Source organism: Boleophthalmus pectinirostris, unplaced genomic scaffold (genome assembly GCF_026225935.1).
Source record: "Boleophthalmus pectinirostris isolate CB_2022bp ecotype Guang Dong unplaced genomic scaffold, ASM2622593v1 HiC_scaffold_15, whole genome shotgun sequence".
Classification (NCBI taxonomy): Eukaryota; Metazoa; Chordata; class Actinopteri; order Gobiiformes; family Gobiidae; genus Boleophthalmus; species Boleophthalmus pectinirostris.
In genome coordinates, this window is record NW_026571070.1 from 34,485,259 (window position 1) to 34,557,347 (window position 72,089).

The window sequence follows — 72,089 nt, forward strand, 5'->3', positions numbered from 1 at the left end:
CCTGAAGGATCCCTCAAAGGGTGCAGTCCCATCCAACTATCAGCCAATAACCTGTCTCTCCACAATATGGAAGCTCATGTCAGGCATCATCACGGCTAAGACAAGTGGGCATATGGATCAGTACATGAGTGCAGCACAGAAGGGTATCGGCAAAAACACCAGGGGAGCCAAACACCAACTCCTGGTTGACCGAACAGTCGCTGTGACTGCAGAACCTGTAAGACCAACCTGTGCACTGCCTGGATTGATTACAAGAAAGCCTACGACTCAATGCCCCACACATGGATCACTGAGAGCTTGGAGCTGTACAATATCAACAGGACTCTAAGGGCCTTCTTTGCAAACTCAATGTGGCTGTGGAAAACCACCCTTGAAGCCAATGGGAAGCCACTTGAACAAATGTCCATCAAATGTGGCATATACCAAGGAGACTCACTGTCCCCACTACTGTTCTGCATAGGTCTGAACCCCCTCAACCAAATCATTGACCACACTGGCTATGGATACTGACTCAGAAACGGGGCCACCATCAGTCACCTCCTCTACATGGATGACATCAAGCTGTACACTAAGAGCGAGTGAGACATCGACTCACTGATCCACACCACAAGGATCTACAGTACAGACATTGGGATGTCATTCGGGCTTGAGAAATGTAGCAGGATGGTGACAAAGAGAGGGAAGGTAGTCCACACAGAGGCCGTCTCACTCCCAGAGGGAACAATAGCAGACGTTGAGGACAGTTACAAGTACCTTGGTATCCCACAAACAAATGGCAACCTCGAAGAGGCAACAAGGAAAGCGGCTACAGCCAAATACCTGCAAAGAGTGAGACAAGTCCTAAGAAGCAGCTCTATGGCAAGAACAAGGCACAGGCCAATGATCAGATACCCTGCAGGAATCATGCACTGCCCAAAGGAGGAGATACAGACCACAAATGTTAAGACCCAAAAAGCTCCTGATCATGCATGGAGGGTTCCATCCCAAATCCAGCACCCTGAGACTGTACGCAAGCCAGAAGGAAGGAGGCCGAGGACTAGTGAGTGTGGGAACCACTGTCCAGGATGAAACATCCAAGCTCCTTGAATACATCAAGGACAAGGCCCCGACAGACGAAGTGCTCAAAGAATGTTTCAGACAGTGGGGTCTGGAGGTGCTGGAGGGATCATCATGGCAGGACAAACCCCTACATGGGGCAAACCACCGGAAGATAACTGAAGTGGCTGATATCAAGAAATCCTACCAATGTCTTGAGAGGGCTGGTCTGAAGGACACACAGAGGCTCTGATCCTGGCTGCACAGGAGCAGGCCCTGGGCACTCGGGCAATAGAGGCCCAGATCTACCACACCAAACAAGACCCACAGTGTAGACTGTGCAAAGAGGCTCCTGAGACAATCCAGCACAGAACTGCAGGGTGTAAGATGCTGGCAGGGAAAGCAAACATGGAGCGACATAACCAAGTGGCGGGCACAGTGTACAGAAACATCTGTGCAGAGTTCGGGCTGGAGACCCCAGGATCAAGGTGGAAACACCTCCAAAGGTTGTGGAGAATGACCGAGCCAAGATCCTGTGGGACTTCCAGATACAGACTGACAGGATGGTGATGAACCAACCAGACATAGTGGTGGTGGATAAGAAACAGAACAAAACCATGGTGGTGGAACATCACAATACCAAGTGATTGTAATATCAGGAAAAAGGAACACGAGAAATTAGAGAAATACCAGGGGCTCAAGGAGGAGCTGGAGAAAGTCTGGAAAGTAAAGGCATCAGTGGTGCTTGTCTTGATCGGACACTCGGGGCTGTAACCCCCAAACTGGAAGAGACTACAACAGATACCATTAAAAACAATGGACATCTCAGTCCTGAAAAGTGCAGTACTGGGAACAGCAAAGATACTGCACAGAACTCTCAGGCTCCCAGGCCTCTGGTAGAGGAGCCGAGCTGAATGAATGAGAGTGAGAGACCAACCACCGTGGAAGGTGAGACACACACACACACACATATATATGTGTGTATATATATATAATATATATATATATATATATATATATATATATATATATATATATATATATATATATATATATATATATATATATATATATAAAACATTGTTATTAAGGACATCACAGTAAAACAATTGTCCATAGAAAAACTATGAGATACAGAGATACATGCATAAAAACAAACAAGACACATTTACATACAAATGATATATATATATATATATATATACTTACTGCATTATTACATTTTCAGTGAGAGCATTTTTGGTTGGAAACATACAATAATTTTTATTTACTTTGAAATGTGTTACTATTAAATGTGTTACTATTGGTTTTCCTGTTTTTATCATCTGGTAAGCCTCTTTGGCAGAGAACGAGGACTGACCAAGAGTTGTTCTCTACACTGGAACAACACAGTTATCACTAATAGCACCTCTTAGCTCTGTGTGTACAGTTTATGGCAAATTCTGAATTCAGTGGTATATCAGAGTTAAGACACTTAAAAATAATTTTAGATTATTAAATGTGGTAAAATTTCAAAGTTAAATAGGTTATATTTCTTTAACATTTCAGTTGTGCCAATATCTAGGCATTTTGTCAAGGACCTGAAGGGTCATTTGTATAATGAACAAAGAGGTTTCAATGTGGTTGAGAAGCCCTGGGACCATGAGGTGATACAATAAGATAGATGAAGATCATTGCATTCATGAATAGTTTTGAAGTCTGGAGCGTTATATCTTTAAGTATAAAATGAAAGCAGCTGAAACTAGTTTTAATCTTTTTCACTAAGTATTTTGTGACTGATAAATTTAACATGTTCATCCAGAATGGGGCCAAGGCATTTAACTTCATTGACTGAATTTTCTCATTTTGAATAGTCACCTCAAAGTCACAGTTTTTTCTCTGGGTATGCACAGAAAAACAAAGAGAAACTTTTAACCGAACACACTGAGTTCTCCTTTTAATATAAGATGAAAACCATTTAACAGTGTCCCTTGCAAAATTTAACTGATGTAACTTTCCCAGTAAAATACAATGAAAATGAGACTTTTTAACATTTTTTATTAGGTAACAGCTAGACAGTTCAGGAGAATATTTAGGTCTAAAACCAAATAGTTGTGAGTACAGAAGTAAATTACTTTCAAGATGCACAGTTAGTTGATAAGCAATATTAGTAACTCACCACTACTGAGTGTGGAATGACTGATGCACTGTAAACTTCTTTAGGTGTCTTGAACGATGCTGTATAAATACAATGATTAAATAATTACATTAATTTTAACCCTACCATTAACTATTATTCTACAAAAGGTCCCCAAACTGAAAACTTTTAACAAGATCTTGACGTATAACAAAGTGTTTACAAAAACATAAACTGTATTAAAAATATCCTTATAATGTGGTAAATTATGTGTGTGAGGACATAGAACCCTTTTCCCTAAACATGTCTAACAAATGTGGGAATATCACGCTGTGGGAACAATGGGCTTAACTAGAACTTTCAAGCTCTCAGTTTGTCCTGCAGGGCCTTCTACTGCCCCGTTTCCCCCCATCAGCCTAAAGCATTTACCATAGTCTGATCAAGCACAGACAAACAGCTCAATGTGCATTTCCGTTTCTTGATAAAGAGCATATTCCATGGTTTAGAATGTGTCAGTGTCAGATCAAAACAAAGTCATTTGCACAAGTTTGAATGTCCATTCACTGTGGTCATAAAAGCATGCATTAGATCATTGTGTTTGCTCAAATGCCAGCTGCTCCTATCTCATTGTGCCTGACACCAGAGAGAGTGTTGTTTATGGAGGCTCTAACCTTTGTCCTGGCACTGTTCATCATTTTTCACCCAGACTTTTAGGAGCTTCTGACGCATGGTCCACTGCTTCCCAACGCTTTTACATTTAAGAGAAGGGTAACCCTAAAACTTCACAGTAATGGATCAATAACTGACGTGTTCAAATAAACCCAGGCTGGCAGCTGAGCTCTAAGCTTGAATCGAAGGGTATAAAAGCACATGGCTACAAAAACAAAACAAAAAAAGTGAACCGTCTTCACTGTCCAAATATCCTTCAAACACAAACGTTCATGGATGTACATAATAATAGATCATTCACACAAAATTATTTCATTAATTGTAGTACTACTCATATTATATATTATCTGTCTCACCCTTGTCCAGAAGGTTTTTTTCTATAAAGGCATATGAGAGATCGCTTAGCTGAGCACAAATATGAGATTAGGGTTAAAAACCAGGACTACCTAATGGCTTGCCATTTTTGTGAAAATCATTATAGCTGACACTCTGCTTCACATTGAAGGTATTGAACATGTGAAACTACTGGCAAGAGGTGGAGATAGAACTCAGAAATTAAAAGAGAAGCTTTCTAGATTCATAAATTGATCTGTCTTGTTTTTTTTTTTATTAAAATAAATGTTATACGTATCCACGTATTTTTCACATATATTTATATATTAATTTTTTCATTATTTCATAATTACTTTTTACACACGCACACACACACACACACACACAACTCGTGTGGCTACAGCAGATCGTGGGACCTAATGTAGCCCCTTCCAGTTCCAGTCCAAGTGCTCTAATCACCACGGGCACCACTGATGCCGCTGGTATTTCTTTAGTTTCCCATATTCCTTTCTCCTTATATTGTCATCACTTGGTATTGTGATGTCCACCACCATGGTTTTGTTCTGTTGTTTATCCACCACCACTATGTCTGGTTGGTTCATCACCATCCTCTCAGTCTGCATCTGGAAGTCCCACAGGATCTTGGGTTGGTCATTCTCCACAACCTTTGGAGGTGTTTCCCACCTTGTCTCCAGTCCATACTCTGCACAGATGTTTCTGTACACTATGCCCGCCACTTGGTTATGTTGCTCCCTGCAGTTTTGTGCTGGACTGTCTCAGGAGCCTCTTTGCACAGCCTACACTGTGGGTCTTGTCTGGTGTGGTAGATCTGGGCCTCGAGTGCCCAGGTCCTGCTCCTGTGCAGCCAGGATGAGAGCCTCTGTGCTGTCCTTCAGACCAGCCCTCTCAAGACATTGGTAGGATTCTTAACATTTGTGGTCTGTATCTCCTCCTTTGGCCAGCTTATGATTCCTGCTGGGTATCTGATCATTGGCAGGGTGTAGCTGTTGATTGCCTGCACCTTGTTCTTGCCATTGAGCTGCTTCTCAGGGCTTGTCTCACTCTTTGCAGGTATTTGGAAATAGCCGCTTTCCTTGTTGCCTCTTCAGGGTTGCCTTTTGCTTGTGGGATACCAAGGTACTTGTAACTGTCTTCAGTGTCAGGATCAGGATCGTCCGTCTTGGGTTAGCCATTCAGGGTGAGTCCCATCCCTTATCAGTTGGTTCATTTATGCTGCCAGGCGTTCGTGGAGAGTGGTAAGCTTTAGTCAGCATATGTGGATCTTGTCAGGGCCTGGTGTGGTCTAGTTTTTCATACCTGAGACTCTTTCCTGGACGTCTGCCTCTGTGATGGTGACTGGATTCTGTTCAGGGAGGTTGCTGTGGTCTTCTCTCAGATCCACCAGCCACTGTGCATCGGTGTTATGTGATGCCTCCCTCTCCCATATGCCTTTCCAGTACCTTTCAGTTTCCAGCCTTGGTGGGTCTGCTCTGGTGTTATTACCCTGTCATTGAGCGTACACCTTCACCGGTTGTGTTGCAAACAGCCGGTTTATTCAACTGGCTTTGTTATCTCATGTTTACCTCTTTAGGCGGCTGGCCAAGGCTTAGAGCCTTTGTTTGGCAGTTTCGAGTGCCTCAGGTATGGACATCTAGCTGTACCTCGTGGGTGCTTACTTTTCATTGCACCTTTCTGGGTCTCTGACAGTTGGCTCACTTCTCTCCACGCCTCCTCGATTTTCACCTCTAACTGTCTTTTCCATGGTGAGTATCGTATCTCAGGGCTTCCATGGTTGCTCTTATAGCCCAACACCTCTAGGATCACTGCTGCTGAAGTGTATATCAGCTCATTGGTTTCAGTGATGGTTGTAGTTGGGATCACTCTCAGTGCTGCATTCATATCTTCAGGAGACTTTCAGATACTTCAGGATGCGTCACTTCACGCCTCTGTAACTGGCATTGGGGTTGCCTTGTGTTAATTCGGGCCATGATCTTATCTTTCAGGTCAGTTGCTGCCTCGCTCAGCATGATACTTATTGGTGCTTCGTACCCAGTCTCTGATTGGGAAGTTAGTGCTAACTCCCCTCTGACCTGGCACCCTGGTCCCCCTTGCTGTAGCATTTTTGTTGTACGTATCCAGTCATGGTTGAAACATGTTGGCTTTGGCCATCTAAATAAAGGCCTTTTAACTACACTTTTCCTCATGTGATTTTTACTTGTTTGGAGTGCCTGGATTTCGTTGTGTCTAAAGTTTTGACCTTTTTTCCAAGAGCACTCTCTACCTGCTCTTACTGTTTGGAACACCTGCAGCAAACAGCCACATTTTTGTTTGTTCTGTTTGTACTTGAATCTAAGGGTCTTTTCTCATGACAGTTTGTCCTTTTAAATGACTGTCAAATTTTAAATGTGTAAAAAATACAACTATTATTTCAATGAAAAAAAAAAACAGACAAGCTTAAGGAACATCTACATAGAAACAAGCAAGAGGGGGCCCGCTTCCAGGCCAAATAAGGTCAGATTTGTGGAGATGCAAGCACACTCAGAAGAACGATGCATGTTTTCCTTAGTTTTTCAGTGCAATTAAAAATAATAATAATGATAATAAAATTAATTGATATAACACCATGAGGTAGTGGAGTGGTTTGATTTGAAAGCTAGACAAAATAGAAAATCAAATGTATTTTAGAGGTGAGTTGTAGTCTGATCATTTGATTCAAACATGTATCTGAACATGGTGATGGAATCATTTGAAACATTTCTCATCAGTTCAGACAGTTCTCAGGCTTTTTGTCAGAACACCCAGAGCAGATGCCCAAGCCACCTTAACTGGCTCCTCCTGATGTGAAGGAGCAGCGGCTCTACTCCGAGCTCCTCCCGTGTGACTGAGCTCCTCCTGTGTCTCTAAGGGAGCGCCCAGCCACCCTGCGAAGGAAACTAATTTCGAGCACTTGTATCCACGATCTCGTCCTTTCGGTCATTATCCAAAGCTCATGACCATAGGTGAGGGGAGGAATGCAGATCGACCGATAAATCGAGAGCTTTGTTTTTTGGCTCAACTCCCTCTTCACCACAACAGATTGATACAGTGACCGCCTCACTGCTTAATCACTGCTTAAACATTGATATAATAAAATTATATCAATGTTGAGAGCTAAAATTATCCAAATTATTCTAGTGAAGGTATATGGAGTTTAAAAACACAGTAGAGCACTTCCTGTATGAGTGTTTTACGTTTGAGAGAAGAACTCAACCTAAATATGCAAGATTATAGTGTGTTAAAAATGTTTGAATGAAACTGAAAACAACTCCAGGTATGTTTATGATGAGCAAACAACTTAACAGATCAGAAAATGGCATAAAGTACAGATACCTTACATTTTTACTTAAGTACACTTTTAAGTGGATACTTTTTACTTCACTACATTTGAGGGCAGGTATCTGTACTTTCTACTCCATTACATTTTTGAAGTTTTAACACAGTTGTTGAGACGTCCTGAATTGAGGGTTTAAAAAAAATAAAGTCAGATGTTCCTGAACTAAATTCAGCACATATCTGTTGTACGTTTTAAATGTTATTATTCTCAAAATATGAGGAAAATACTTTTACTTTTTACTCTTTAAAGGTGCACTGTGTAACTTTTTGGTTGTGTGTCTATCACCTGCTTGTTTGTTTGAAGATGTCATTGCTCTGCCTGGAATGTTCCACTGTGTGACATTAAACATTAGACAACAGTTTATACAGTAGGTTAATAAAAATGTAATTCACAAATGTGTATGGGTATTTATGTTTATGTATTAATAATAATGCATGTACATTTACAAAATAATCAAGTCAGTACTGAGAAAAAAACAAAACAAAACATGTAGTAAACAGTTTGTATTGAAGGCACCAAAACATTTTAAGTTTTGTGTATTAGTTATGTTTTGTTGAAAAAGATGAAAAATATGAATTACAAACGACTTTTAGGATATGCACTAGTTAAAGATAGACAATTTCAAATACACAAATAAACAAAACTCAAAAACAGCAGTTTTTGTAAAAAACAAACAAACAAAAAAAAACTTTCTTTATGTAATCCATGTAGTACATTTTTGGAGTAGTCCTAACGTGTTAGGTTTTACAGTGTATATGTAAAAGTTCCGGGTCGTGCTACTTTACAAGGCCTTAATTTCGACAGAATCCACTGAATGACTTTTAATGCTTTTTAATGCCCCGTGGAAACTCGATCAGTTCACACAGTTCTCAGAACACATGCCACAGCTCTCATTCACAAACATATGATCTTTGAACGCACCTTGTTTTTTCAACACTAGAGGCCTGTTCTCATGTGCCACAGATATCAGGCCCAAACTCTCTGTCACTTTCAATATAAAAACTCAAACAGAATGGCAAATCAAAATTTGTGAGCACCAAAAATCTAACAGGAAAGACTTTTACACATGAGTCAAATAGGGAAAAGGCTCATAGCGGTTAGTATAGACACAGTACTTTCAGATACATTCAGTTCTGTTTGATTTTTAAGAACACAAATTACTATAACGGGACAATATATTGCTGATGTGTTTCCTATTCCAACATCTTTCAGTTTTCTTTTGCATGAATATTTTTGATCAAATGCTGCAAAATCTACTTTGCAGCTGGCAGTGTACTTTTATATTTTACATAATACAATAAAGACAGGTTTTAGACAAAACAGCCCAGCTTTTCCAGTCTGAAATTCAAAGTGTGTAAAATGTGGCCCCAGCAGCAGACTGCACTGAACCAGTGATTCTCTGTAGTCACTGAGAGCAGGACCAAAGGTTTTGAGCTGCTCTGTCAAATGAATGAAAGAGCACAGAAAAATATATGATCAAAGTCTGAAAGTTGGGATGATCGATCAGTTCTGAATGAAAAACTGCATTTTGCTGAGATTAAATTTTGTTTAGAAAAACTATAACCCTGTTCAGGATTTTTTGTGAGCTGTTTTGCAATTCCATTTCCAGTGGATAAATGTGCCAATACGATTGAAAAAAATTGTGAACACAGATTAAGGTTGTAACACTGAGAAAATGATGTGCTCCTGAACAGTGTCTGGAGAGCATTATCCTACAGCGAGGTGCTCCTGACCAGTGTGTGCAGCAGGTCAGCAGACAGCAGGTCAGGACGCTGGGCCTACGAGTATCACTGTCAATATAGAAACTCAAACACAGTAACAAAAAACTACACAGGGTCGTAGACTATTTGTGAGGACCCAAAGTCTACAAACAATAAAGGATGAATCAAACAGGGAAAAGAACTTCAGCAGAAATTAACAGAATGACTAGATCTTATGTACAGTATGTCACTGGATATCAGTGAGATTTGTGAATGTCTTGTCTAATTTTCAAGAACAAACCTGTTGCAAAGAGTGTTGCTGACAGTGATGCATTTACAATTCCAACAACTTCCAGTTTTCTGCTTGCGAATTCTAGTAATGAGTAATGAGCATATTTATTTTTTAATTATTTACATTGTACAATACAGACGGGTTTTAGCCAAAAATGAAAAAAATCATCTGTGTAAAGCATGAATCCCAATGGCACTCTGCACTAAACCAGTGATTTGTGGTCACTTTTTTAAATGGTAAAACTTTGGTATAGTAAAACTTTTGAGATACAATTGATAACTTATAAATGTAAAACCTTTGCTGAGATAAAATTAAAAGGGAAAATGTGTTCTTTTTTCTCTTTTTTTGTCCACCTTTTGTCCATATTGTACTGCAGATCTGTCCAATGAATATAACACACACATTTTGTTAGCTGTGTAGAAAGCTCTTATCAAAATGTGTGTGGCATAGTTTATCAGTACAACAGGTTGAGTCTTGTTTTGTGTTTCTCATCGTCTCTGCTCTTAGAGCAAACAACACTTTCACATGTTTTACTAGGATGGACACACTGCTTTTTATTCAGTCGTCTTGTGGAGCACATGGGCTGTTGGTGAAGGGAGCTGAGCCCATGTTTCTTGTCCATCTGCATTTCCTGTCTTTGTTTGCTTAGAAAGTTTGTGATTTGGCAGAGATGTGTGTTTGAACACTCCAAGCTCAAAGATAATTTTGTCTTTTTTTTTTTTTTTAAACAATTTTTAATGATTAAACTGTACAGGATTATGACAGCATAATAACTAAAATCATTAGAAAAAAAACTCATTACAAATGTAGCTAAATGTGCTTTTTCAGGTTTCGGACAAAACGAGCACTGTAAAAGCTGCGGGCAGCCTAATATTTCCTTTCAGGGGCAATGTGACATCCTGTGAGACGGCAGTTTCTATTACGATTGCTGAAAAAGTGGACGAGGTGGCCGAGTGGTTAAGGCGATGGACTGCTAATCCATTGTGCTTTGCACGCGTGGGTTCGAATCCCATCCTTGTCGTTGTTATTATTAACGAAAAAAGCACTCAGAGAGCGCAGACCTCCGCCAAGGACTACAGTCCCCCTCATATTAATTGTGTTTTAGCTCAGTGGTAGAGCATTTGACTGCAGATCAAGAGGTCTCCGGTTCAAATCTGGATGCCCCCTGTGGGTTTCCCAAAACAATACTTATATTTCTTGAAAAAGAATACAACATTCACATTTGTCAGGCCTCAGACTGCCTGGTCAACTCACCTGAATTTGCCTTTTTGCTTGAGTGAGACCTGGTAACAGTGCACGGTCTTCTCACCTTCGACATAGAAAAAGCAGTTCAAATGGCAGAGCATTTGCGATGGATCCAAGAGGAATGCCCATGAGAAGGAGCAGAAAATTGGGCAAAGAAAGCAAAACACTCAATGCAAAGGTCCACCTGTAAAGGTCCATTTTTAGTAAACAGCTAAAAGTTTTGGATGAGGATCGCGTTAGTCCCAAACAGTTGTCCTAAACATGATAAGAACATGGGCGTCCAAATGAAGTCTCGGGAAGTTAGCATCGACTGCAAATGGCTAACAGCAGTTCCTGGTCCGTGTTGTTTCCGTGCCCACAGCCTCTCAACTCCACAGCAGCGATTCTTTTTTGAAGAAAGCACAAGGGGTACCCAGCAAAACCCAACATTACTACAACATCAGCCGCATAGAGGTGAAACAGGTACTCAAAATTAATAGTTTTGGAGCACATGCAGTCGCTGTAGTCAACTCAAGAGAGCTAAGAAGACACCTTCAGACTCACTGAAACCTTCAACAAGAGGGGGATTAGCTCAAATGGTAGAGCGCTCGCTTAGCATGTGAGCGCGGTAGCGGGATCGATGCTGGCATCCTCCAGCTGGCTTTTAGACAGCAAGTCTCCCTACAGGGACCTCCCGGCTTTCGCACACTGCTGTGTGAGGCTTGGAGGATATGCGGGTCCGGCCCTCGTCAGACAGAGCAGTGATCGAATCCGACTCGAGACCGACAGGCATTAAGATATTTGAGTCCGAACACAAGTACTAAATATTTGTTCTATTTCATTTCAGTGAACCTGTAACCACGTGACTACAACCCTCGGGTCAGGAGCATTATGCCAAATTAAACACACCTGTGGGTGCGCGCTACACCTATATGAATGGCGCGCGTGCACACACTCACCCTCTTTCTATCCTCCTGGTCGTTGAGAGCTTATGCCGCGCGGCTTGAGATTTTCGCCGTTTTGTTCACGGATCATCGCTGATTTGGGCTGCTCCTTGTTGTAGTACCCCCCTGGCGTTCCGTGTCAAATTTTGTTGCAGTTTGGTGAGTGTATCGCTCCCGTTTTGCCGGTTGCAAACTTTGCTATCTAGCCGGCTTGTGCATTTGTTATGCTAACTTAGCTCTGTTTTGTAGTGCCGTGAGAGCGCGCTTCGCCGCCTCCTGGCTTGGAGAGGTATTGCAGCTTTCTGCTGGGGTCTGCTCTCCTTAGTGCTTGTATTTTCTATATTATAGTATTATGATATATATACGTGCACATAAACTTTTTTTTCATTGTTTGTGCAACAGGGGACTTCATTCTCCTCTAGTGTGAATCTCCTGTGTCGAAATGGCTTCGGAGGTGGATAGTGACACATGGATTGTGTTACTCTTATGGAGAACTGCTGCCACCTGGTCAGGAGGTGGATTCTCCTCCCCCCCGTAAAGCGACGCGGAAGTCTGGTGGTAAACGGGCACATGACCAACGTTTTATGACCCCAGGGTAGATCATCTCCAGAAACAACTGGAGGCTATGCGTAAGACCATGGACACCATGGCTGCTGCCACAACAGCGGCTGCTGGAGAATCAAGCCCTCTGCGTGGGTTTTCTCATCCTGATGCCGTTTCACTGGCCGCTTCGGGTAACTTGGGTAAGACCGGCAGCTCAGGCTGCGGCTCTCTGCTTTGTTGGACGGTTACGAGGAGGAGCAGGTTATGTTGGATGATGTTGCTGGAGAAGGACCGTCATCTGAGATGGGTGACTTCTCTATTAAGCCCTGCTCACACGAGCGGCCGCTGCTGCAGGTCTTCCTGCTCCTCCATCTCCACCCAAGGCTTCTGCATTAGATCGGGGTTCGAGGCGCCAGGGCTATGCCCTTTTGCCCGTCTATTTGGATTTGTTTCCCGTCTCCACGAGTCGTGGGCTCGGCCAAGAGAAGCTTTGCTTCCCGCTCGTCACTAAGTGTGCTTCACAATGCTGCTGAGCATGGGTTGGATGGGACTCCTACAGGTGGACCTTCATTTGCACTCCTGGCTGGGGCATCCCCTTCAGGCCGGGTCGCCTGTCATCCCAATAAGAAGTGCAGGGTTACTGATGGCTTTGTGGCGAAAGCCTATCAGTCTACTGCCATGGCTGCTAGACTGGCAAACACCAGTGCTTCTACTTCTGGTGTATCTGGAGGGCCTGATCCGAGATCTGGATTCTAAGAGCCATCTGAGCTCATGCCTGAAATGACTAATATCATGGATATGGTGATTCAGGGAGCGAGTGCTCAGGCCAAGGTCCTGGGTAACTCCTTGGCCCATCTTACCATGGCCAGGCGCCACATTTGGTTGAGCCAGACAGCCTTGACAGAGGCGGAACATGCTGCTGTTTTGGGAGCCAAGCATTTCGCCTGGTCATGTGTTTGGTGCGGCTGCAGAGGCAGCTTGGATGAAGCCCAAAAAGTGCGAATGCGCAGGTCGAACCATGCGCAATCAGGGGCTCTTGAGGTCGCGTCCTCGGATGGCCCCAGAGAGACGTATTGGCCACAAAGACCTCAGTCAGTGGGTCAAGGTTCCTCACAGGATTCTGGAGGTGGTAGACAGGCCTTTTGTTCCCCGAATGGGCCGACAGAAGGTCCGTGTCCGTTCTCGGGAGCGCGGTGCACGGGGTCCGCCCAAGTCTGCCCAGCGTTCCTGACTATGCGCTCCGGCTGACGTCAAGTTTTTCAAGCACCCATCTCAGTGCTTGGCGCCAGTGTACTTCATGCCCATGGGTGCTAAAGACCCTGGAGTGCGGCTACCGTCTGCAATTCCGCCTCCACGCTCCCACGCTTTCGGGGCATTTTATGGACAAAGGTGGGAGACAAGTCTCTTTCAGGAGTGCTTGCCAGCGAGATCTCAGCCTTACTCTCCAAAAAGGCTATACGTCCACTGGATCCACAGGAAGGAAAATCAGGGGTTCTACTCCCCGTATTTCCTTGTCCCAAAGCGCACAGGTGGTTTCCGCCCCATTCTCGACCTGAGGAGGTTAAACAAGTACTCAAGGTTCTCCCGTTCAGGATGCTCAAAACTGACAGCATTATTTCAGGCCATTCGAGCAGGCGACTGGTTCACGACTGTGGACCTACGCGATGCCTATTTTCATGTGCCCATTCATCCGGGTCATCGTTGCTACCTGCGGTTTGCATTCCGAGGTGTAGCTTACGAGTACAATGTGCTCCCGTTTGGCCTGTCACTGTCTCCTCGAACTTTCACAAAGTGCATCGATGCCGCACTCTCCCCACTCCGGAGGAGGGTATCAGAGTGCTGAACTATTTGGACGATTGGCTGGTGTGCACTCCGTCCCAAGCATGGCTCGCGAGCACACTACAGTCGTTCTCGACCATCTAACTTCTTTAGGTCTTCACCTGAATGCAGAGAAGAGCCGCCTTGTCCCGAGCACTTCGGTGGAATATTTGGGGCTGGTCCTGAACTCAGTCACAATGACTGCCTGCCTGATGCCAAAGCGGGTGACGGCCATCAGGGAGTGCATAGCAAGTTGCCTTGCTCGGTGCACTGTGACTGCTCTGCAATGCCAAAGGCTGCTAGGTCTTTTGACGGCAGGTTCCCAGGCAGTGGCCTCTGGGTCTTCTGCACACACGACCACTTCAGAGGTGGTTTGTGTCCCAAAGGCTCTCCATGCCCAGGGACAGGTTGAGGGAAGGTAAACCCGCACGTGCCTCCAGACCCTCACGTGGTGGATGGGTTCCAGAGCTGTCGCAGACGGGGTTCCCCTAGGCTTTGGGCAGCCCGAGTCACTGTAACTGCCGATGCATCCCAGATGGGTTGGGGAGCTGTGTGCGAAGGCAGGACTGCCCGAGGGACTTGGGACTCTGTACGACGGAGTTGGCACATCAATCTCCTCGAGATGGAGGCTGTTCGTTTGGCACTGCAGCACTTCCTCCCAGTGGTGAGGGCAAGCAGGTGATGGTACGAACGGACAACACTGCAGTGGTGTCTTACATCAATCATCAGGGCGGTCTGAAGTCTCAGTCTTTGCACGCCAGAGCATGCCAGCTCCTTCTGTGGGCCCAGTCAGAGGACATGTCTCTGAGAGCCTTCTACCTTCCCGGCTCCTCAATGTTGCAGCGGATCTGCTGTCCAGAGGCGCTCCTCATCCCGGCGAGTGGCGCTTACACCCCCAGGTGGTGGATCAGATATGGTGCCGCTTCGGTCAGGCCTCAGTGGATCTATTTGCGACAGAGGACAACACTCATTGTCCCCTGTGGTTTTCGATGACCGGCCTACCAGGACCACTGGGGGTAGATGCCTGAGCCAGAACTGGCCTCCAGGGGTGCTTTATGCTTTTCCACCACTGCCTCTCCTTCCAGCTCTGCTTGCAGGGTGAGGTTGTTCAGGCACGAGTTCTCTTAGTGGCACCGAACTGGCCGCAGAGACCCTGGATGTCCGAGGTGTACGAGATGCTGGATGGGGGAACCGTGGCGCTCCCAACCAGAAAGGACTTGCTGTCCCAGGGACGGGGCAAGATCTGGCACCCTCGGCCCGAAGTCCTGAATCTTCATGTATGGCTTGAAACGGCAGCGCTGGCATGCTCTTGGGCTGAGCAGGGCTGTTGTTGACACCTTACAGGCCGCACGGGCACAGTCCACCCAACTCTACGGGTGTAGGTGGAGCGTGTTGCTGGGTGGTGCCACAGACTGGTGTAGACCCTGTGTCCTGTGACATGACTGTGGTGTTGTCCTTCCTTCAGCACCTTTTGGATCAGGGCGCTCGGAATCCACTTTACGTGGATATCTTGCTGCCATTTCTACGGCTCATGAGCGGCGTGATGGCTCACCCCTGGGTCGCATCCCCTTGCAACACAGTTTTTGAAGGGTGTTAGGAGGCGTTGCCCTTCCAGACGTCGTTTGCTCCCATCTTGGGATCTGCAGGTAGTCCTCGGGCACTTTGCCTGCCTCCTTTTGAGCCTTTGTCTGACCTGGACCTGCAGGTCCTGAGTTTGAAAACGCTCTTTCTACTTGCCATATCATCGGCTAAGAGAGTGGGGGAGCTTGCTGCTCTTTTCCGTTGGGACAGGGTGCCTGCGTTTTGGGGACAAGAATGGGGTGGTACATCTCCTGCCGAACCCCGCCTTCCTATAATCACGCAGGGAAGCCTCCCCCGCATGGAGTGGTTGCTCACTCTACACGGGGAATGGCTGCATCTTGGGCACTGTTCAGGGGTGCACCTTTGGAGGAGGTGTGTAGTGCTGCTGGTTGGGCATCCTCCTCTACCTTTGCCAAGTTTTACAGGCTGAATTTGCCTGCTTCCACATCCCCTCTGCTGTTTTAGGGGCTGTGATGGATGGGTGACACGGACACAGTGCAAAAGAGAGCGAACACAAGTACTAAATTTGTTTGAACCTGACCCGTCGAACTTCGGCTTCAAACCCACTCGCTCTTCAGCTTCATTTCCTGTCCTGTACCAGTGTGGCGTAAAAGCCTCTTCCCAATCAATCGCCAACAGAGCACGTGATTCACTGTTTCAGTCCAATGCCAAACTGACAGACTCTGTCACTGGGGTAGAGCATTTGACTGCAGATCAAGAAGTCTCCGGTTCAAATCCGGATGCCCCCTGTGGGTTTCCCAAAACAAAACTTATATTTCTTGAAAAAAAATACAACATTTACATTTGTCAGAGATGTGTGTTTGAACACTCCAAGCTCAAAGATCATTTTGTCTTTTTTTTTTTTTTAAACAATTGTTACTGATTAAACTATACAGGATTATGACAGCATAATAACTAAAATCATTAGAAAAAAACTCATTACAAATGTAGCCACAAGCGGGAATGTTCAGCCCTCATGTACGCCTCCACAGCTCCCTGCACCTAACCCTACTAACCCCCAACCCTAACCCCTAACCCTAACACCTAAATGATCCCTAATCCCGAATTCTTAACCCCTAACCTAACCCCAGGCCTGACCTAGGTTGTGAGGTACTATGTCTTGAGGAACGGGAATGTCCATGGATTCAAAATGCTTCTGTAAACAGCTGGTCAGAGTACCTCCAGCTTCAAACCAGTGCCATCAAATAGAAAATAGCTTCTAGATGGAATCTTAAATGCCTTGAAACACATCTAATCCCAGTTTTTTGGTCCAAATGAGCTCAGATTCGCCATGCCACATCTAAAGGCATAGCTTCACTTTTATTTTTTATTTTTTATTTTTTTTTTACAGTTTGCCTGGAGCATGACAGCAAATAATTTCTGTTTCTTTGATGACTTCTCACTGCCACAGCCGGGAGAACTCACATTCAAATCACAAAATACCTTTTTCACAATGGCTGGTCCTGCTCTGTAGGGTTGTGGAACTTCCAGTTAATGGTTTTCTAGGGCAAAATATCTGTAGAAATGTCTCACTTATTCTCCTCCAGCTTAATAAATCTGCCTGCCCCATCACCAAATCTTCAACCAACAACATTGACTAAGGACTTAAATTCTTCCATGAAGAACTGATCCACAAGTATCAAGGTAAGAAAGACAAAAGCTTAAATGTGAACAACGACTAACATTAGCGAACTAGTTCAGAGAAAAACTAATGTTATGGTCATGCATAATGTAAGGCATTTAAAAGCATTATGTCTTCCATCTAAAATAATGTGACATCCTGTGAGACGGCAGATTCTATTACGATTGCTGAAAAAGTGGACGAGGTGGCCGAGTGGTTAAGGCGATGGACTGCTAATCCATTGTGCTTTGCACGCGTGGGTTCGAATCCCATCCTCGTCGTTGTTATTATTAACGAGAAAAGCACTCAGAGAGCGCAGACCTCCGCCAAGGACTACAGTCCCCCTCATATTAATTTTGTTTTCCATAAATATTTGTCTCGTATCTTTCAATTTGGAATATGAAAGAGGATCCGATTGTCCATCCCTGAGTCAAATTTCATGGGGTTTGGTCAATAATTAATTGAGATATTGAGAAACCAAATTTTTGGCCCCATTTACCACAATGTTAACTAAAATTTCAAAGTGATCCAGAATCCAGGATTTCTTCTGGATCACCCCCAAAATGAAATCAGTTCTTCCTTTTCACATTTCCAACAAATCCTGAAAATTTCATCAAAATCGGTCCATAACTTTTTGAGTTATGTTGCTAAAAGACAAACAAACAAACAAACAAACAGACAAACGCCGGCAAAAACATAACCTCCTTGGCGGAGGTAAATAACAAACTAGAAAAGCACTCAGAGAGCGCAGACCTCTGCCAAGGACTACCCCCATTTTTTATATAAATTGCGATAAAATCAGTCTTCTGGATCAGATCCGGATCAGCCTTTGGAATATGAAACAAGATCCCACTGTCCATCCCTGAGTCAAATTTCATGGGGTTTGGTCAATAATTAACTGAGATATTGAGAAACCAAATTTTTGGCCCCATTTACCACAATGTTAACTAAAATTTCAAAGTGATCCAGAATCCAGGATTTCTTCCAGATCACCCCCAAAATGAAATCAGTTCTTCCTTTTCACATTTCCAACAAATCCTGAAAATTTCATCAAAATCGGTCCATAACTTTTTGAGTTATGTTGCTAACAGACAAAACAAACAAACACCGGCAAAAACATAACCTCCTTGGCGGAGGTAATAACTGTGTGTGTAAACACAGCATATAACTCATAACCAGTTGTCTGCTACCTCTTCCTGTGCACCACCAAAGACCTTAAGAATGGACACAAGGGCACAGAGCCACAGTTTTGGAGCACATGCAGAGCCCCTCTAGTCAACTCAGGAGATCTAAGGAGACGCCTTCAGACTCACTGAAACCTTCAAGAAGAGGGGGATTAGCTCAAATGGTAGAGCGCTCGCTTAGCATGCGAGAGGTAGCGGGATCGATGCCCGCATCCTCCAGCTGGCTTTTACACGACAAGTCTCCCTACAGGGACCTCCCAGCTTTCGCACACTGCTGTGTGAGGACTGGAAGATATGCGGGTCCGGCCCTCGTCAGACAGAGCAGTGATCGAATCTGACTCGAGACCGACAGGCATTAAGATATTTGAGTCCGAACACAAGTACTAAATATTTGTTTGAACCTGACCCGTCGAACTTCGGCTTCGAACCCACTCGCTCTTCAGCTTCATTTCCTGTCCTGTACCAGTGTGGTGTAAAACCCTCTTCCCAATCAATCGCCCACAGAGCACGTGATTCACCGTTTCAGTCCGATGCCAAACTGACAGAACTTGTCACTGGGGGTATAGCTCAGTGGTAGAGCATTTGACTGCAGATCAAGAGGTCTCCGGTTCAAATCCGGATGCCCCCTGTGGGTTTCCCAAAACAATACTTATATTTCTTGAAAAAGAATACAACATTCACATTTGTCAGGCCTCAGACTGCCTGGTCAACTCACCTGAATTTGCCTTTTTGCTTGAGTGAGACCTGGTAACAGTGCACGGTCTTCTCACCTTCGATAGCTCAGTTGGTAGAGCGGAGGACTGTAGAGTACGACACTGAAATCCTTAGGTCGCTGGTTCAAATCCGGCTCGAAGGACATGCTTTTTCATATAAAGCATGAACAGCCAAACATTTTTGTAGGCTACAGCTTGAATAAATTGTACAGGAGGACAGACGACAGTTTTCTCATTACTTCTGAGCTTTTCTTCCGACAGTTTTAGCACACAAGCTGGTGTACGCTGCTCTTTATCCGAGTGCACTTTATCCCTTACCTGAGGTCTGGCAAACATAGAAAAAGCAGTTCAAATGGCAGAGCATTTGCGATGGATCCAAGAGGAATGCCCATGAGAAGGAGCAGAAAATTGGGCAAAGAAAGCAAAACACTCAATGCAAAGGTCCACCTGTAAAGGTCCATTTTTAGTAAACAGCTAAAAGTTTTGGATGAGGATCGCGTTAGTCCCAAACAGTTGTCCTAAACATGATAAGAACATGGGCGTCCAAATGAAGTCTCGGGAAGTTAGCATCGACTGCAAATGGCTAACAGCAGTTCCTGGTCCGTGTTGTTTCCGTGCCCACAGCCTCTCAACTCCACAGCAGCGATTCTTTTTTGAAGAAAGCACAAGGGGTACCCAGCAAAACCCAACATTACTACAACATCAGCCGCATAGAGGTGAAACAGGTACTCAAAATTAATAGTTTTGGAGCACATGCAGTCGCTGTAGTCAACTCAAGAGAGCTAAGAAGACACCTTCAGACTCACTGAAACCTTCAACAAGAGGGGGATTAGCTCAAATGGTAGAGCGCTCGCTTAGCATGTGAGCGGTAGCGGGATCGATGCTGGCATCCTCCAGCTGGCTTTTAGACAGCAAGTCTCCCTACAGGGACCTCCCGGCTTTCGCACACTGCTGTGTGAGGCTTGGAGGATATGCGGGTCCGGCCCTCGTCAGACAGAGCAGTGATCGAATCCGACTCGAGACCGACAGGCATTAAGATATTTGAGTCCGAACACAAGTACTAAATATTTGTTTGAACCTGACCCGTCGAACTTCGGCTTCAAACCCACTCGCTCTTCAGCTTCATTTCCTGTCCTGTACCAGTGTGGCGTAAAAGCCTCTTCCCAATCAATCGCCAACAGAGCACGTGATTCACTGTTTCAGTCCAATGCCAAACTGACAGACTCTGTCACTGGGGTAGAGCATTTGACTGCAGATCAAGAAGTCTCCGGTTCAAATCCGGATGCCCCCTGTGGGTTTCCCAAAACAAAACTTATATTTCTTGAAAAAAAATACAACATTTACATTTGTCAGAGATGTGTGTTTGAACACTCCAAGCTCAAAGATCATTTTGTCTTTTTTTTTTTTTTTAAACAATTGTTACTGATTAAACTATACAGGATTATGACAGCATAATAACTAAAATCATTAGAAAAAAACTCATTACAAATGTAGCCACAAGCGGGAATGTTCAGCCCTCATGTACGCCTCCACAGCTCCCTGCACCTAACCCTACTAACCCCCAACCCTAACCCCTAACCCTAACACCTAAATGATCCCTAATCCCGAATTCTTAACCCCTAACCTAACCCCAGGCCTGACCTAGGTTGTGAGGTACTATGTCTTGAGGAACGGGAATGTCCATGGATTCAAAATGCTTCTGTAAACAGCTGGTCAGAGTACCTCCAGCTTCAAACCAGTGCCATCAAATAGAAAATAGCTTCTAGATGGAATCTTAAATGCCTTGAAACACATCTAATCCCAGTTTTTTGGTCCAAATGAGCTCAGATTCGCCATGCCACATCTAAAGGCATAGCTTCACTTTTATTTTTTATTTTTTATTTTTTTTTTACAGTTTGCCTGGAGCATGACAGCAAATAATTTCTGTTTCTTTGATGACTTCTCACTGCCACAGCCGGGAGAACTCACATTCAAATCACAAAATACCTTTTTCACAATGGCTGGTCCTGCTCTGTAGGGTTGTGGAACTTCCAGTTAATGGTTTTCTAGGGCAAAATATCTGTAGAAATGTCTCACTTATTCTCCTCCAGCTTAATAAATCTGCCTGCCCCATCACCAAATCTTCAACCAACAACATTGACTAAGGACTTAAATTCTTCCATGAAGAACTGATCCACAAGTATCAAGGTAAGAAAGACAAAAGCTTAAATGTGAACAACGACTAACATTAGCGAACTAGTTCAGAGAAAAACTAATGTTATGGTCATGCATAATGTAAGGCATTTAAAAGCATTATGTCTTCCATCTAAAATAATGTGACATCCTGTGAGACGGCAGATTCTATTACGATTGCTGAAAAAGTGGACGAGGTGGCCGAGTGGTTAAGGCGATGGACTGCTAATCCATTGTGCTTTGCACGCGTGGGTTCGAATCCCATCCTCGTCGTTGTTATTATTAACGAGAAAAGCACTCAGAGAGCGCAGACCTCCGCCAAGGACTACAGTCCCCCTCATATTAATTTTGTTTTCCATAAATATTTGTCTCGTATCTTTCAATTTGGAATATGAAAGAGGATCCGATTGTCCATCCCTGAGTCAAATTTCATGGGGTTTGGTCAATAATTAATTGAGATATTGAGAAACCAAATTTTTGGCCCCATTTACCACAATGTTAACTAAAATTTCAAAGTGATCCAGAATCCAGGATTTCTTCTGGATCACCCCCAAAATGAAATCAGTTCTTCCTTTTCACATTTCCAACAAATCCTGAAAATTTCATCAAAATCGGTCCATAACTTTTTGAGTTATGTTGCTAACAAACAAAACAAACAAACAAACAAACGCCGGCAAAAACATAACCTCCTTGGCGGAGGTAATAACTGTGTGTGTAAACACAGCATATAACTCATAACCAGTTGTCTGCTACCTCTTCCTGTGCACCACCAAAGACCTTAAGAATGGACACAAGGGCACAGAGCCACAGTTTTGGAGCACATGCAGAGCCCCTCTAGTCAACTCAGGAGATCTAAGGAGACGCCTTCAGACTCACTGAAACCTTCAAGAAGAGGGGGATTAGCTCAAATGGTAGAGCGCTCGCTTAGCATGCGAGAGGTAGCGGGATCGATGCCCGCATCCTCCAGCTGGCTTTTACACGACAAGTCTCCCTACAGGGACCTCCCAGCTTTCGCACACTGCTGTGTGAGGACTGGAAGATATGCGGGTCCGGCCCTCGTCAGACAGAGCAGTGATCGAATCTGACTCGAGACCGACAGGCATTAAGATATTTGAGTCCGAACACAAGTACTAAATATTTGTTTGAACCTGACCCGTCGAACTTCGGCTTCGAACCCACTCGCTCTTCAGCTTCATTTCCTGTCCTGTACCAGTGTGGCGTAAAACCCTCTTCCCAATCAATCGCCCACAGAGAATACATTATCTGCTTTTAACAATCCGTGCATGTTTGTAAAGTGAAGAGTAAATAATCCTGTCTGGACAGGTCAGATTTATGATGGACATGAGGCTCGTTTAACAGATTTGTGCAGACACTGGTGTAGATACGACCTGACTGTGTCTGTTCACTCTGTCACATCTAATGTTATAACAATGAGAAATCTGTTTTACATGAATTTTCTTTTCTCATCTGCAGCCTCCTGTATGAGGACTCAGTACACTGCAGGGGCCACAGAACTGTTGGCTGACAAGATGCTTGTGATTCATAAAATGGGTCAAATGCAGATGACAAAGTAAAGCCAACACTGAGCTGGAGGTGCTGACCCAGACTCCTGCCAACGATTAGGTATGGGGCATGTTACATTGAAAATTGTACTAATAAGAGCTGCAAATGAATCATGCTCATGTTGAAATTATGATTTAAATTGTGAAAATATGTATTTTTCAAATGTATGGGATTCCTCTATTCATTTAGCTGTTTCAGATATAAACTGCCTTTGAATCTGAATGTACATCAAAGTTTAAGTTCAACGTTAAAATAGTTTGTCAATTCTTCATACGAAAAACATATAAAGAATCAAAATTGTTTTTCTCACTCCCTTGTGTATAAATAAATAATAATAAATGTAAATAGTGCGGAGGGAGTCCAGGTGTTCTTTGGGGCTGCATGCTCTGTGAAACTTATTTTCCTCTAATAGTTTTGTCGTGTTCTTAATGTGTTTTGTCATTACAGGTTTTCACTCTGCAGGACAGAACTTTGAATCAATCAGACGCAACAACCATTCTGCTCTTCCTCCTCCAGAAGACGAGAGACACATCAGACTGAGTGGTCCAAGTCCACTGTCCATGTCTCCAATGTCCATGTCTCCACTGTCCATGTCTCCAATGTCCATGTCTCCACTGTCCATGTCTCCAATGTCCATGTCTCCAATGTCCATGTCTCCAATGTCCATGTCTCCAATGTCCATGTCCATGTCCAGAGTCTCTGAGGAGGAGGTCCAGAGTCTCATATGATCTGAACAAGTGTGTGAGACAGAAATGAAAACATCTGCTCATAAGTGTTTCTGAATGTTTTTCAGCCTGTACTGACATTTGATTTATGGTGAAATGTGCCATTTATTTGGTGTCTCTTTTGATAGTAACTAATTACATGTACTATAGGAATGTACTATTGTACTGCAGATAAACTGTGGTGTTCCACATGATCATATCTGGCAAAGATAATTTGTTCATTTTTGATTGTCACTTGCTTCAGCAAAAAGGGAACACAATGAGATTTACTGACATACAGCTGTTTGTACTAACTTGTTAATGCAGAGTGTGTGTAATGGGTTTAATATTTTAATTCATATTATGATAAAGTATTTCCAGAAGTTCCTTGGATTGTTTAATAAATCATCTTTTCTCAGGAGAGATGTCTTTCTTTCTTTACAAACTGACTGTATAAATGTAATCCCTGGTCAATATAAAAATCCTTAATAATGATAATATTTAGTAATGCATATCTCATTACAGTTTTTTTAAATTTTAAGATAATTTAGTCTATTTAAAATGTATCCCTTAAATATAGCCGTTTTGTTTTGCAAAAGTTAAAACATACATTTTCGGTTTTGGCCATAAGATTTGGATGCGAATCATTAAAATAATTTGGTCACAAAATCCGACAGTTTGATGACCTGTGCGTATTCTTTTTACTGATCCGTGTGCGTAATCTGCGCGGATTAGCATTAGCGCTAGCAGCGTCCCTCGGTTGCTAGGCGACAGGGGAGCGGCTCCGAGGTCTAGACCTGTCCCATTTCCGCAACGGCCTGGCGTCCGCGGAGGCCAGTTCAAGGGCTGCAGCCTTCGCGGCCAACGAAGGACCCAGCCTTCACAGACCTTGTTACTGGGGGTAAAGCTCAGTGGTAGAGCATTTGACTGCAGATCAAGAGGTCTCCGGCTCCGACTGCAAATGGCTAACAACAGTTCCTGGTCCGTGTTGTTTCCGTGCCCACAGCCTCTCAACTCCACAGCAGCGATTCTTTTTTGAAGAAAGCACAAGGGGTACCCAGCAAAACCCAACATTACTACAACATCAGCCGCATAGAGGTGAAACAGGTACTCAAAATTAATAGTTTTGGAACACATGCAGAGTCGCTGTAGTCAACTCAAGAGAGCTAAGAAGACACCTTCAGACTCACCTTCAGACTCACTGAAACCTTCAACAAGAGGGGATTAGCTCAAATGGTAGAGCGCTAGCTTAGCATGCGAGAGGTAGTGGGATCGATGCCCGCATCCTCCAGCTGGCTTTTAGACGGCCAGTCTCCCTACAGGGACCTCCCAGCTTCAGCGTACTGCCGTGTGATAGACCGGCCCTCGTCCGACAGAGCAGTGATTGAATCCGACCCGGGTCCGAAAGGTGTTTGTGTCTGAACCCCACCCAGTCAGGCCCATTGGTGTGAAAGCTCCGTTATGGCCCTGTACAATTATGCTAAGAAGACCCCACACACAATTCAATAGACCTAACTAACAGAAACAGTAAACAAGTAGGTGTGTCAGTTTCAGAGTAGTTTCAGTGTAGTTAGCTCATCCCTTCAGGCGGATATGAGGAAGAGTCTGCTAACATTTTGACCAGAACTGAAAAAGCAGCTTGGATGAGCTGCGAAACGTATGCGACCAAGTCAACTTCTGTCCAGTTGAGAAATTGAATTTCTTCTTTTGCCACGGAGTCTACGTGGATGACTGAGGAATTTTACACACATTGCAATTAACTTGCTAGAGTCACGGTGAGTGAAAAGTCCTACTGTCAAAAAATAGAGTGCCCTCTAAAGGTTATTTCATGCATAGCATATTTCAACCAAGTGGTTGAGATGATCCAATCAGGTTGAGTTCAGTTCAGCACATTTCCCAATAAGATATAGTGACTCAAAATGTGATCTACCAAATGGTTGAGCAGAACATTAAAGGGTTAAGAACATCACAAAAATTACTTTGTATCACCTAAAAACTGAGTCTATACCATTCTCTCTGTGGCCCACACATGGACAGCATACTTTTATCACCAGTAGAATAGACTCCTGTAATGTCCTGCCTTCTGGCCTATGACAAATCTGACATGTCACTGTGTTTGCTTTAGCTTTTTTCTCTATCTTTCTTTTTGTTTCCACTTGATTTTCTGCAAGCTATATCTGTTGCCAGACACTTACTTCACTGTGTTACTTCTGCAGAATATGCAATAACTCCCGATCAGAACTGAAGAATCCACATGCTCATGTTTCTGTTTCATGGAGACATTTTCAGCTTGACACTTGCTTAAAGCACGGTTAGCATTTTGGAAAAACATGCATAGGCAGCTTTTATGGTAGTCACAATCTGAAGGCAATTCATCAGGAACTGCTTCTAGAACATCTTGCATACCAACACAATCAAATGTTTGTGTTTGAAGTTTCTTTTTCATATCATGAATAGCTGTAAATGCAGTCAGTGGATCAGCCTTAGAAGACAAAGTATAAACTTCTCATTCATTGTCCCCTTGTAACACTGCAGGCTGCAGTTTTGCAGAGATGACTGAGGTGAAGGTTTCTGCTTTGAAGAACTCTGACCAGCTGTCCAGTCCTCATCACTTTGTCGTTTCTTTGGCATCTGAAAATCTGTGTATTCATTACAACAGTGAAATAATGTACAGTATTCAGTGTGTAAATATACATGAACTGAGACTCAGTGTTTCCAATTTCACTGAAGTTTAGCCAGGCACAGGCACACACACGCACGCACGCACACACACACACACACACACACACACACATACATGCACACACTCACTCTGCAAACAAGTGATTTCTGTAATTGTCAATGACACCTCTGCACTGGTCAACTGGTATTTTGACTCATTTCTCATGAGCAAACTGCTGCTGACTGTTGTCTCAGGTTTGAAGGGTGCTTTCTCCAGACAGCATCTTTCAGCTCCTTTCACAGATGTTCAATAGAACTGAGATCTGGGCCCACAGATCTCTGCAGAACAGTCCAATGTTTTGTTCTTAGCCATTCTTGGGTGTTCTTAGCTGTGTGTTTTGGTTCATTATCCTGTTAGAAGACCCATGACCTACGACTTCATAGTTTTGAGATTCTGTTGTATTTTGCACAGATTCAAGACACCCCCCATTTTTTTATGATTTGCTCTCAGCAGTGGTGTCTTCACATGAAGTCCACTTTGACTCAAACACTGATGGATGGTGTGATCTGACACTGATGTACTTTGCCCTTCAAGTTCACATTTAATTTATTTGTTGGTTGTTCTGGGCTCTTTGGTTCCATTCGTATGATCCATCTTTTCAATTTGTCATCAGTTTTCCTCTTGCAGTTGCGTCCAGGGAGGTTGACTTCAGTCCTGTGGACCTTAAACTTGTGAAGAACATGTGTAACTGTAATCACAGGAACATCAAGCTGCTTGGAGATGGTCTTATTGTCTTTATCTTTAACCTGCTTGTCTATCATTTTCTTTCTAGTCTCCTGACACAGTTCTCTTCTTCTCTTTCTCTGGTTCATGTTCAGTGTTGTGTCCATCATGTCTCCAAACAGCACAATGACACATGTCCCCCTTTAAACAGACAGACTGACTGAGGACAAGTTTGAAGAACCTGTGATGCAGATTAGAGACACACCACAGTTTAACATGTCCCTATTGTCCAGTTACTTACAATCTTTTGTAGAGGTAACATCATTTTTGTCCAGACCAGTTTCATTATTATTATTTTTTTAATAATTCTGTTGAACAACAATTCAAAAACAGTGTCTGATTTTCATTGGTTATTTTTCAGTAAATTTGTATTTATTATTGCTTTTGTTTAGTTTCAAGTTATTTCAGTGACCATTGCTGATTTTTCTTTCCTTACCAGAGGGGTACCAACAGTTTTGTCCACGTCTGTACGTACCATCTCACTCCAGCCTCCACCAGCCGAGTACAGCGCGACTTGAACTCGCCCCCTTTTTAATACTAGCACTAAAATCAGGGGCAAGATAGGGCCCATAATCTAAGTAAGATTTGAACATAAAGTTGATATGTCTCCTGTAGTGATGGGTACAGTCAGACCACATAGTTAGCTCCTTAGACCGCACAGTTTAAATAAATGTAATGGTGTGATAACCTCTGCTAATGTCTGCTGTTATTAAACCAGCTCTGAATGAATATGACAAATAAATGATTATGATTTCCACTCTGCATAATGTTAACTCTTATATTCCTCGGAATGCCACACAGAGAACGCCTCTGAATTTCATTTTCCCTAAAAAGGATAAATCATTGTTTGCACACATAAGCACTCCGTGTACATTGCAGAAATCATCTGACAATCAGATTGTGTCATTTAACAGATGCCTCATGAAAGAAGTGTTGCACTTATCAGTGATATTACCTTAATTATATTTGATAGTCACAATTATCATTATGTTTATTGCTCCAGTCTCTTTTATGGGCAAGACTTGAAGTGCACTGCCATCAGCGTCCTTTTTAAACCAAATAGTCAAAGGATTCTTTTGTAGTAATTGTTTTGTTAAAACTTTATTTATATCAGTAAATAAGAAGACACACCTTTACTATTCTAACTCATTATACATTTTAAATTGTAAATGGGTCAGTGATGTGACTTGGGCGTTTTGTGTCCAGAAGCCACAGCTTTTCTAGTTATTAATTTATAAAGGTTTAAATTGTTTAAATGTATTTGTCTTATATCACTTTAGTTGTATCCATACACATGAGGAAGAAGAAACTAATTTGAAAGAATATTAAAGGTTTCAAAAGATAGGGCATTTTTTTGTATTTTAGTTGGACCATAATTCGGTAAAACTGCATCATGTGAAACACTGATATTACTGTGAAATATGTCAGAAAAAGTTTGTTTTGCATTAAAAAAAAAAAAAAAAAAAAAAAAATAATATATATATATATATATATATATATATATATATATATATATATATATATATATATATATATATATATAAGAACTTACATGTTAAGAGGGAAAGTGCTAGCATTCTTAAGTTTTATCAAATTTTGAAGTGAAAAAAAGTTAGTTAATGCCGTGTTTGGGCAAATAGTGAAATTCTTGAAAATTTTAAGAAAAACAAAAAAAATAAATAAAAATTAAATTAAAGCCCTGCTGTGTATTTGTAGATCTCAGTTTGTTTTTCATCATTTTCAAGAAAATGTTATTTTAAATGTAATTAAATGTTAACACTATGTCCATTTCACCAAATGACATTTTTAAGTGCAGAAAAAGATTTTTTTCAAGGAGCATAAACTAAATGATAAATCTGTATCCATTATCAATCACTGAGAAAAATGTACTGTGTAGAAATGAGATCAACCAGTGGTTCTGCCAGTATTTTTGAAACAATATGTAAGGCAGATTTGAATCATTTCCCCTAAATGTTATGACATGCACATGCATCAGTGTTATCAGTGTTATCTACAACTGTTTCAGTGCACTCTCAGAAGAGAAGTGTGTGGTCATGTTTTGTACATTGCTCTGTTTACACTGAAGAATTCACATAAGGCTGAACATTCCATTATTCAAGTGGTCAGCCAAACCAACAGATTTGTAAATTTAAGGTGATAGCTGTTACTCTAAAAAGCAAATATATGCCAAATAAATGAGCCACTTAACAAACTTTCCCTGTGCTCAGATTCATCTATTGACTGTGGACAGGGCTAAACCCATGTTTGGTTGATTTCTGCCTGTCAATCAACTGCAGAGGAAGCTGATCAGTTCCATCGCAGGGTCCTCGGCTTGCTGTCTGGAGGCCAAGCGGATGAGCAGCCAGTTCTGAAAGTGTAATCCCCAAATATATTTATGTCCTGCACTGGGTTGGGTACCCGACGGGTACGGGCAAATAGTTGCTGAAACGGACGTTCTGGAATTTTAAGGGCGGGTATGCGGACGGGTAGTAATCAGACATGGGCGGGTCATACCTAAACCAGGACTAAACCAGGACTACACTAGGACTAATCTTGGACTTAAGAGAGCGAGAGTGTCCGCAAAGTGCAGCACTTACCTCCGTGTGGCGTGTAGCTCTGCTCCGGTCCTTTTGCCTTCGGTCCCTCGACGGACTACGCAGGTGGACCTCCAGACCTGTCCCAACAGTGAGTCCTGGTTCAGTTCTGGTTTAGTCCTGTCTTAGTCCTGGCTTAGTCCTGTTTTAGTCCTAGTTCAGTCCCGGTTTAGTCCTGACACAGTCCTGGAATCAGTTCTGGTTTAGTCCTGGTTTAGTTCTGGTTCAGTTCGTGGTGTGTGTGGTGCAAAAGTCCGGCATCTCGATCAGCGTTTCTTCTGCTCAGTAAATAAAACCTGTGAAGTAATGACAGTCGAGTTGCGTCTGTGAATTCCTGTTCATAATGAAGAAAGTGTAACTGTTTCATTTAATTTCGTGGTTGTAATTCTTGAAGTTGTAACTTTTAATTTCATATTCTGATGGATACTTCAGTTAGAATGTTCTTAATGTGTGTGTGATTGATCACGGGCACGGGTGGGTTACGGGTGGAATGTTAACAGATCCAGGCAGGTGTGGGTTTAACTTTGATATAATCACGGGTTAACAGGCGGGTGCGGTGCTGGACTGTGCGGGTCTCCAAAAACGGACCCGTGCAGGATTCTCGTTTATGTTATATTATACATTATTTATGCAATTTTTTCATAGAATTATAGCAATATAAATACAAAATAATGATTATTGTATTATAAATATACAATTTAAATGCTGAAATGTTTAGGTCTTCTATGACGCCTTGGAAGTCCTAAAATTCTGAGAGTCCCAGTGTGTTATAATGTGTGTGTTATATGTTTAATGTCTCACAACTCACTCATTGACTACATTTACATGAAGTCTTTAAATTCAGAATTAATTATTCCAAATTAAATACTTTGGAATGAAATTATTCTCCTTCAAGTTTACATGGAAATAATAATTCTGAATTAAGGTTTACATGGAAAACACGTTAAATCGACTTTATTTAATTCCGCTCAATGTCTGGGGGTAGGGAAGGTTCAGATTGGACAGAGACACAAATGTATTTACGTCGATCAGAGAAAACACACACTTCAGCTGCTATGGGCTTTTTATCATCTTGGTTTGTTGTTTTGCACGGGGTGCATACCGCTGTTCCTCAGTACTGCTGTTCCCACGCTCAGACAAACTGGGGAAAAGTGTCCAAACTCAGACTCCTGAACCAGCAGGAGCAGCTCGGGGTCAGGTCGGGCCCAGATGAGCTGGAGCAGGGAGTGGTGTTAGGAGCCTCGACCTGAGAAGAGCTTTCCCCAAAATAACCAAGTGTATGGAGGACAGACCGCTCATATAACCAACCAAACAGGATTCACGCTTCTGTCTGAATGTACCTTTCACAATTACATAGGCAGCAGGGAACAGAGGTACAGGGAACATTGAGCTGACCCCGACACAAACAAGATACAAAAATCCCCTAAGTAATTAATCTCCTCCATTTTTTTATGGGTCATTTCCAGCACTTGCAAATAAATACAAGATAAATTAAATAAGACATTAATTTAATTTTAAATTGTATAACTTTGTACACTTTGGGCATGCCGCATAATTTTGAAACAAAAAAAAGTGATCTGTATATTAGATTTTAGATTATATAAGATTATTGTATTTAACGGTAATGGATTAAGTTAAATGGCTGAGGTATATACAAAATAACAATTATTTGAGAAGGAAACATGATAATGATTTTTACCTTGTACCTTCTAGAGCATCATATTAGTAGAAAATACTTTATCCAACAGATGTAAACAAGTTGTGTCATGATGATAAAATGTGTGCTTCTGCTGTCTAAAACCTGATACCTGTGTCATGGTTCCCACCCAGGTCTACATGTTTCCACACTGACACCAAGTGGATAAACAAAAAATACCACAAATTACACAAATCATACACTCACCAATGTGAACACAATTTAATATAGTGCGTCAGGCTGTTGTCTATTGTAAAATGAATAAAGTAATTAAATACTGACACTTGCATTAGGCTAATGGGATCATTTTTAACTAGACCCAAAACTAGAAGAGCCACTTTCCTTGCCTGAATGTACCTAATTATTAAATTAAATTATGCATACGACATTATGCATATGAAACAGATTATGAAACATATAGTCTTGTGATTATCACTACTTGCCTTTATAAAAAAAAAAAAAAAAATATTAGGCTACGTTCAGACTGCAGGGCTTAACACTCAATTCCGATTTTTTTGTGAAATCCGATGTTTTTTTGAGGTCGTTCACATTTCCAATTAAATGCGACTTGTATGTGATCTCCAGTGTGAACATTAAACGGCCCGAAGGTGTCCCACATGTGACACTGGAGACACGACGATGTCAACAGCAGCGAACGTGCTCTGTGTTTACTGAAGTACGCAGCATTGAGCACCTGGAGATTTTAAAGTTCCTCTCATACCGGAGCCAGAACATGAACAACTTACTTGTTTTAAGGAGGAGGTTGAGAAGGAGAAGGACAAGGTTTTTGGCCGTGGTGTTTTGTGGGGCAGCGGCAGCGACGTCCGTTGAAAGGAACGTGTGGATGTGGAGACGTAGCCAAGAGTGGTGAGTGGTGATGTGCTTCACTTCAGTGACACGGAGTTCATGAACAATTTTCCCTACTTCAGCGCAGAATAGTGACGTTTGTGGCTTGTTGATATTGTGTAGGTGGATGAATGAGCTTTGGCCGTTCAGACTGAAGCCACATGTCAAAAGATCAGATATGTATCAGTTTCAGGAGCACATATCCAAGTGGCCTGGGTCACATTTGAAAAAATCAGATCTGTGTTGTTCAGTCATTAAAAGATCGGATACAGGTCACACAGGGGCCAAAAAATTGGATTTGGGTCACTTCAGGCTGCAGTCTGAACACAGCCTTAGACATGGCCTGTATTAGATCTCAGATTTCTGAAAGATGATTCCAGCAGCAGCTCCTGTGCTTGCATGGTGTGATGTGTATTTTTTGTTTGTTTGTTTGTTTGCTTTGTTTTAAACTCATAATGATATGTTTATTACTCCTAATTATGAATTTAAAACTGTGAGGCTTTTGTTTTTTTATTTACTGCAAGAAATGGGTCCAAAAAAAAAAAAAAAAAGAAAAAAAAAAAAAGAAAATGGGTTTCCATAAGTGTGACATGCAACCATAAAACTGCAGACACACATTTGACCCAGACTGTCCAGTATGATTGTGAAGAGAAGCACTACAGCGAATGAGACATTATTAATGGTTATGACGCTTCATTTTGGAGGTACAAATGTAGTAGTGTGTGTGCGTGCGCGCGTGTGTGTGCGTGTGTGCACGTGCGTGTGTGTTTGCGCATGCGTGTGTGTGTGCGCGTGCGTGTATGTGTGTGTGTGTACGTGCGTGTGTGTGTGCGCGCGTGTGTGTGTGTGCGCGTGTGTGTGTGTGCACGTGCGTGTGTGTGTTTGCGCATGCGTGTGTATGTGTGAGCGTGCGTGTATGTGTGTGCGCGCGTGCGTGTATGTGTGCGTGTGTGTGTGTGTGTGCGCGCGTGCGTGTATGTGTGCGTGTGTGTGTGTGTGTGTGTGTGTGCGTGCGTGTATGTGTGTGTGTGTGTTTGCGCATGCGTGTGTGTGTGTGCGCGCGCATGCGTGTATGTGTGCGTGTTGTGCGTGTGCGTGTGTGTGCGTGTGTGCGTGTGTGTGTGTGCGTGTGTGTGTGTGTTTGCCCGCCAGATGGGGGCACCAGACACCAACCTATAAAAGATCACTCTTTGTTTTTGTTTGTCCTCTGGCCATTTGCTCTTCCGGGTGCAGGTTGCTCGTCTTCTGGGTTCATGCTCGTACAGCGTGCAGCAGGTCCAGTGGGCGTCTGACACACCTCTGTCTTTTAATAACTGTTGCCTCATCTCAGCTCATGTACGTTCCTATGTGAATATCTTAATCAGAGTTGATTACATGTGATGTCATCTGAGACAGTCAAATGAATATACTTTGTCACAGGGTTTCTGATGTTTATTGTCAGAGAATCTGGAAGTGCTGCTTTATCATGCTAGTGGTGTAAGGGCTGAGTTGAGAGTCGTGCGTTACAGTGTACGGGGCTGATAAAAACTGGTGATTTGCTGAGCATTTGACAGTGTGCTTTTTTACAATTGATGCAGAGGTCCCTCATCGGCTCATTTTGACATGGATCCTTGGAGGCACAGGTCTGTGGGGAAATGTCATTTTTAATTAAATCCCTGGTCTGTTAAGATAAGCAGTTTGGCTTTGATTCTACCCAGGGCAAAAACCCAGCAGCATGACAGCTGACAACATTATCTGTATGCACAATCAGTGTTAATATTATTATGATTCCCCCATGGATTCATATTTACACTATTATTATAGTCCAATAATAATAATAATAATAATAATAATAATAATAATAATAATAATAATAATAATAATAATATAACCGCAAGCTGCAATTAACGGTCCTCTCGCGTGCCTACGGCGCGCCCTGCAATCTCTGCCCCCCGCAAGCGCTGTGCCCCACAAAACATCACGTCCCGCACTAACCCTAATAACCCTAATAAGAAGCTTAAACCTAACCCTAGTTGTAATCCTAACCATAGCCCCAGCCCTAGCCCTAACTCTTCACCTAACCCTGCCATTTTACAAAATGTTTGTATGTGCTTATAAAATAAAAAAAAATAAAAAATCCAAGCACGATGGTGAACTTCCAGTTTGTAAAGATGAATGGTTGCAATACAAATTTTTGTTCCTTTTGCCAAGATGCATCTGGCTACTAAACTTCTTTAACTTTGACTCTGCCTGGCAACAAGTGATGGCTGAAATGTGATTGGTCAAATGTTTTAATAAGAAAATACATGTCTGGAGGCAGCACAGACCACTTGGAATTATTTTATTATAATAATAATATATAAAATATTCAGATTTTTAGCAGAGAAGACCTTGCAGACCCTGACGGCCCACCACTGACTGATAATAAGCAGCTTATTTATATCATATATATATATATATATATATATATATATATATATATATATATATATATATATATATATATATATATATATATATATACATATATCATATAATCCCATGACAGTTTTGGAGTGGTTGGTTGCTTTTGTGGTTACCTATCTTACACAATGAGCGTTGTTTTTTTTTTGTTTTTTTTTAGCTCAGTTTTTAACATCATATCAAGGGATTTGAACCTACTGCATGTGCAGTTCAAAGGACACAAGTAAGGGACTGTTGGATTTGGTAAGTTCAACTGTTTGTTTTTCTTGTATCCATGGAGAGTGTCCATAGCCATGGATGTTTCAAATGCTTTTTACACTATATGTGGCAGAAGACCTACCAGAGGAAATACACCAACACTTTCCAGAAGAAATACTCCAAGATTTTCCAGAAGAAACACTTTGAAAGAATGAACCATTTCATCACTAACCAAGACCTCAGAGTGGAGTAAGAACGAGCCCTGTTGTGTTCAGCTGTCTTTCTCTGGATGCTGCTGTGATGCTGAAGGACACAGAGGAGGGATGTTTTTGGCTCTTCCTCTCCTCAAACTGCACTGACAAAGATCTTCTGACCCTACCTGATCAGTCCTCCTGCTAAACTAAAGCTGCACCAAAATCTTTGGCTGAGACACAAAGGTGACTGAGAAGCACAGTGTATATACACTGCTCGAAGAAAATTAAAGGAATACTTTGAAAACATATCAGATCTCAATGTGAAGAAAAATATTCTGTCCTCACGATGGCGTCACTACCAGGGCTAGACAGATAACGAACATACAAAAGAGAGTCCACATGACCATATGGAGAAGACTTGTCTTTAGTGATGTTTATCTCCAACCTTGTCTCTTTATCTTTTTGTAAAACTGCAACAAATTGTATAAACAACATACATGTAATTACATTAAATGTAGTTAAATGTGATACATAACCAAAAGCATATATGTTCCAGCAAATAAAAGCCCCACTACCCAGCCCAAAACAGGACGGAGCTAGCAACAGAAACCAGCAATAACCAACACCGTGAATGTGTCAAACCATTGTTCAACTTGTATAACATACAATAACATACAAGAAACAATACAATATTACAACATAAAACAAGCCGAACTTACGGACAAAGATGCCCCAAGGCCGAAAACAGAGATGTATTTTGTCTGAGACTGCACTGAGGACTGATAAAACAAAACTTAAAACCAAAGGCGTCCACTAGAGGACGGCAATCAACTTGATCACAAACAAAGTATTTTTAGAGCTAACATAAAATGTGTCAACAGTACACTCCTCTTTGAAAGAAACAACAGGTGCACTAGAGTGGCAACAATAACACAACTACTGAAATGGAACTGGTTTTGCATTTTACAGGTCGTTTCAAGTTTCACCCACTTGTTTTGTTTTTTGGCTGATGTTCCAATAGTGCTTTGGCTAGAGTAATTATAACTACTGGAAGTTTGAGGTCATTCCTTATTAATACAGAAATTGTACAGATTGGCATTTGCTACGGTCGCCACTGCTGCCTGTGCCTTTCACAGATGAGACCTGTGATAGATGTGAAAGAGTCTGGAGAAGACAAGGAGAATGCTATGCTGCCTACAACATTGTTCATCATGAGCGGTTTGGTGGTGATGGTCTGGGGAGGCACAGACATGGGGATGTACAGACCTCTATCGACTAGAAACAGCAGTCTGACTGCTATTAGGTATCAGGATGAAATCCTTGAACCTCTCGTCAGACCCTACATTGGTGCAGTAGGTCCTGGGTTCCTCCTGATCCACAACAATACCTGGCTTCCTGTGGCAGGAGTATGAAGGCAGTACCTGTAAAATGAAGGGATTAATACAACTGAATGGCCCTCACAAGCACCTGACTTAAACCCAATAGAACACCTTTGGAAGACAGGTTGGACTGGAGCTTGTTTAGGGCCTTTTTCTCAGCCACAGATGTGAGTGAGTCAAGCACTGCACCCACTACAAATGCTGCTTTCCTCACCAGCTTATCCAATCACACAGCATCCTTCTTCTTGAGGCTTCGTCCCCAGCAAACCACAGCATTGAAGAGGACCCTAAAAAATTAAGATAAGAACTAAGAAAAAAAGTGATTGTATTTCTATTAGAGGGGTTAGTTTATGGTAGGAGTGTCAAACTCAAATTCACAGAGGCCAAAATCAAAAACTGGGATTAAGTTGTGAGACAAACAAAATATTTATTGAAAATTTTCAACAACATCTACATTTTTCAGCATGTAATGTTAAGCCTTTTCTTATTCAAATAAAAGCTTTAATAATAGTTTTGCTTAAACACTGAACCCAGAATGAATGAAGTATAAAACTTAGCTTGTTTAAATTTATATTTTTGTCTCTTATATTTACAGTAAGTCATAACTGAAATGATACATGTTAACTTGCTGTTCATACACCATTTTTCTTCCTTGGAATTCTGTCAGTGTTTAATAGGGTTAGGCGTTATAAGTATTTTTTACTTCAGCCTAAACCCTTTCGGTCATGATCTATGGGATTGTAGTTAATGTTTTGTTTTGTTTTGTAGTGCTGCAAAATAACCAAATAAACTACTACTACTACTACTACTACTATATTCTGTGTTTTGGCCTGTTGGGCCTATCTGATTTCAAACACCACCTGGGGACGTCTTGTCTGGGGGAGGATACTCTGCTCTTTCAGACGTGATTGCAAGACCAGTTTTGGCCACACACTTACTTGCTGTTCCTTTAATCCTTCCAGATTTATTAATTGAATTGAAAGTTCTTTGAGATAAATTGTTACTTTGGTCTCTTTCAAATAGCTGCTTAAATACCTGGGGACAATGGACTTACTCTCTCTGTCAGTGTCTTTCTGTAGTCGTTTGTATATCCAAACAATGACTCAATGAAATCACATTGAAATGAACTGTAAATGTGAGTATTCTCCATCTATTCAGTGAAAGAGTTCTGCACAGTATCTTTGCTGTTCCCAGTACTGCACTTTTCTGGACTGAGATGTCTAGTGTTTTTCCCGGTATCTGTTGTAGCCTCTTCCAGTTTGGGGGTTAAAGCAACGAGTGAATCCGTGTATCATTCGTTCATTCGTTTTTCAATATAAAACCAAAAATAAGAAAACGAAAAAACAACAGTTTTCTTCGTTATTTGTCTCCAAAACCAAAATGAAAAAACTGATAATGATTCGTTTTTTCAGTTTTCGATTTTATGTTTAAATGAAGAATGGAAAAACGGATAACGGCCGTTTCCCGTTTACGTGACTTCTGTGACTGCGATGCCGAACTTTTGCACCGGGTACGGACTGAACTAGGACTGATCCAGGTCCGAGACCAGACTGGGACTAGAGCGGGACCAGAGCGGGACCAGAGTGGTACCAGAGCGGGACCAGAGTGGGACCAGACCAGGACCAGAGCAGGACTGGGGCGGACTCCAAGCTTTGACTCTGAGCCTCCACGGGGTCCAAGCCTCAGCTTCGAGCTCCGGCCCTGCCGTGGGCTCTGAGCCTCCGATCTGGTCTCGGTCTTGTCTTGGTCTTGTCTCTGTCTCAGGCCCGCTCTGGTCTCGGTCTGGTCCCAGTCTCAGTAGCGCTCTGGTCCCGGTCTGGTCCCAGTCTCAGTAGCGCTCTGGTCCCGGTCTGATCCCGGACCTGGTCCATTTGAACCAAAAGCTCTTAATTCGGTTCGTTTTCGTTGGTGTGAAAGCGTCAGTTGGATGCTTTGCACCACCTCGGAACCAGCCACGGTTCTGGAGCAACCCGTCCGGACCTGTAGTCCACAGCGCATTCTCACTTTCCCTGCACGGAACCAGCGCGGAGACGATGACACGGAACCGCTCGGACCGCTGGTCTCGGTCTCAGTTCCGCTCTGATCCTGCTCTGGTCTCAGACCTGGATCAGTCCTGGTTCACTCCGTACGCGGTGCAAAAGTTCGGCATCGCAGTCACAGAAGTCAGGTAAACGGGAAACGGCCGTTATCCGTTTTTTCCATTCTTCATTTAAACATAAAATCGAAAACTGAAAAAACGAATCATTATCAGTTTTTTCATTTTGGTTTTGGAGACAAATAACGAAGAAAACTGTTGTTTTTTCGTTTTCTTATTTTTGGTTTTATATTGAAAAACGAATGAACGAATGATACACGGATTCGAGTGCTCCGATCACCACAGGCACCACTGACGCCTTCACCTTCCAGGTCTTCTCCAGCTCCTCCTTTAGCTCCACTATGTCTGGTTGGTTCGCCATCACCATCCTGTCAGTCTGTATCTGGAAGTCCCACAGGATCTTGATTCGATCATTCTCCACAACCTTTGGAGGTGTTTCCCACCTTGTTTGTAGCCAGTGCGGTCGATGATTTGGTTGAGGGGGTTCAGACCTATGCAGAACAGTAGTGGGGACAGTGAGTGTCCTTGGTATATTCCACATTTGATGGACACTTGTGCAAGTGGCTTCCCATTGGTTTCAAGTGTGGTTTTCAACAACCACATCGAGTTTGCAAAGAAGGCACTTAGAGTCCTGTTGATATTGTACAGCTCCAAGCACTCAGTGATCCATGTGTGGGGCATTGACTCATGGGATTTCCTGTAATCAATCCAGGCAGTGCACAGGTTGGTCTTACAGGTTCTGCAGTCACAGGTGACTAGGAATTTGTGTTTGGCTCCCCTGGTGTTTTTGCCGATGCCTTTGATCCATGTGCCCACTTATCTTAGCCGCGATGATGCCTGACATGAGCTTCCATGTTGTGGAGACACAGGTTATTGGCCGATAGTTGGATGAGACTGCACCCTTTTAGGGATCCTTCAGGATCAGGATCGTACACCCTTGGGTTAACCATTCAGGGTGAGTCCCAACTCTGACCTGGCATCCTAGCTCCCCCTTGCTGTAGCATTTGTATTGTACCTCATCAATCTCTAGTTGTGATAGCAGTTGCCGTTTGTGGATGTTGGAACACTGCACTACTAGTTGCTTGGCTGTTAGCTTGGACTGTGGGTATTGAAGTAACCATCTCTTCCACATGCTGTTCATGTAACCCCTCTGACTCAGGTTACTTTAGTAGTAACATTCCAACAGAGCCTTGATCTCACATCTCGCCCATTTCGTCATGGCAGGACCCAGAGCTAATTATTACAAAATAAAGATAAAATAACGAATGAGATTGTTTGGTTACTAAATAATACAGACAGAAACCAATCTTGGTCTTAAAACACAGTGTCATTTTATCATCACAAATATTCAAAAAGCATATTATTTGCAGGGCAAAGACACAGTTTCACATATAAACTACACTGTATATTAACTGTACAGTGACTCAGTGAGTCAGTCAGCCTGAAAATAAACCTTTGTCTTCTTTAAAGCTACTAGCTTTTATTTTATTTTATTTTTTTCACCAGTAGCTGATGTAAAACCTGCCCCCACTCCTCTCAACCTGGACTTTGTTCAGCCTCACCTCTGCTCTCTGATCCTCTTCTGTCAGTCCAAAGCTCGTGGTGTTACTCTAGAATACAACAGGGGCAGGAAATCTGATCAAACCATACAAAACAATATGAAAATGACTTTTTGCCCTAGTACAATAATCCGTTTATTTAACATAACTCTAGAGCCAGTGCTAAAAGGACAAAAACTCTTTCAAATGTAGTATATAAAGTGTGGTAATTTAAGAACATAACAATATGAAGTGGCAACTGCCTACCAGTCTTTTCAGCACAAAAGTGTATCAATGAATACTTCTTAGATATATTTTTTTTGCCATGGTGCCTCCCCATCTTCGGGGGTCAATTTTGGCCCTCCAGAGGGTCAGTGAGCATCTCAGCTCTAGTTTATGGAAAGCATAAAGCAAGTGAGTGAGACATGAGCAGGCGGCTGAGATTGGGCCAGTCTGTGGTGCTGTGTAATAAGTCCCCAGTTATGTTCTCGTCAGCCCATCAGTCAGCTTTAAGAGCCTGGAGCCACTGGGACTCACTGCTGCGGCAAAGGAAAAGAAAATGACACTTGTTGACATGTTAAATTCAGGCAGATGAAAGGTTGTTAAAGGCTTTACAATGTTTTATGTTTCTGATCTCTGGTCCTCCATTCCATTTAACATTATTGATAAATGGCTCCATTTTTATCACTGTCCTCAGGGTCCTGTTTGGAACTGGAGATGGTCCTTTCAATATTTTCACTTCTTCCCAAACCACTGTGCTATAGAAGCACAATATGAAAACAAACCTTGTATATCACAAATATCTGCTAAAGATTTTTTCACTTAAACTCATTTTCAGCTTGTTACTTCAGTTGGTTTGAAATATCACAGTTCTAATTCTTACATTGGCAGTTTGATTGGTGAGTGCAAATTTTACGAAGAAAAGTCACACAGATAACCCCAGTTTGCCCCAATCAGCAGAGCCTTTTTCATGTAGAAACTTTTGTGATTGACACGGAGACCATGAAAGAGGCTAGCTAAGGAGCTAGTTACGGACATTTGAGTTGCCACAGGTTTTTTACACCATATGTGGGAGCAAACATTTGGCAGAAGATCTTCAGGGGAAAAGCTCTGAGGGAATAAACACAGGAGATTGTTGGATTGTGTGAAATGCAGTTTGTTTTTTCATACTCTTGGAGATCCTTGGACGAGAGGCTAGCTAAGTAGCTAGCTATGGACATTTGAGATGCTACAGGCAGGTAAAATGGTAAAGGATCACTTTTTTCTACAGCTTTTCCACCTTCAAGGCACTCAAAGTGCATTACAACAAAGAACCACTCACATTCACACACCAGTGTGCTCAGACACCGGGGGTGAGGTAGTTAAGTGTCTTACCCAAGGACACAACAGCAACATTCATCTGTGGGAGCTGGAATCACATCAGCCAACCAGTCAGTGGATGTGCCCGCTCAACCTGTGATGTTTATGTCATAAGTGGGATTCAAACCGCTAACCTTCAGGTCAGTGGATGAACACTCTACCAACTGAACTACTGCTGAACTACCCCACAACCGCTGCGCCGCTGCCTTGCCTGTGCACGTGACTCAACGCCCGAACCCAGACGCCGCCGAGATTCCATACGGACCCGTGGTATTGATGTGTCTGAACGAGCCTGATCAACTTGTCAAACAGAGAAACGCCATCAAGTCAGAGCTGTTTGAACAGTGAATGTGCAGTGGTTGCATCCATCCTACAATTGCGTCCAATTATAAGTAATGCAAAAGCAGTAGCGACTTAGAGAAAAGCCAAAACTGAGCTAAACTGAACCCCGTTTTTATAACTACCTCATGTTGTTAAAATCGGTGCTTTATTGTTAATCACGTAATCAGAATTTGAAAGCCGAGTGTCTAGTGGTTATTTTACTAATAAACCACACAAAGGAATTTGCTGGTTTCAGTGATGTTTCTTAAAGTTATCATCAGGTCACTTTTTCGGGAACTTTTCCGCTATGGTTCAGTTTTGATTCGGTCAGAATCTGGTGCCCCACACATGTTTAATTTCAGTACAATTTGTTAATGCTAAACCATTAGACACACACACACCTTATACAGTTCTACCTGTAGCTATTTCTCCTACACACGTATAAATTTTCTTTCTTTTAAGTCAAACATATAAATCATGTACTGAAACATACTGAATTGCCCTTTTTAAACAAAAATACAAATGAGTTATTATGAATTGTTAATTATTCATTCAAGTATGTAAACCTTAAGAAATGGTGCTTACAGTGGTAATCTATATGTACCACCAATACTGAGTTATTGTCAATATTTCTTTGACCCTTTTACGAGAATATTTTCTCATAAAAATAAATAAGTAAAGAGAATTTCAGCAGCTTTTCTACACATTTGTGTATATCCATCCAAGCGTCGAGGCATCAGCTGTTTCCCAGCTGACTGTTGTCACTATACGCCCAGAGTCCCTGAAGTTTATTCTGGGTGATTTTAATCACTGTATCCTGTCCAATCAATCAGAACATACGAACAATACGTAACGACACATAGGAACACTACTCTGGATCTTTGTTATCATAACAGCGTGTACTTAATGCCTGTGTACGAGCCCTGATGCATGGACAGGGAGGATAGACATGTCAAAGTCTGGACCGAGGACAGTGTATCTACTGTTCAGGCATCACTGGACAGACTGGGAATGCTTCTTCAACACTTGTGATAACATGCACAAACTGACAGACAGTGCACAGTCTGCACTAAAAGGGTGATCATATACTCAAACAATAAACCTTGGGTAACTAAAAGAACTTAAATCTGTCATTAATAAAAAGAAAATGACTTTTTTCTGTGGTGCCCTTTTGAAGAGGAAGGCTGCTTCAAGAGAGGTTGGAAATGAAATCAAGAAAGGTAAAATAATATACAAAAAGAAGACTGAACAGCAGTACCCTGAGGGTGATCTTAGAGCAACATGGAAAGGAATCAAATCCATGGCATCATTCCGACTGTGAGTCTAACCAGCTTATTAGTATAAATGGTATAAATGCAAATGATCTATCAAATGCTTTTAATTCATTTGTCTGTAGATTTGAAAGGGCAGACCTCTATAGCAATTAGTTCAAGCTGTGTACTTTGCTTGAACAAAATAAGGAAAAGCATTGTGATTTTTCAGGAAAGTGTCAGAAAACAGCTTAAAGGGTGAATGTTCATAAAGCTCTGATTCTATCTGAGGGAAAACACTGCGGCACTGCGCTGAGCAGCTCAGTAGCATGTTCAGACTTTTCCAAATGTGCTTGGACAGTGGGCACATCCCCCTAAAACCTCTGGAAAACATCTACCATTGTTCATCTCCCCAAATTCCAAAGGCCAAAAGAACTAAATTAATTTAGGCTTACAGCTCTCTCGCTTACCTCTCCCTGTTGTGTTCACCTGGTGCCCCTGGACAGAGCTGTAATACCCAGGCTTCAGGACACAGAGATGGGGCACTTTTGGCTCCTCCTGGCCTCAAGCTTCCCTGTCACACTAAAAAAATGTCTAATGAAGAAGAAAAAAACTAATATTAGTCACAGTGGACTATAAGTCACACTTTTTTGGGGAAATTTATTTTATAAAATCAGAGACCAGGAACATAACATTACAAGTTTACCAAACTCTTGATCTCACTCCAAATCACCATTGAGTCCATTGAATTGTCACTTCTGAGCAACTCTGCGAGCTCCGGAGGTAAACGGAGTGCCACTTCCTCTTCTGTGTAGCTGTCGTCTGACTCAGCATAAATTCCAGTAAGAATTATTCCGGCCTTTCTGGATCCTGACAAGATGGTTTTCGGTGTCACAGAAGTCCAGGCTTTGTCCATCCATCCAGTGATTTCCAGGAAGTTGTATGGTGCTCCCTCCTGGTTCTCACAAGTTTCTCGCCCACTCCATACTCTGCTGATCAATTACTGTTTTCGACTGCATATTTTGCTACTTGCAGCTTGTAATCTGCAAAATATGATTTTCTTTTTGGGGGCATTTGTGTTCAGTCTTCTCAGTTGCTGTTATGACCCAGATCTGCTAGGGACAGGGGGAAGTAACAAAATAACCAAATGGTAAAACTAAAGTTGTGATTTATTTAAAAGAATTGTAAGGTAAAATGATATTTACAAGAATAAATAAAAAAAGGCTCTAAACAGAGTGGCTAAATGTATAACTAAAAGTAGGCTAACCAAAACAGGGTATACAAAATGAAAAAAAACAAAACAAAACCAGTCTAAGTCACAAGGACTGTAGTGTCTCAACAAAATACACCACGAGAGACACAAAGGTGGCAGGCAAGGGATTGACTAACATGATACAGACAGGACAGTGGCTCTTTCTGCAGGAGACATGCACAGTAGAGTGCAAAGTGACAGTGGTACAGGAGGAACAGGAGCAGCAGATACCGACACACAAGCCTAGAGCCTCTCGCTGCTGTCAGTGTGAACATTTTAATGTGTAGTGTAATGTCACACTGGAGTACAAGTCACAGGACCACCCAAACCATGAAAAAAAAGTCTGACTTATACTCTGAAAAATAACTGCTTAAAGCAGTAAAATGTTGCAGCAAAACTGCAACAGTTTGCTGCAGCAAAACCTGAATTTCCTGCAGGATCAATGAAGTGTCTCTCTCAAAAACAGTGCATACTACTCCATTCATTCCAATGAGACAATTTCTGACATTTTCACGTTCACACGGTTGAAGACTTTCTTGGGCTTTATCTTGCCCCCAGTCTTAGGATAAAGCACAAGTGGGCGTGGCCAGGTGGAGCTGTACTTCGCTGCTGGAGGCTGGAGTGGGATGGTACAAGTGCATATATGATGTCTGCATCTGAACCAATCTGTGACACTGTGGCATTTAATATCACTGCCCGTGTGGGTAAAGTCTGTAAACTTTACCTCATTACAGGCAGTGTGGGGAAAAGTTATATATAATATAAGTTATATATAATATAACAGCTCTGGAGCCTCACGATGCAAGTACACACCAGCAGAGGCACAAGGAATATAGAATTTTGTACGGGCCACGACAGAACTGATTGGGTTTGTGTCCGAACACTCCGCGTGCATGTGCACCCTCTCATGCACACACACTGCTGTAAGCCCGTGCACGTGCACACACATGAACCTTTTATAGTTTCCTCTGTTTGTTTAAGACCAGCGTCTGTCTCATGTGCTCCTCTTCCACAAACCCGCTGCTTTCTCACACCTGCTCCCGTCTGTCCTGGCAGTCTGTTCCCACGGACTCACCTGAGGTACGAGTGTCCACCGCTGCAACCGCTGACCGCTCACATTCTCGTCTCTCTAGTGTCCAGTGCATTTGGTCTCTCTCAGGTGAATGTCTCGTGGATTATGGAATACGTTTATTGTCATATAAATGTTTCTGATGTTACAACTTTGCACACAGATATGATACGCGCTGTCACAGCCCCGAGCTCAGTAAATGTGCGCGCAGAGTCCGGCTGTGAGAATGTGAGGAAATCAACATCGCAGCATTAGAAGCGCAGACAGAGTAAGAAAACACACTTTAGGACAGCGCTGTAAATGGTCTCATGTGAATGAGCAGATTTTGTAACATGTTATGAATGTTAAGCATTTATCATCCTAATATATTTCCTAATAAAAGAAGCTTTGGGCACGTTACACGTTGTTTTTCAGCTGACTTGTTTGATTGTTTTATTTTTAAGATTCTGGCAATTCAGTAAACGCGCCACACCTGCCCTCAGTCTGCTCCATTCCACCTGATGTTCAGGCACGACACACCTCCTGTTTAGAACTCCACGCCCTGCACTTGTGCTGAGCACTAAGACTGGGGGCAAGATATGACCCTTTGACTTTTTATTCAGTTTGATATATGGGGAATATGGGAAATATCAATGACCTATTGCAAAGTTTTGTTTTATTTTTCATCCCAGTTTACCAAAACCCATGTATTTCTATGACAAATGTTGGGAGTTGCCATGGCAACATGGTGGCAAATGTGTGTATGTCATCTTTTGTTTTTTTGACCCTATTCAAATTTTCAAGGCGGCTGTAGAGCAGTTTTACAGTTTTATATCAGTTATATTTTGTTCATCACTGCATTCAGATTGTCAGTGCGCACAAATGTTTCATTAGGTCCGATTCAATCTGAAATCACCTGTGAGAAATAAACACATGGTGGGCATTTTAAATAGTTTGTGTGTTAGTGTGAATGAGACTGTGCATTTTTAAAATGACTGTTGTGGCAGACATGCTGGTTTTAAAAAGCTGAGCTGAGCTGTGCTGGGGGGGGCACAAAGGTAGCTACATTTTTAAAATTTTTAATTTATTGAAATTGTGCCTGTCTGTGTTTTTTTTGGAATCTCGTAATTTTGTGTAGTAATTGTCCCTGCTGTTCTTTAGTTTGTTTTGCTGTTGAGTTCACCAACTGGTTTCTTTCTTTTTTGTTGTTGTTGTTTTGTTTCAGGTCACTGCCCCAAAACTGCCCATTTCTGTTAAATAAATAACCTAAACTGCATCCCCGGCTCTGTACTTTTACTACCATGGCTAGCTCTTGTACCAAATTGAATTTGTCTAAAATGTGTTTGTTTTTTATTAGTTTTATTTTTTTATTGTTGAAGAGTAATTTTGAAACATACATTTTTTGTACATTAAAATAAATCAGTTTTTGCCAACCTTGAATTGTTGTTCAAGTGAAGTTGACTTTTGTTAATGTTCAGGGGGCCAATATGTAATAATAATAATAATTATTATTATTATTATAGCCCCCAGGCGACAGCCGGGGACTCGCGACCGCCCCGACACGCCTTTTTCTCTTCCCGACAACTGCCCAGGCCAACAGCTCGTCCACATTACATAATGCACCTTTAAATATTTTAAGGAGTCATTGCGCCCCTACTGGCCAACATTGGAAAATGCACCATGTCCTTAATAGACTTGCTGACTTGTATATAATGCATAGAATTTTATTTCCAAATTTGGTGCTAATCCGATAATGTTGATGTTGTCTATGCTAGGGGGCGCTATAGAGTTCACTGTTCATATGTTTTATAGTGTATTATATTCAGGCCGTGATCAGGCATTAGTGATTCAAATTTCAGCACGATCGCACTAAGCCTGTGTGTGTAATTATTTTTTAACTATTTTTTGGGGGAGTCTTTGCGCCCCTGCTGGCCAGTGGTGGAAAATGCCCCATGTCCGTAATAGACTTTTTTGCTTGTAATCATACACAGAATTTAATTCCCGAATCAGAGCTTGACTGGTGATCTTGTGGGCTGCGTGGGGATGTACTCTCAGGCAACTGTATGGGCACAAAAGTAATAATGTTACTATAGAACTTGATGGTATTGTAGACGAAAACATTTACATAAATGGTGATGAAATTACCTCGTCCAAAAAGATGCCACTGAGGTTTTCCCCCGACGGTGACGGCAGCACTGGGTCAGTCTGCAGGTCATCCAAGCGGAGCTATTAAAAACAAAAATGTATTAAACCAACTGCTACATTTATAATTAATTATATTAAACTTTTCATATTAAAAAATGTAAACTGAGAAGGAATAACAAACCTCAAAAGATGGAGGGCTTCCAAAGGATGCTCGTCTAGTTGATGCCTGCCGCTCACCGACCTTCTGTATAAGAAAAAAAATATATATATGTTATATTTAATTGAGCCTCAATGATTTAAACAAATAAATCAGGAAATGGGAACCAACCTGATGCTTCACGTTGCGCTTGGTCTTCTGGGCCTTTCTACGCTTGATAGAAGAAGTCTAAACAAAGAAAAAGTATAGTTACTAGTTATTCATATCCAATAATGGCCAGTATGAGTGATCAATTTATGCCTCAGCAAGTCAAAATTACCTTTTCCACCATGACATCAGGTTCTTCACCGCTGGAGGGAGAGATCTTCTTCATCTCTGCAGCCATGGCAGGGCTGAACACCGCAGGGGACAATGGGATGCCAAACTCTGTAACCTTAAAGTAAAAACAACAGATGGGTCAACAATTAATTCTCTGACAAGAAACTTTAGAAAAAAATTATCACTTTACAAACCTGCAGTGCAATCACAGGAGATGGTTTCTGTGCAGTCTCAGGCGATGACTCCTCGGATACCTTTGGTAACAAACAAAGAAAAGGACAGAATTTTGTTAATATGTACACAGTGTAACTATTATAAATGCCAAATGTATAGATGAAATAAATGTTAAATTGATATATCTAGACTCTTACCTTGCCACAAGGTACACTGCGCTGTTTCCTGGTGCCTTGTCTAGCAGGGGCTGGAGGAGACACAGGCACAGGAGCAGTAGGACGGCGGCGGGGTCTGGCGTAGGTGGGAAACGGCAGCTTGGGAGGGCTGGGAGGAGGGCACTCCAACTTGGTGTAGCAGGCTGCCCACACCTGGTCCATGAGGATGGGCAGACCATGCTCATCACTCAGATGGGTCTGTGTGACATAAAAAATAGTTAAAAGCTGCATTTTAAGAATGATTAAAAGTTATGCTTTATCATTATACTTACTCCATCTCTTGCCCACAGTTTGGTGTCAGTTACTGGAAACTGGTCAGCAATCACGTGGTACGTCACCTCTGTATAAATACAGGGAAAATGTTTATAAAACAAATCAATGAAGAGGTACATTAAAAAAGATGTGGATATACTAACTGGCATCAGCTGCAGCACGATGATATTCTCGCTGAAGAGCTCTCTGGAAGTCATCGTCAAAACTCAGACGTGGAGGAAAATCCACCACACACACCTGTAAAACCAAATATTGAATTAATGTAATATTTGGACAAGAATAAATGAGCAAAACTACAGTGTAACAACAAAGAACATGTTTACCTTGCGCCAGGAATCTGTGACAGAGATCAGAAGGTCCACAAACGCACCAACACACTTGCTGATGGGTGTCGTCTCACTAGGAAGGTTGGAGGGAGCCAGGAGACACAGCAAGTCCGGTTCTAAAGATGAAATTGTATACATTAGAAGAAGCATTTCTTGATGGGCAGAACATTGTTAAATGTTATGCAATCTACATACCTGGGTGGTGCTCCTTTGTTACCGTCTCACGATCAGCCAACAGCCTCTTCTTCAGTTCAGCAGCAATCGCACCCGGGCTGCAGGAGAAGCCGAACGAGAGACGACCTTCAGGAAACCGCACTCTGTTGTCCACAATGGAGCAGAGATGAGAGTCCCCAGCAAACAGAACCACCTGCAAAAACACATATACATTTTAGTATAAAGGTATTAAGATGTAAATGTGTTATGAGGGAAAAAACATTTACCTTTTTGCCTGGGCTCTTAGTCGGCATGACCAATCTGTACCTCTTGGTCTTCTCATCTTCATGGTTGTACTTCGGTGTAGGACGGAACCCGGTGCCTTCTCCTGAATGACAAAATAATTTCAGTTACATACTCTTACAAACAATCAACTATAAAATAATGCAAGTCCACACTTACGAGGAGGAGGCTGAGGAGATGCCAGAACAACGCCAACGTCAACTTGCTTGACAGACTTCTTCTCCTGCTGCTTAGCCCACCTGAGCTTCGCAGCTGCAGACCTCCGTGAAGGCCTGGGCATCTGAAAATTTAAAAACAAACTCATTAGTTAGTTAACTCAAATTGTTACACATGTTTAAATTTATGGTTCAGTTTACTACTGCTATTTCAACAGTTGTAGGGAGGGTCCCAGGGAGATGAGAGAAATAGGTGAGGGGTGTGACTTGCTCTGTAGAGAGAGGAGGGAGGGGAGGAGTCATGGGGGATGGGGAGTTATACTACTACTTCTAATACTACAAAAAGAAAATTAAAACACAAAGAAATGTAGCGTGCAGAAAGCCAAATGGACAAGGGATATGGACAAGGAAAGAACAATGTTTAAATTTAAAAAAGGACACCAAAAAAATTATCTTTATTTTACTTCACACTATTAGGAAGAGAGGGGATATATTGTAGTAAGTTTAAAATGCCAGCTAAAACATAAATAAACATTGTACATGATATTTAGTTGGCTAAGAGAATATCTATGGAATTTCTCATTCTAAACACATGCCATAAAGAAGGCAACAAATATATCTATATCCCTGAAACTGAAAATGACAAAAAACCTGTGTAGAGGAGTCTGTAGGAAGTTTAAGGTTAGTACTATTGAGATGAAAAATGGGGGAGGGGTGTGATTGGTTCCTAAAAGTAAAAGAGCTGTGAATGAGGGAGGAGAGTTCATTAAACAGTGAAAGAAGTAATCACTTTTTACACAGAGAAATTACACTGTGCTGGTTGTTGGTGGTTGTGACTAAACCAATAACCAGCACAGAAACTACATTTTGGAATGGTGAAATGTTTAGACATTTAAGCCACTTAATAAGTAATAAGTAATATCAGAAAACATTTAACAGTTCTCACCTTCTTGGCTGACACAAAAATCAGTTGAATATGTCTTCCCAGAAGATGTCTGAAATCTCAGATGAAACAGAACTCAGATGAAACAGAATGCCTTAGCAAAAGATTTAAAACAATAGTCCAACAAAATAAAATAAATCTGAAAATGACACAGTTGTAGTCTTGATGACCCACTTGCTTTGAGAAAAGCAACCAGATCATGGGCACAATGTCGTCTTTTATGCTCCTCCTGTAGACGATACTTTCTAACTTCTCCTGTAGGTGATCAGTGGAATGTGATTGGTTGCACAATTTCAGATCTTGAGAAACGGGTGGAGCTAACTGTTGATCCGTCCCACGTCTCAAGAGAAAATGATGGACAAACCGTGCTTTGGCAAAATAAAACAAGAAACAAAAGTTTGTTCTTAGTGTGGATTTTTGGAAAGGTAGGTAATATAAATGAATTTACAAAAGCCACATTCTGGAAGTTTCAGCTAAGTTTCACTAATTGATGTGATAACTGATGTATGCTTTTTCTCAGTTTTCAGTCTAATGAAATACTCATATGCTCCTTACTGTTTATAACACTATTTAATATTGTCCACACTTCTTTAACAGTTATAACATTAATATCTTTTATAGTAAATTTGTTTTATCTCTGCCTCCATCGTCCTCTTTTTATAAAGTTTCTGAATAGCCTTTTTTTCTTTTTACAAGCTTTTTTGAAGACGTCTCTTTTTAATTTATTATTATTATTTTTTTTTATATAATATAACAATTGGACAATTTCTCTTTTATAATTCTAGAAATATTTTTTATAACTTCATCATAAGTACTCTGTATTTTGGATATTGTAAAGCATCACAGTTTTTTAAGAAAGAAAATTATTTTTAAAGGCAGTGAAAGCTTGGTCTGACTGAATTTGTCTGTAGTATTGTATTTTTCCAGGTCCTTTTTATCTCAATCTGAGGTCAGTAACTATAAAATTGGCAGATAATCTGTGTTATTGTTTTTATTATATTGTTTTATTATTATTATTATTTTTATTATATTATTTTTTTTATTTTTTTTGTTTCAGTCATTTTGTAGTGTGATAATTTTATTCAAACATTTACCTAAACAGAGGCTTCAGTGGTTGTATCATTTGGAACAGAGACAACTTTTGTTTTTGAGTCAGGCCAGTTACTATTACAGTTACAGTTTCAGTCCACTAAGGTGAGGTGTTTTTCTTGTGTAAATGTTTCCATCTAACGACTCATTGAGGGACAACTGTTCATATGCTGATGACAGCTGTTAGTCAATCGTTCAGCGACAACCTTTAGAAACTGTATTGTCATTGTCTAAATATCAGCAGTGCAGTCACATGGATTCTAATTTAAATAGTTCAGTTTGTAAGTGTATACACTTGTAGTCATTGTAAATAACAGTTTTCAGTTTAGTGAAATATGCTCATTCTAATTTGTTGAGTAGAACATATAGACTTCTTTTTTGTACATTATAAACATAGTGCACCTTTAAATTTCTAAAAAGTGAACGATTCTAGAGGCAAAAGTGTAAAAACTAGCAACTCATTGAGTTTTATGATCAGGAACACGTCAGTGAATGTTCTGCAGAGTTTCACAAATTAATGTGAATGTAATTTTTTCCTTTCACAGTAAATTTTCTGCTTTGCTAGGTGGCTTGTAGCACTGATAATTGTGTTTGACATATCGGTGGAATCTGGGTCATGGAGTGTATACCTGATAAAAATTTCAGCATGATGAGAATAAAACATGTGTGTATAATAATTTTAAAAATATTTTTGGTGGAGTCATTGTGCTCCTGGCCAACCGTGAAAAATGCACCATGTCCGTAATGGACCTTTCTGCTTGAAATCATGCATAGAATTTAATAATCAAATTTGGTACAAATCCGATAATGTTGACATTTTATGTCTATGGCAGGGGGCGCTATAGTGTTCTTTTTTCATATGTTTTATAGTGTATTGTAATCAGGCCATGATCAGGCATTAGTGACTTAAATTTTACCATGTCCGTAATAGACTTTTTAGCTTGTAATCATGCACGGAATTTAATCCCCAAATTTGATTCAAATCTGATAATGTTGACTTTTCATGTCTATAGTAGGGGGCGCTATAGTGTTCACTTTTCATATGTTTTGAAGTTAATTATATTCAGGCTGCATTAGTGATTCAAATTTCAGCACGATTGGACTAAGCCTGTAAGTGTAATAATTTTTAAAATATTTTTGGGGGAGTCTTTGCACCCCTGCTGGCCAACCATGAAAAATACTCCATGTCCGTAATAGACTTTTTTGCTTGGAATCATGCATGGAATTTAATCCCCAAATCTGATATAAATCTGATAATGTTGACGTTGACTTTGAATAGATTTCATATTTCATTACATTCAGGCTTGGATCATACAATTGTGATTTGAATTTGAGTTTTGTAGGACAATGCCTGTGGCCGTGACAGGTCACCGAAAAAACAGGAAATGAAGGTGTTGTTCGGCGGCGTGCTACAGGCGAACCGTAAGAAGTATCAAAATTCCTTCTGATGATTTTTGTGAGTTCATGTCTGTAGATGTGACATGTCAAATCTGAGCTCATTTGGACCAAACCCTGGGGACTTGAATCTTTTTGTAGACCCCCAAGTCAAAACGGCGCCGAATGTTTGATCCAATATGGCCGACTTCCTGTTCGTCTTAGGGTCATGCTCCAATTCATCTTTTGTCTTGTCTCATTGTTCTCTATCACTGTCCAGAATTTCGTTTCCCTATGACAAACTTTACCTGTTCCCACTCCCATAGGAGTCCAATTCTAGGTGGCGCTGTTGAGTCGGGTCACTTTGGTCATTGTCACGATGCCCATTTTATAGAATTTTTTGCCGGGTCGATTGATCTGAACCCCGGTTTGGGGACTTTTCGTCCACGTTCAGGGGGTCAAAAATGCGATCATTTGGTCGGAAAAGGAATAAAAAAAAAAGAAACTGACGAAGAACAATACCCCTATAGTTTAGGAGAAAAATAATAAATAATAATATTATTATTATTTATTATTGGCCCTCGCCACTAACAAAGTTAGGGGCGAGGGCCAATAATAAATAATAATAATATTATTATTCATTATTTTTCTCCTAAACTATAAAAGTCACTGTGGATCATCACAAACAAGCCCCTTGTGATTATTTTTTCACAAGTCCACAACAAACTGATTAAGACACATTTCATATCAGCTGTAGTGTTCTTACAGCACATTTATTTTGTGCCATGAGCCTCATGACTGAGGATTTTTTTAACCTTTACATGGACAAACCGTGAAGGCTAATTATGTGAAACATGTAGATGGATCAAATGACTCTGGCTGCAGCCTTACGATGACAAGTTGTTATTGCATGGATGCAACTCCAGGACTTGTGCCATTCATTTTAGTGGTGAGTAACACACTGATTATCCCTGATCAAGCTTTCAAACTTTTAATATTATTTTAAAAAAGTGTGAAATTTTATTCTGGAACTGGGGTATGGGCAGTCACTTCTAAAGGTTCTAAAACCCCANTTGTATACATTAGAAGAAGCATTTCTTGATGGGCAGAACATTGTTAAATGTTATGCAATCTACATACCTGGGTGGTGCTCCTTTGTTACCGTCTCACGATCAGCCAACAGCCTCTTCTTCAGTTCAGCAGCAATCGCACCCGGGCTGCAGGAGAAGCCGAACGAGAGACGACCTTCAGGAAACCGCACTCTGTTGTCCACAATGGAGCAGAGATGAGAGTCCCCAGCAAACAGAACCACCTGCAAAAAACACATATACATTTTAGTATAAAGGTATTAAGATGTAAATGTGTTATGAGGGAAAAAACATTTACCTTTTTGCCTGGGCTCTTAGTCGGCATGACCAATCTGTACCTCTTGGTCTTCTCATCTTCATGGTTGTACTTCGGTGTAGGACGGAACCCGGTGCCTTCTCCTGAATGACAAAATAATTTCAGTTACATACTCTTACAAACAATCAACTATAAAATAATGCAAGTCCACACTTACGAGGAGGAGGCTGAGGAGATGCCAGAACAACGCCAACGTCAACTTGCTTGACAGACTTCTTCTCCTGCTGCTTAGCCCACCTGAGCTTCGCAGCTGCAGACCTCCGTGAAGGCCTGGGCATCTGAAAATTTAAAAACAAACTCATTAGTTAGTTAACTCAAATTGTTACACATGTTTAAATTTATGGTTCAGTTTACTACTACTATTTCAACAGTTGTAGGGAGGGTCCCAGGGAGATGAGAGAAATAGGTGAGGGGTGTGACTGACTCTAGAGAGAGAGGAGGGAGGGGGAGTCATGGGGGATGGGGAGTTATACTACTACTTCTAATACTACAAAAAGAAAATTAAAACACAAAGAAATGTAGCGTGCAGAAAGCCAAATGGACAAGGGATATGGACAAGGAAAGAACAATGTTTAAATTTAAAAAAGGACACCAAAAAAATTATCTTTATTTTACTTCACACTATTAGGAAGAGAGGGGATATATTGTAGTAAGTTTAAAATGCCAGCTAAAACATAAATAAACATTGTACATGATATTTAGTTGGCTAAGAGAATATCTATGGAATTTCTCATTCTAAACACATGCCATAAAGAAGGCAACAAATATATCTATATCCCTGAAACTGAAAATGACAAAAAACCTGTGTAGAGGAGTCTGTAGGAAGTTTAAGGTTAGTACTATTGAGATGAAAAATGGGGGAGGGGTGTGATTGGTTCCTAAAAGTAAAAGAGCTGTGAATGAGGGAGGAGAGTTCATTAAACAGTGAAAGAAGTAATCACTTTTTACACAGAGAAATTACACTGTGCTGGTTGTTGGTGGTTGTGACTAAACCAATAACCAGCACAGAAACTACATTTTGGAATGGTGAAATGTTTAGACATTTAAGCCACTTAATAAGTAATAAGTAATATCAGAAAACATTTAACAGTTCTCACCTTCTTGGCTGACACAAAAATCAGTTGAATATGTCTTCCCAGAAGATGTCTGAAATCTCAGATGAAACAGAACTCAGATGAAACAGAATGCCTTAGCAAAAGATTTAAAACAATAGTCCAACAAAATAAAATAAATCTGAAAATGACACAGTTGTAGTCTTGATGACCCACTTGCTTTGAGAAAAGCAACCAGATCATGGGCACAATGTCGTCTTTTATGCTCCTCCTGTAGACGATACTTTCTAACTTCTCCTGTAGGTGATCAGTGGAATGTGATTGGTTGCACAATTTCAGATCTTGAGAAACGGGTGGAGCTAACTGTTGATCCGTCCCACGTCTCAAGAGAAAATGATGGACAAACCGTGCTTTGGCAAAATAAAACAAGAAACAAAAGTTTGTTCTTAGTGTGGATTTTTGGAAAGGTAGGTAATATAAATGAATTTACAAAAGCCACATTCTGGAAGTTTCAGCTAAGTTTCACTAATTGATGTGATAACTGATGTATGCTTTTTCTCAGTTTTCAGTCTAATGAAATACTCATATGCTCCTTACTGTTTATAACACTATTTAATATTGTCCACACACTTCTTTAACAGTTATAACATTAATATCTTTTATAGTAAATTTGTTTTATCTCTGCCTCCATCGTCCTCTTTTTATAAAGTTTCTGAATAGCCTTTTTTTCTTTTTACAAGCTTTTTTGAAGACGTCTCTTTTTTAATTTATTATTATTATTTTTTTTATATAATATACAATTGGACAATTTCTCTTTTATAATTCTAGAAATATTTTTTATAACTTCATCATAAGTACTCTGTATTTTGGATATTGTAAAGCATCACAGTTTTAAGAAAGAAAATTATTTTTAAAGGCAGTGAAAGCTTGGTCTGACTGAATTTGTCTGTAGTATTGTATTTTTCCAGGTCCTTTTTATCTCAATCTGAGGTCAGTAACTATAAAATTGGCAGATAATCTGTGTTATTGTTTTATTAGTATTGTTTTTATTATTATTATTATTTTATTTATTATTATTTTTTTATATTTTTTTTGTTTCAGTCATTTTGTAGTGTGATAATTTTATTCAAACATTTACCTAAACAGAGGCTTCAGTGGTTGTATCATTTGGAACAGAGACAACTTTTGTTTTTGAGTCAGGCCAGTTACTATTACAGTTACAGTTTCAGTCCACTAAGGTGAGGTGTTTTTCTTGTGTAAATGTTTCCATCTAACGACTCATTGAGGGACAACTGTTCATATGCTGATGACAGCTGTTAGTCAATCGTTCAGCGACAACCTTTAGAAACTGTATTGTCATTGTCTAAATATCAGGAGTGCAGTCACGTGGATTCTAATTTAAATAGTTCAGTTTGTAAGTGTATACACTTGTAGTCATTGTAAATAACAGTTTTCAGTTTAGTGAAATATTCTCTAATTCATCTGTATTATGTGTAAAGAATTTAGAATGGCTTACTGCTTTTGGTTTATTATTTATAACACTATTTAATACTGTCCACACGTCTTTAACAATTATAAGACAATTTCCTATTTTTTGCACTTCCTCAACATTGTTTTTATTATAATGTAGTAATTTCCTAAAAGTATATTTTTTACTCAAAAGCAAAACTGAAGTTAATTTGTTTCTGTATGTTTTATATCTAGTCTCTGTTTCCATCGTTGTCTTTTATATAAAGTGTCTGAATAGCCTGTTTTTCTTTTTACACGGTTTTTGAAGGGGATCAATAAAGTTTGTGTCAGTCTAAGAAATGAGTGAAATGTAAACTACAATATCTGATGTGAGTATTCATGGGGATTAGGGTCAGAAAGAAATTATGAGTTGATCATTTAAATTAGTATTTTAAATATTTTTTAAGGGTGTAAATCATGTAAATCCATTTGAAAAAGCGACAAGTTAGAGTAAGTTTTGTTACTAGCCAGTCATAGTAACAGAAAAAAAAGGGCGTGAACACTTCAGTGACTTTACTCATAAACTAAAGAGTAAAAAGGGGGAGACAACATTTTGAATTTTCAACTGACTGAACAATGTCTTCTGACTGAAAAAGGACTTACTACTGAACAAGGTATGGTTGACTATTACATTTAATTTACAGCTGTAATTGCTATAAGTTATGATTTTATACTGAAATTGCAATGTTTTACATTATTTACAGTTGTGTAATGGCTTCACTTCGTTCACCAAGTAAGCTCCCTGAGGCATGCAGCAGTAAAGAAGGACAAGAAATTAGGCAAGAACTACAGAAATTAAATGTAAGTTAAAAAAAAAAAAAAAAAAGCAACTGGCTTTTCTGGATAATGAGATTAAGAAAGAAGAAGAGATTGAAGAGTCAAGTGAGTATTTAGTATATATTCGTTTACAAAACTAAATGTTTTACACAACCGTTTAACTCTTTATACCATCTCTGCTTAGATATTTCTTTAAACAAGATGCCGCAAGAAACTGCCAACCCTCAAATGTGAATGACGACCAAGAGTGTTAATCTTTAGTAAAACTGTAAATTGTTAAATAAAACAATGCAAACTTGAAAGTTGTTTGTGTAAGCAGAAGCAGTAAGGTTCATCATTCATATGTTTTGCAACAGAGTACTGGATGAGAAAGTACATTATTATTATTATTGTTATTATTATTAATTTTATTTTTATCACATTTTGTAGTGTGATAATTTTATTCAAACATTTACCTAAACAGAGGCTTCAGTGGTTGTATCATTTGGAACAGAGACAACTTTTGTTTTTGAGTCAGGCCAGTTACTATTACAGTTACAGTTTCAGTCCACTAAGGTGAGGTGTTTTTCTTGTGTAAATGTTTCCATCTAACGACTCATTGAGGGACAACTGTTCATATGCTGATGACAGCTGTTAGTCAATCGTTCAGCGACAACCTTTAGAAACTGTATTGTCATTGTCTAAATATCAGCAGTGCAGTCACATGGATTCTAATTTAAATAGTTCAGTTTGTAAGTGTATACACTTGTAGTCATTGTAAATAACAGTTTTCAGTTTAGTGAAATATGCTCATTCTAATTTGTTGAGTAGAACATATAGACTTCTTTTTTTGTACATTATAAACATAGTGCACCTTTAAATTTCTAAAAAGTGAACGATTCTAGAGGCAAAAGTGTAAAAACTAGCAACTCATTGAGTTTTATGATCAGGAACACGTCAGTGAATGTTCTGCAGAGTTTCACAAATTAATGTGAATGTAATTTTTTCCTTTCACAGTAAATTTTCTGCTTTGCTAGGTGGCTTGTAGCACTGATAATTGTGTTTGACATATCGGTGGAATCTGGGTCATGGAGTGTATACCTGATAAAAATTTCAGCATGATGAGAATAAAACATGTGTGTGTATAATAATTTTAAAAAAATATTTTTGGTGGAGTCATTGTGCTCCTGGCCAACCGTGAAAAATGCACCATGTCCGTAATGGACCTTTCTGCTTGAAATCATGCATAGAATTTAATAATCAAATTTGGTACAAATCCGATAATGTTGACATTTTATGTCTATGGCAGGGGGCGCTATAGTGTTCTTTTTTTCATATGTTTTATAGTGTATTGTAATCAGGCCATGATCAGGCATTAGTGACTTAAATTTTACCATGTCCGTAATAGACTTTTTAGCTTGTAATCATGCACGGAATTTAATCCCCAAATTTGATTCAAATCTGATAATGTTGACTTTTCATGTCTATAGTAGGGGGCGCTATAGTGTTCACTTTTCATATGTTTTGAAGTTAATTATATTCAGGCTGCATTAGTGATTCAAATTTCAGCACGATTGGACTAAGCCTGTAAGTGTAATAATTTTTAAAATATTTTTGGGGGAGTCTTTGCACCCCTGCTGGCCAACCATGAAAAATACTCCATGTCCGTAATAGACTTTTTTGCTTGGAATCATGCATGGAATTTAATCCCCAAATCTGATATAAATCTGATAATGTTGACGTTGACTTTGAATAGATTTCATATTTCATTACATTCAGGCTTGGATCATACAATTGTGATTTGAATTTGAGTTTTGTAGGACAATGCCTGTGGCCGTGACAGGTCACCGAAAAAACAGGAAATGAAGGTGTTGTTCGGCGGCGTGCTACAGGCGAACCGTAAGAAGTATCAAAATTCCTTCTGATGATTTTTGTGAGTTCATGTCTGTAGATGTGACATGTCAAATCTGAGCTCATTTGGACCAAACCCTGGGGACTTGAATCTTTTTGTAGACCCCCAAGTCAAAACGGCGCCGAATGTTTGATCCAATATGGCCGACTTCCTGTTCGTCTTAGGGTCATGCTCCAATTCATCTTTTGTCTTGTCTCATTGTTCTCTATCACTGTCCAGAATTTCGTTTCCCTATGACAAACTTTACCTGTTCCCACTCCCATAGGAGTCCAATTCTAGGTGGCGCTGTTGAGTCGGGTCACTTTGGTCATTGTCACGATGCCCATTTTATAGAATTTTTTTGCCGGGTCGATTGATCTGAACCCCGGTTTGGGGACTTTTCGTCCACGTTCAGGGGGTCAAAAATGCGATCATTTGGTCGGAAAAGGAATAAAAAAAAAAGAAACTGACGAAGAACAATACCCCTATAGTTTAGGAGAAAAATAATAAATAATAATATTATTATTATTTATTATTGGCCCTCGCCACTAACAAAGTTAGGGGCGAGGGCCAATAATAAATAATAATAATATTATTATTCATTATTTTTCTCCTAAACTATAAAAGTCACTGTGGATCATCACAAACAAGCCCCTTGTGATTATTTTTTCACAAGTCCACAACAAACTGATTAAGACACATTTCATATCAGCTGTAGTGTTCTTACAGCACATTTATTTTGTGCCATGAGCCTCATGACTGAGGATTTTTTTAACCTTTACATGGACAAACCGTGAAGGCTAATTATGTGAAACATGTAGATGGATCAAATGACTCTGGCTGCAGCCTTACGATGACAAGTTGTTATTGCATGGATGCAACTCCAGGACTTGTGCCATTCATTTTAGTGGTGAGTAACACACTGATTATCCCTGATCAAGCTTTCAAACTTTTAATATTATTTTAAAAAAGTGTGAAATTTTATTCTGGAACTGGGGTATGGGCAGTCACTTCTAAAGGTTCTAAAACCCCAAAATAAAGCCAAGAATATTTGTGGTAATTAAAAAAAAAAAAAAAAAAAAAAGGTAATCTTGAGATGCCTAAGGGAGAGCAAATCATCCACTCATTTATGCCTTTTCCCATTGTTTTAAAGATTTGAATATTTTAATTTTGATTTTATTTTTGCATTGTATACCAGCAGAGCATCGCACATGTAGGACAGAGACCAAATCTTTTTTTTTTTTTTTTTTTCAATATTTTATTTTTGCTTTTTGTTTGAGTTATACAATACACAACAAAAAACACAGTTGAACAACAAAAACCCCATGCTCACCCCGCTCACCCACAGAAAAAAAAAAAAAAAAGGGAAGATGCTTCTCACAGCCACACATTTCAATAGTTCACATAGATACACAGAGGTCAGTTGAGGCGACATTCATATAATCCAAGTAAGGCTGCCATATTCTAACAAAGGTGTTGTAAGCCTTTCTGAGGCTAGAAGTGATCTTTTCCAAAGGCACACAGTTGTTCATTTCTGTGTACCATCTTGTAATGGGAGGGGGGGAATCAGACTTCCAAGTGACTGTAATGCATTTTCTTGCCACTGCCAATGAAATTTCTAAAAAAAATATTTTGTATTTATTTATTGGTTCAATTTTCTCAAAATGTCCAAGTAGGCAAAATTCAGGATCAAGAGGTATTGAAGTTTTTGTGATTGTGGATATGGCTCGGCAAAAGTCAAACCAAAGACTTTTTACTTTGACATATGTCCAGGTACAATGCAAAAATGAGCCCATTTCTACAGAACATTGGAAACATTGATCAGAAAAATCTTTTTTTGTCTTGTGAATTTTTCTGGGGTTAGATATAACTGATGAAGGAAATTATAATGTATAAGTCTATATCGAGCATTAGTGGTGGCAGATAAACTATCTTGACATAAATTTGACCAGATATTATCTTCAATTGTAGTGTTTAAGTCTGATTCCCACCTCTCCTTAGATCAATACAAGGCTGGTTTAGGACATTCATTTATCAACAAAGTTTACATCTTAGAAATAAATTTATAAGGTCCACCATCGTGTAACAACCTTTCAAATGCTGTAAGTTTGGGCAATAATATAGTACGACCCAGATTACTAGTAATAAAACGATTGTAGTTGCAGGTAACAAAAGAATGTATTATTTGGTAAGATGTATTTTTCTTTTAGTTTTTCAAAGGACATTAATAATCCTTTTTCAAAACAGTCCTCCAATATATGAATACCATTTTGGTGCCACAATTCCAAAATCTTGTTGTTTACAGTCAGTGGGATAAGATTGTTTTGTCTCAATGGTGATTTTGGAGAAAGTCCAAACTGCTGGCCAACAGTCTTGTGTATGTCATACCATAACTTTATAAGGTGGAGGAGAACAGGATTGTCAGTCTCTTTTGACAACACTTTGGAATTATATTTGTAAACAAAATCATGAAAAGCATCATCTCTCAGAGAATGAAATGCAATATGAACCCAAGATGGAGACGCCTCCCCTTCAAACATAGATAAGATAAACCGCATTTGGGCTGCGAGGTAGTATTTTTTAAAATTGGGTAATTGAAGCCCTCCTGATTTATAGTTCCATGTCAATATTTCTAAAGACCTTCTTGCTACCTTACCATTCCAAATGAACCGCCTCATAGTTTTGTCAAGTGCTTTAAAGAATGTTTGTGGTAGGGCTATTGGAAGTGACTGAAAGAGATACTGCAACCTTGGCTAAATGTTCATTTTAATGCAATTAATCCTCCCAATCTGAGTGAGAGGTAGATTGGCCCATTTATGCAGGTTTTCTTCAATCCTTTTCACCAGCGGACCATAATTTAACTTAAACTGATTTTTTTACTTGCTATCCAAATTTATACCAAGATATGTTATCCCTGTTGGAGTCCATTTGAATGAGACACCTTGACACTGAGAATAATTGAATTTTGTTAATGGAATAATTTCGCTTTTATCATAGTTGATCTTATATCCAGATACAGAGCCATATGTATTCAGTAAGTTTTGCAGTCTTATAAGGGATCGAGAAGGATCTGATATATATAGGATTACATCATCAGCCAATAGACTGATTTTATGAGCCGTATCACCAACCATAAAGCATTTTATATTTGGGTCCTGTCTAATCACCTCTGCCAACGGCTCAATAGCCAATACAAAAAGCAAAGGTTATAGTACAGATTTCTCACCCAATCAGTAAAATGTTTTCCAAATCCAAATTTTGTCAAAACTTTGAATAAATAAGGCCATTCTAGCCTGTCAAAAGCTTCTCTGCATCTAATGCCAGCTCTACAGTAGGATCGGACCTAGTTTTTGCCAGATGAATTATGTTAAAAAGCCTGCTTAAATTATTTGTGGATATACGCTTCTGAATAAAGCCACACTGGTCTGGATTAATTATTTTTGGTAGTACTTGACTGAGTCTGTTAGCCAACAATTTTGAAATCAATTTGTAGTCTGTATTCAGTAATGATATTGGCCTATAAGAGGCACATTTCAGTGGGTCTTTATTTTTCTTATGTATTACTGTGATTATAGCTGCTGGGAGACCAACTCTTGCTGTCCATGAATTTATGCCTTTTTCCACTGTTTTAAAGGACATTAGACTTACTGGTAGCTGGTGGCAGTGAACACAGGGCAATAGGGCGTCTTGAAAATAGTGATTAAAGATTACTCAAACATGCACCAATCACACCAAATACAACTTCCACAGGGTAAATATGAAAGTCAAACAGCTCTAACATGATTTAAAGCTCTGAAAAATCAATTTTGCATAGGTGTCCTTTAAAGAGAATAGATCACATAAATTTCGCCTTAATACTGCAATATCTGGACATCTGGTTTACTTTTCACCTTTTTATATCATCAAAAAAGCTCCTTGGAGATGATAATAAAATAATCTGAAATTTTATTATAAATATATATAACATACTGTATGTTTACTGATACTGACAGTTTAAATTATGTGAAATTGATAAAATAGCAAAAATACAGTGTGCTGTGACTAACGTGCAAATAGCAGCTAAAACATTCATGTAAATGTAATAAACACACAAAAATCATTGATTTAACTTTAACTTTTCTACAATCCACATTCCTAATCAGTCATTTAACGTTAAGCTTATTAACAGTGTCAAGCAAAAAGCATTTGGGATCGTTTCCCAGGAGAGAAAGAAGTGATGGAGGGATACAGGGGTAAGTGGCCAAGGGACGAGCGCTTCAGCAGACAGAACACAGATTTGGCATGTAAACATTAGACACGTATCAGGCGCTGTTATTCTGCCAATAACAGTCCACACGAAACATCCAAACCCTGCTTACCTGTTTGAATGTTCCTGGGTCTTACCTCTGTGAGTGGCACAGGACGAGTCTTTAAGAGCAGCTCTCATTTGCAAGAGCTCTCTGTTACACTAAAACGCAGGGCATATTCTTGGTTCAGGTCAGGTTCAGCCAGTAGGCTTCGGGTCGTGTGCAGACTCGGGCCATTCTAGTGCGCAGTGCGTAAAGACAAAAGTAAAAGTGTTTAAGCTTAGTTTAGTCACATTTAGTCCCAGTGCTTCATCAAACCAGCACCTGGCTCCTGTGCTCTGTCCAAGGGAAGAGATTTTCTCAGGTCTGATCATTATTTCATCCTCTGTGTTGGTAACAGGCACAAACTGTGACCTACAGAAATCTATGTTCAGGGTGCAGTCTGCAGGAGACTCAACGCTGCAGAGTGGAATTACACACACTCGTGCATGAGTTACAAATGTATAAAACTGTGCAATAAACAGCCCTTCTCCATGATTTCGCTAACCTCTGCTTAAATGCACAAATCTGAATGTAATTATTTTACCTACGCAAGGATTTGAGCATAAACAAGCTTTATAAATGAGGGCCGTGGTCAGATTGCTGGTGGACACTGCCTTATCACTGCCTGAAGGGAGACGCTAACAACACTGAAACTACTCTGAAACTAACACACCAACTTGTTTACAGTTTGTTAGTACAACAGCAGAAACTGAAACTGAAACTATGTGTGAACTGTGCCTGAGTCATAGCAAAATCTTTCAGGTCCTGGTGGGTACTTCCACAGCTCTGAGCATACAGGCCATCACTATTGTTTTCTTTGTTTTGTTTTTGGTGTGAGATTGGACTTGTAAATAGGAGAGATGATGTTTGAGACCTCCATTTTTATTCAAAGATGGATTATCTTTCCTAATAAAATTAGCCTCTTTAACTCAATTTCTTTACTATCTTCAAAGGAGTGGTTAGTGGCTTTAAGATGTAGATGTACGGCAGACTCTTGTGAAGTGGTTGTTTTGTTTCTCCAATGTAACGCTCACTGCATCCTTGCTACAGGAGTAGACCACATTGCTTTGTTAGAGGCTCTGGAGTTGTACTTTGGGAGCCTGAATGATTATGCTAATATAACTCAGGCACAGTCACCACTTAGCTGCAGTTCAATAGAAATAGCTAACAAACAGAAACTGTAAACAAGTGGGGGTGTTAGTTTCAGAGTAGTTTCAGTGTACTTAGCTCCTCCCTTCAGGCAGATATAAGGCAGTGTCCACCAGCAATCTGACCAGAACTGAAGAAACAGCTTAGATGAGCTGCAAAATGTATTTGATCCAAAACTGTTGTACATAGCTGTGGATATGCTCTAACAGTTTCCTGTGAACTCGGGAAATTACATATTTAAAGTAATTTCCAGCAGTTGGCAGATTTGGTCAGGTTAAAGTATAGTTCTTTCTTTTCGCTCAATATCCTGCAGTATTCTCCTTGTTGCCTCCACTGCTACAGATGATGATACAGATGATTCAGATGATATACTGGGTCTGTTGAACGACACTAGATGTAAACTGTCCCTGAGTCATATTTAGCATAATCGTTTAGGTCTAAAATCTCCATTCCTGTTCAAAGATGGAGTGTACAGAATGTGTATGGAGAGTTCAAATGACTTTGAGTTGTACGACAGATTGGGGCCCAAGCTGCTCTTGCATTGGTGTTGCACTTTCTCTTATGCTGTAGATGCTTTTTTGTTTGTTTGTTTGTTTGTTTTAGAAGACCACATTGCCAGAACTCTGGATAGAACCCTAAGCCACAAATAGAGCACCAATTAATAAATAATTAATTCTTGCATGGCAAATCTTGTGTTGTTTGTCCCTTATTAAAACAGTAATTAATAATTATAATTATTAATTGTTGAACAAGGACTGGGTAAATATCAAACAATTGTAATTTACTGCTGAACAAGGAGCTGTTTTTCTTTTCTCCCAAGCACATATATCTCTTCTTATACTTTTCTTTTTTTCTCTATGCCCAGGCTCGGACCTGTAATCTGAACCACACTTGGGCTGGTCGCCTTCAACTTCAACTGGCCCAAAAGGCACACTAGCAATCGCCACCTCCAACAGGCCTAGGCCCACCCAAATTTTAACAGGCCCACCCCAATCCCCCAAAATAACTTTTTTTAATATTATGTTGCCCATTACGAGAAGAGTTTGCACACATAAATTCACTCATGTTTTGGATTTTCTTAGCACAATTCTAAAAATGAAACAATTATATCTTGAACACTTCTGCCTCACTCATGGTCTGAACACACCTATGGTAAATGGTCACATTTTTTTATAGCTCTTTTCCACCTTCAAGGCTCTCAAAGCACTTTACAACAAGGAACCACTCACCCATTCACACACCAGTGTACACAGACCCTTTGGGCAAGGTGGGTTAAGTGTCTTGCCCAAGGACACAACAGCAGCATTCATCTGTGGGAGCTGGAATCACACGAGCCAACCTGTGGGTCAGTGGATCTGACCACTCAACCTGTGATGTTTTATGTCGAGAGCTGGATTCGAACCGCACACCAGTGGCTCAGATCAATGGGCAAATGCTCTACCAACTGAGCTACTGCCGCCCCTCCTTTTGACTAGCCCCAAAGAACACTTTCCCATAAAGCATTGTGGCCAAGTTTATAGGTCAGTACTGTCACAGCCCCTCAAGCACCTCTCACCTCATCTGCCACTCCCTGAGTGGCCACCTCCTTCCCCTTCCCTTTTGTGTTTCAGGAGTGGAGACAGGTGCTGGAGCCATCCTCAGCTGGGCCCACTCTGCAATCAACAGGGCTGAAAAGCCACTCAAGGCACTCAAGCCAGCTCAGCGCTGCCAGATCATAATACTCCTGCAGTCAGTGCTACGGTCCTGCTACGTTTGTTATACCTACCAGTTACTTCAATATTTACCTTTTGTCCTTCTGCCTCCGATCTCCCTGCTCCTACCACCAGCTCCAGTCTCCTGCTCCAGCCTCCTGCTCTGACCTGCTTCCATCTCCTGCTCCATCCTGCTGCGCTTATGCGCCGTTGGGTTTTGGTGTGAATTGGGGGTAATTGTAATTGGGTAATTGGGGGTAATAATTAAATCGGGAGTTCAGTCTGTGGTGTCAAAAAAACGCCCTAGACTCCTCTGGATGCCTTTGCATTTGAGTTTAGATGCCCCTGGTGCGTATCTTGCATGCCGTGGACGAACAGGACAAAAATACTTGATGTGTGGCCGTTGTCCTGGAAACAAGTGCCTGGTCCCAGTCTTTTCCCGGAAAGATGGTTGACCGAGAGAGACTTTAGTTAGTGTTTTTATTACGTAAAAGCATCAGCGGAGGCGATTGGCTCGATGGCTGTGGTGTAAATATATATATATATATTATATGTATACTCCACTAATGACACTGGATCAGTCCTGGTCCGGTCCTGGTCCGGTCTTGGACTAAACCAGGACTGGACACTCTAGATCCACATAGGTCCACATAGACTTTGCATATAAACTGGACAACTGACGTCCCAGTCTGAACGGGTCTGAACAGATCCATGCTCTTCTTGCACTCAGTTTGTGTGCACATCTGCTGTGTTGACAGACAAATAATCTATTTTATACAGTGAGTCTATTGTCCACTGTCTAATATACCAGTAATAATATTTGCAAAGGTGCAGTTTACACAGCCCTCCCCCAGAGAGCCCCTCACAGGTTCGAGACGCTCTGTTCACAAGGCGCGTTTGCTGCCGCATTTGGTACATAGATCCCAAAAACATGCAGAAAAAGTCTATGCTGGTAGAAGAACAGCACAACGCCTCACTTTTGACCGCTGTGGGACTTTCATTAGAATGAATGGAAAACACTTCATGCCATTTATGGACGTAAATGGGCTCTATTTTCGTTTTGTATTGACGCCAAGTGGCACTGATCAAATGTCACATTGATTCTCTCAGAGTGAGAATGTGTTGGTTTTCACCAGTAATTGAGCTATGTGAATGTTGCGTTTGGACTTTCCCCTGTTTTTTATTGTTCATATTTTTTGTATCCTTTTCCCCTAGTTTTGTTCTTCTAAGTTAGTTATGTTTCTGTAGTTGTTTGTTTTTTATACTAATTTCTGGCAGGAGCCGTTAAATGCGCGAGCCGCCCTGCTGACTCTCCTGCTCTTTCTTTCTGGTAGCTTTTTTGTTAGCCTTTAGCCTTTTGTTTTGACCTGGTGGGACCGGCTGTCCTGTGTTTTTTTTAAAAAATCCTGCAAATTTCTGGCAGGAGCCGTTAAATGCGCGAGCCTGATGCCGCCTTTCTCTCTCGCTCTCTCCTGCCCCGCCGCTGCCCGCCGCTGCCCGCCGCTGCCCCGCTGCCCGCCGCTGCCCGCCGCTGCCCGCCGCTGCCCCGCCGCCCCGCCGCTGCCCCGCCGCAGGTACCGGAGTGCACACGCCTCGCGCCGGGAGCCGCCCTGCTGGCTCCCCTGCTCCTTCATTCTGGTAGCTTTTTTGTTAGCCTTTAGCCTTTTGTTTTGACCTTTCAGGTCCACCTTTCTGTTGTTACTTTTTCTTGGTTCTTTTTGAGGTTTCAAGACATCAACCATGAAAGAAAAAAACAAACAAACTAATCTTTAATTTGGTTTCCATATCCTCCTTAAGTATGTTGGGACTCATCTTTTTGGGTCGTAACATATTTATGGGGGCTCATCAAAACTGGTAAAAACCCTTTTAACGGAGTCATTTTTTGTGCCCTTTGTTGCCTTTTGTGTTTTAGTTGTGGTAACTTTAGGTTGTGCCACTTTGTGTTCGTGACATAATTGGGCAATTTGCTATGACTTTAGTTTTGTTTGTTTTGACTTGTTTTGAGTAGGTGGAGTAGTTTTTGTGGGGTAGGCAGCTATTTTGTGCGTGGGTAGGTTATTTGTGCTTTGCTTTTGTTTGTAGGCTGCAGGATATTAAGTAGGTATGGAGTTCGACTTAGATGAATTTACCAAGGCGCCTACGTTGGAAAGGATCAGTTGCTCCTTGTAGCTGAATATTACAGTGTGGTGGTCATAAAGCAAGCAAAAATAGTGGTGATCAAAAGTGAGGTATTGTCAGGTTTGATTGAAAGTGGTATTTTTCCTGCAGCCGTTTTGGCCAAAAGCCCACGTTTGTCCTCGTCTGAAACCGATGAGACAGTTTAAAGGAACTGGAAGTCGAGTTGGGAAGACTCTCTTTATATGAGAAGGAGTTAATCCTGGAGCAGCAGAGGCTGGAGAAGCAGACAGAAATTCGATTGCGGGAATTGGAGCGTGGCATCAGGTTAGGTGAGTCCAGAGCAAATGTGAATTTTGATGTAGGTAAGAATATACGTTTGGTGCCTCCTTTCAGTGAAAAGGATGTGTATAAGTATTTTACAATTTTACACGAATTGCTGAAACACTGAAATGGCCAAAGGAGGTGTGGACCTTATTGCAGTGTACTCTAACTGGAAAAGCACAGGAAGCCTACGCAGCTCTCTCCGCTGAGGACAGTTTAGACTTTCAGAAGGTTAAATCTGCTATTCTCCGAGCTTATGAACTTGTCCCAGAAGTATACCAACAAAAAATTTGTAAATTGGGGAAAAACTATAATCAGACTTCTGTTGACTTTGTTAGAGAAAAAGAAATCTTGTTTGACAGGTTGTGTTCCTCTCAAAATGTACATTACTTTGATCAGCTGAAACAGTTTTGATAGAAGATTGGAAAAATTGTTTTCCTGAAAAAGTCGCTACTTATTTGAATGTCTTCTAGGTGACTGTTTGCTGATATTCCCAGGTAGATTCATATTCTTAGCCAAGATATTGATGTGGGTGATTCAGGTGCCTTTGACTGAGCGCACCAGAGAAATATCTGCATTTGTTACACCCGATGACTTCCTTGAGTAGACGGTCATGGCTTTTGCCATGTGCAATGCCCCTGCAACGTTTCAACGACTAATGAATGTAATTTTGTCTGGTTTACCTTTCTGTGAGGCGTATCTCAATGATTTGGTAATTTGTTGGTCCTCTTGGGCTGAGCACGCTCACCATTTGAGCATTGTCTTTGCGTGTCGTGCTTGTAGGTTTTAAATTGCAAAAAGAAAAAAAGAGAAAAAGTATTTCCCATGCACTGAATAATTTGACAGTGGGTGGTGCGTGTTTTTTTTGTTTTTTTTTCACACCAATTTTTTTTTCTATTCAGTGACTCTGGGTGGGGGTGTTACATTTGGACACCTTTTTGTTTTTCCCCTGTTTTTTATTGTTTATATTTTTGTATCCTTTTCCCCTAGTTTTGTTCTTCTAAGTTAGTTATGTTTCTGTAGTTGTTTGTTTTTTATACTAATTTCTGGCAGGAGCCGTTAAATGCGCGAGCCGCCCTGCTGACTCTCCTGCTCTTTCTTTCTGGTAGCTTTTTTGTTAGCCTTTAGCCTTTTGTTTTGACCTGGTGGGACCGGCTGTCCTATTTTCACTTTTCTGTTGGGTTTAGGTTGTTGGGTTTTGTTGTCTTTAGTTACGGGTGCTGGCACTGGCTCCTACGGCCCTGTATAGGGTTGGCCTGGTGTGGCACCCTTTTGTTTTGTTTGGCCAGCTCATCAGGTCCACCTTTCTGTTGTTACTTTTTCTTGGTTCTTTTTGGGCACTCGTTAAGGGTTTCTTTTGGGGTTTCAAGACCTCTACTATGAAAGAAGAATAAAAAAAACTCTAATATTTAATTTGGTTTCCGTGTCCTTTTTTAAATATGTTGGGACTCAACTTTGAGTCGTAAACAGTGAACATTAGCCCAAATATCCATGGGGCAAGGTAAGTTTATTTGTATCGCACAAGTCGTACTCAAAGTAATTCATAATGCTTACAGAATACAGAATAAGAAATACATTAAAATCACAATACAAACAAATCAAAACATAAATAATCGCCCTAAAATTAAAAAGAGAGAGAGATGTTAAATGAGAGAGAAGAAGAGTGTGGAATGAAAACATTTTTGTAATATGCACAGCTAAACAAAACAGTTTTGAGCTCTGTTCAAGTAGAGGCCTATCTCACATCTTCACGACGACTGTTCCAGGTGTTAGCTGCATGAATCTGAGACACTGACTCCTGGTGTTTCGTCCTGACTTTAGGCACCAGAACTTGATACACAGTTCAGAAAATTTCCCCACAGTGGTAATCTGTTAGTAGCACACAGTACACACTGCACAATGGTGCAACAAACCAGATATGGTTGTAATATGATTTCCAGTGAAGTACCAAGTACCTCTGCTCCGTATGCCCAGGGTGCTAGCGCCTGCACTACTGTTTACCATCTATTACAGTACAGTGTACTGTGATGGGTTCTAAGTTTAAGGAACAGACCCTGAAGATACGTCACTGTCATAAAATCTCTAGTCTTCTCACTTTTCACAAACCCTCAACGTGGGAGAGATGGGCAAACCTCTCTTTTTATGGGACAAGGTTGAGACTACTTCTGTATATTCAGTGACAGATTGAGACAGATGCACTGTTCTGTAGTAAGACATTTCAGTTCACGTGAAATCCCCCTAGTGAAACAATGGTGTGTTCACACTTGATCTGATTAAAGTGAATTCTGGTGTGTTTCCGGCTAAGAATACTTTATTATGGACATGTAAATGCCAAAGCAGATCTGCACCAAACAAGTGCACATCTGCTCCATTTGGAATCAGAGGTGCAGTAAACGTAAGCCCCTCAGCTCTGCAGAAGGAGGCACACAAAGACTCTACTAAAGTCTAAACACAAGTTTAGTATACTACACTTCATCTTAGACTTAGACAAACTTTATTGATCCACAAAGAACAAGGGACATGATTAGGACACAGTAGCTCACAGTAGAATATAGTATAAGATACAAAAATGTCAAAGCTAATAATAAATTAAAGTAGCAAAATCACCAAGAGACTGTGTCAAATAAGGCAATTATACAAGTGTATATGTGCAAGAGAGAGACTCAGTATTAGTCTCAGTGCAGCATAACAGGACGAGCGCTCAGGTAGAGTCAGAAGACAGAAGATCGGATGTTAGGGCAGTGTTGCTCCTCTGTGTCCAACAGCCGGGGTCAGCCTTATCATCAGAAGAAGAATCCATGTTCAGGTAGTGTTACAAATTGTTACATATGAAATTGTATTTCAAGTTTTAAATATTTTAAAAAGTAAATATTAAAAGTAATAAATATATTAAACCCTTAAAATACAGCAAAAATGTTTGAGGAAATAATGATTTGGGTGGAAATGTCTGTCTTAAGTGTAACAGAGTTAATAATTGTCTGATTTTCAGGCAACAACTTGCAA

General features: G+C 40.8%; 1 protein-coding gene, 7 non-coding genes and 1 pseudogene across 8 annotated transcripts; 8 read left to right on the forward strand and 1 right to left on the reverse strand.

Annotated features, from left to right (window-relative positions):
* Window positions 1-10,457: 10,457 nt before the first annotated feature.
* trnas-gcu (transfer RNA serine (anticodon GCU)) lies at window positions 10,458-10,539 on the forward strand. The gene has a single exon. It is a non-coding gene; the product is annotated as a tRNA-Ser (tRNA).
* Window positions 10,540-13,142: 2,603 nt separating this feature from the next.
* On the forward strand, window positions 13,143-17,229 carry LOC129408093 (uncharacterized; annotated as a pseudogene).
* A 219-nt stretch (window positions 17,230-17,448) lies between these two features.
* Window positions 17,449-17,530, forward strand: trnas-gcu (transfer RNA serine (anticodon GCU)). Its single transcript has one exon. It is a non-coding gene; the product is annotated as a tRNA-Ser (tRNA).
* A 1,049-nt stretch (window positions 17,531-18,579) lies between these two features.
* trnaa-agc (transfer RNA alanine (anticodon AGC)) lies at window positions 18,580-18,652 on the forward strand. Its single transcript has one exon. It is a non-coding gene; the product is annotated as a tRNA-Ala (tRNA).
* A 337-nt stretch (window positions 18,653-18,989) lies between these two features.
* Window positions 18,990-19,061, forward strand: trnac-gca (transfer RNA cysteine (anticodon GCA)). The gene has a single exon. It is a non-coding gene; the product is annotated as a tRNA-Cys (tRNA).
* A 141-nt stretch (window positions 19,062-19,202) lies between these two features.
* Window positions 19,203-19,289, forward strand: trnay-gua (transfer RNA tyrosine (anticodon GUA)). Its single transcript is given in 2 exon segments — window positions 19,203-19,239; window positions 19,254-19,289. It is a non-coding gene; the product is annotated as a tRNA-Tyr (tRNA).
* A 2,220-nt stretch (window positions 19,290-21,509) lies between these two features.
* trnas-gcu (transfer RNA serine (anticodon GCU)) lies at window positions 21,510-21,591 on the forward strand. Its single transcript has one exon. It is a non-coding gene; the product is annotated as a tRNA-Ser (tRNA).
* Window positions 21,592-22,211: 620 nt separating this feature from the next.
* On the forward strand, window positions 22,212-22,284 carry trnaa-agc (transfer RNA alanine (anticodon AGC)). Its single transcript has one exon. It is a non-coding gene; the product is annotated as a tRNA-Ala (tRNA).
* A 24,541-nt stretch (window positions 22,285-46,825) lies between these two features.
* Window positions 46,826-50,579, reverse strand: LOC129408146 (uncharacterized). Its single transcript, XM_055151085.1, has 14 exons — window positions 50,408-50,579; window positions 49,466-49,586; window positions 49,291-49,391; window positions 49,046-49,217; window positions 48,848-48,966; window positions 48,668-48,761; window positions 48,524-48,591; window positions 48,234-48,449; window positions 48,057-48,116; window positions 47,864-47,977; window positions 47,716-47,772; window positions 47,569-47,631; window positions 47,388-47,468; window positions 46,826-47,301 (listed from the first exon to the last, which is right to left on the reverse strand). The coding sequence occupies exons 2-14, from the start codon at window positions 49,584-49,586 to the stop codon at window positions 47,224-47,226; spliced, it is 1,344 nt and encodes a 447-aa protein (XP_055007060.1). The 5' UTR covers window positions 50,408-50,579; the 3' UTR covers window positions 46,826-47,223.
* Between the last annotated feature and the right edge of the window lie 21,510 nt (window positions 50,580-72,089).

Bases quoted from the DNA above. Each gene is read 5' to 3' on its own strand.
- LOC129408146 (XM_055151085.1), bottom strand. From the start codon at position 49,586: ATGCCCAGGCCTTCACGGAGGTCTGCAGCTGCGAAGCTCAGGTGGGCT. The intron at 48,450-48,523 runs GTAAGTATAATG...TATGTCACACAG, and splicing joins AACTGTGGGCAAGAGATGGA to ACCCATCTGAGTGATGAGCA. The intron at 48,117-48,233 runs GTAAGAGTCTAG...TTGTTACCAAAG, and splicing joins GCAGTGTACCTTGTGGCAAG to GTATCCGAGGAGTCATCGCC.